Source organism: Chanos chanos, chromosome 2, assembly GCF_902362185.1.
Source record: "Chanos chanos chromosome 2, fChaCha1.1, whole genome shotgun sequence".
NCBI lineage: Eukaryota > Metazoa > Chordata > Actinopteri > Gonorynchiformes > Chanidae > Chanos > Chanos chanos.
This window is the reverse complement of record NC_044496.1, coordinates 35,803,582-35,873,373: the sequence shown is the minus strand read 5'-3', so window position 1 is coordinate 35,873,373 and position 69,792 is coordinate 35,803,582. Positions and strand designations below refer to the sequence as shown.

The window sequence follows — 69,792 nt, the reverse complement described above, 5'->3', positions numbered from 1 at the left end:
CTCTGTGTGTGTGTGTGTGTGTGTGTGTGTGCATATGTGCGCATGTGTGTGTGGTGTCAAATGAGACTTAGTTTGGGGTGATGGATGAATAAGTCTGACTTTGCCAACTGTCTGTCAGTGGTATCCACTTATACTGATTAATGGTGTTTGTTTGACTGATAGTCTGTGTAGAAGAGGTTTGGGAAAGACAATTTCATTTGCGCAGTCAATGAAATATTTCAGCTAAAATGTGTGACTCAGTAGCAACATCTTGGGCTCTCGTTTGCTGTATGCACAATGTTCTCACAGACGCTGTGTGTGTGTGTAGAAAAAAACAATTTGGCTTTCCCCTCTCTCTCTTTTTTCAAGTCGTGTATCTCAAACCACTGTGTGTTTCATTACATAATGGCTTAGTTACCTTAGTTCTCATTTTCAAACTTGCACAAGTCCTTTTTTTGATGATGACGTGAATTTTTCTAAAATTGTGCATGCGTATGTGCACGTGCGTGTGTATGTATGTGTGTGTTTGTGTCTAAGAAGGCAGGTGGGGGCAGCTCAGGGCCAGAGGGGGATCAGATAGAGGGGGGCAGATGTGGATTAAGGGGCCCCCTGTCCCCCTGTAGATGATTAATGATCCCTGAAAACTCAAGACCCCACCTTTTGATATTAGAGGAGTGACAGACAGTAGAAAAGAAGAGACGATGGAGAGGGCAAGCAATAGAAAGAAAGAGAAAGAAAGAAAGAAAGAAAGAAAGAAAGAAAGAAAGAAAGAAAGAGAAAGAAAATAAGGGGTTGGGAGGGAAAAAATGAAAAGATGTAACAGGAGGCAAAGGAAGAGAAGAACATTGGTTTTAATAAAAGAGACAGAAAGAGGAGTGGGAAAGGGAGACAAAAGATGGAGAACATACACCAGAAAGTGGGACAGAAAGGCTCAGAGAATACACCCCATTCTCAACTTTACACACACGCATGCGCACTCACACACACACACACACGCTTTGTCCGTGCAGACCTTGATGTGTCCTCTGTGCTCGTAGAGACTTGTCCTAGAGAGAAGATCATTTTCAGTGCCTGATGATAGCAGTGGTTTTAGGTGAAACTTTCCCAGAGTTCGTTGTGTGGTCCTTTGCTAAACTCAGGTGCTGTTTATAATAGGACATAATTATGCCTTAGTTGTATAACACACACACAACCATATGATGGCACTTATAATTACAGCACTTACTGAACAGGACCGTCTGTCGTCTGTCAGCTTAGCTATGCACATGTTTTGTGTGTTCATTATGTGAGTTGCTTTGGAAAAAGGCATCTACTAAATGCAAATGTGATGTAGATGCATTTCAAACAATACATACCAATGTGGAGTCATTCTCTCCCCACAGCAGACTAAGAAGAAACTGAAATTCTTTGCTGCTTGTCACATGCTTTGAGGCATGCATTGTTTTGAGTCTCCCTCACTCATGTACACTTGCTGATTTGTTCCTCTCCTAGTCTTAGAGAGTTTTTCCGTTGATTTTACGACATTCTAGAGATACTTCTTCCTCTGATTCCATGACATCATGTATAGCTCCACTAATTTTGCGACCTCATAGAGACTGTTCCTCCCCTGATTTCATGACATCGTAGAGGGGCACCCATCTCCACATTACTGAGACAGCCCACCTCTGATGTTATGATGTCATGGATACACTTCCTCCTCCTGTATTTATGACTTCACAGAGATGGTTTTAACCTCTATGTTGACAGACGGGCAGTGTCCTCTGTGTGATTCTCTCCCTCTCTCTCTCTCTGTCTCTCTCTCTCTCTCGCTCTCTCTTCCCATTCCAGCTTTTATCTTCATTCTCTCCTCATGTCAGTGGTGTCATAAGTCTTTTGCTGTCTCTCTTAAACCCTTCCTTGAGTTTTGTTTCTTCTCTCTGTCATCTGGGCCCTATACATGTCTGTCTTGGGAGATGCAGTCATGCTCTCGGTCTTCTCCTTTAATTATGACCATACTGCTCAGGGATTTGGTCTCTTGAAGTCACAGAGATGGAGAGGACTTAAATGAAACACACATTGCACAAATCACTTGGTGGTCTGATAGAGCATCATTGTTTTCACTTCCCGAGTGGATGATTCACTATTGAATAAGCCTGTGGTGAAGGAAACTCCAAGAAAGTGGTTATTTTTCTTGGTCAGTTCTTATCATTTTTCTGTGCTGTGTGCTGTTTTGGCATCATCATTATGTACATAAGCAAATTCTTGTTAAATTATTAAAGGCTAAAATTAAGTGTTATTATTTATTTCAGTCCTGTTCTTCTTTGGAGTAATACCACCTTTTTAAAATATTAGATTTACCTCGAACAGTAGCTGCTGTATGTGTTTTTTGCAAAGAGATTGAATGGAGGGTATAGTAATTGTGTATTTGGCTAATTTGAAGGCCTTTTCCTAGAGTAGTCTAAAAGTCTCACAGTGATATGAATATGATGAGAATGCAGCGGAGAGAGATGCTAGGTCAGGTGTCGAGAGGGTATGTGTATATCCATCCTGAAGCTTAGACAACCCAAATGCCGGCTTGGATGGGTGTGGAGGTTTCTGATTGGTGGTGGATTGTGAACCGTGTGTGTGTGTGATCGTGTGTGCGTGCAAGCATGCGTGCGTGAGCAACCGTGTGTGTGTGCGTATGCGTGCATGTATGTATGTGTTGTGTGTGTGTGCTTCCAGGAGCCGTATGGGCTCAGACGCTGACATGTATCTGTGGGGTCTTGTATTGGCTGACAGGGCTCTTTCAACAGTAAATCCAGACTCATCCAGGCCTCCTCCCACCCCTTCCCTGCTGTCAGATACAGGAGCTCACTGTGTGTGTGTGTGTGTGTGTGTGTGTGAGTGTGTGTGGTTATGTACACCTGTGTGTGTGTGTACGTGAGGGTGTGTGTGCACGTGTGTGTGTGTGCACGTTTGTTTCCACTCACGGGTGACAGATCTCATGGCTGTTCCTCATTCATATGAATATACCGTGATTAAAAAAACGGACCCCAGGTCAGTGAAGCACAAATATTGTGGTGTTACAAGCACCTTTTTCTGAAAGTGCATATAAAGTCAGATTCCTGCTTGGGCAACAGCAGCTTCAGCTTAGATAATATTATAAAAGAGCACACCGTAGGAAGTAGGAGGTAGTTTGAATCTGTCTGTCAAGACATGAGAGGCGGACTGACACTTGGTCCTCTTCAGTGACCTGAATATCTCTGGTGTAATTTCCAAAGCTCTTCCATTTAAGCTGTTCTCCTGTAAACTGGGTTGTAGTGCTGTAACTGCTGTAACTGTAGGCTGAGTGAATGCTCTAAAATGCGTGGTGTTGAAGCTTGTAGTTTTTGTAAACCCTTTGCAAAGGCCTTACACTAAGAATGGCTTTCATTGTTCTGACCCAAGCATGGTATTTCCTTCACAGGGCCAGTGTTTGAAGATGTACTATTGGTTCATTAGAGAGCAAAGGCCTCTTAATATGGGCAGCTGTTTCCGCTATATTTAGGGCAGGGGTCAGATCCAGTGACCTGGGTTTTTTTTACGTGGCGATCAGAGAGTTGGAGGAGGGGAGGACTGAGAGAACATGATTAAAAATAACTTGCGGTAATTATTCACTCTTTAAAACGCGCTTCCTTTTTTATGTCTTAATCCCATAAGCTCACAGATATGTAAGCTGCGGGTCTTTGAGTCGTTCTTTATCAGCTGTGTGATGTTGAAGCGTAGCTAAAAGGTCTATAACACCCTTGACTCCCATATTGAGTTAGTGCTAACAAGTGGGTGCAGGGAGAGTCAGTAAAGGCAGTTACTGAAGCTCTTTTTGCCTTTTATTTTATGATGTACACTGTTGTTTTGTTGATTGGTTCTTGAGTTTGCTCTTCAACACTGATGTTCTATTTGAGATCAGGGCTAAGCCAAACTACGCTCAAGAAACTCAGCTACCCAGGGTGGCAAACCCAGATTGTGCCTGGCATGTTTCAATGTTTGAAAGCTGACAGTATGTGGTCAGGTTAGCTTCACTTATCAGTATCTGTAACCATTTGCGGTTCCTAGAGGTGATGAGCTGTGGGTGGTTCTCACTTGTGCTTGCAGAGAAAACAAAAGCTGAGGTTTTACATAAACCTCGAATAACAATCTTTTGCATTTTCTGTTTTACTTTTACATTAATCATGCAAACTACCATCTTTAAAAGAAAAAAAAGGGGAGGTTCTATCCCTTACAAGCCAGAGGATCAGGCAACAGGATGTGTTAGACTCCTATGTCATAAAGTGCTTTTCATGCTTATGCTAATTCTCTGTGGTTAATAGGACTCCAAGAGCATGTGATTGCGTTTTAGGGCATTACAGTATAATGCCATCAGGCCTTGCTACTGGCCTTTACATCAGCTAGTATCAAAGGTTCCACTCTCCAAACTGAGCTGTGCTCTGAATCAAAGCTAAGGGAAGAAAGAAGAAGGAGAGGAAAAAGGGCTCCACTCTTTAGTTTGAAGTAAATTGGTTTTATAGTTACGGACTCTCTCCGGTCAGCAATGCCCCTGTGTCACTTCCTGTTGACCTATTCTTAAATCCCTCGCTCGGCGACCCAATGTTAACCCTTTATTGAGCTCTCGCACGGGCTGTTTGATGTAGGGGTAATGTCAAGAATGGCATTAAATAACTCTCTTTCAAAGGGAGAGCCAGGCTGAGTCGCAGCAGGGGAGCAGGACCCCATCCTAGAAGGCTGAGACATTAAATCACCCACAGCAGAGCGGGTTGAACCAACACGTCATGCCTGTCGGTGCCCCCCCAACCCCTCTGTGGCAAAGACAGACCTGTCGTCTCATCACATCTACCACAACCCTGGGCTATAGTTATTCAGAGGCCCTGGTTTGATGAGTCGAGTTTGAATACCCCGGTTCATTTTTTTTTCTTTTTTCTTTTTTTCTTCTTCCCCTAGAGCTCCTTTACGCGGTTGTGAATTAGATCCACCTCTCAGCCCTTTCATGGTTAGTGAGTTGTCATTTGATACTAGCTATACCTAGCTATGCCTGCCTAAGAGAAAATTTAGAAGTTATTTGTAAAATTGGAAGCGTTCCTGTGCTCATGGTATGTGTAGCTTTGAGCTGTGTATTCTCAGAAACCTGATGTGAAAAACCTCAGGTAACAAGAGGTAGTCAGTGCATCCTGCAAGCTTTCCACACTGAGAAGTGCCTCATATGACTGCTCTCCCATATAGAGAAAGACATGTCTGATTTATTGTCCCAAAGTCTTATGACAGAGCGGGAGAGTAAGTGAGAAATGGCTTTCAGATGTGCGAGCGCACATATACACACGCACACACACACGCACGCACACACACACAACACACGCACGCACACACACACATACACACAACATAACCAGTTCTGTGGTCACTCCTGGCTTTTGCCCTGCTCACAGAGACAAGGAGGCACACTACATGTCAGTGTTTTGGAGGTAGGTCACAGGCATGAAAGACAGAACATGAATACTGTGCTAAATTAGCTAGATTCACTCATACTGGTGTTGAATTGTGTGTTTGTGTGCTTTGCAGCTGCTTAGCTGTATGCCTATGCTTGTTTTCTCAGTGTATGGCTAAACTGAGGCATAATCTTAGCACCAGGATCCCTCCCCAGATTAATTGGCTTTACTCCAGGATTGGAGTATGGGATGCAGAGGGATTGAGCTGGTATTTTAGTGCTTAAAGCCCCCCACCACCCGTCTCTCTCTCTCTCTCTCCCTATCTCTCTCTCTCTCTCCACACTATTACTGCTCAAACCCAGCAACAGTGTGTGTCTTCAGTGGATCCAATCCCTCTTAAATGAGCTTCATTACTGAGGGCCATCCACACACACCCCGCCACTTGCCCTCACAGATTAAAAGCCCTTTTCAATCCTTGTTTGATTGGGGGAGGGCAGAGCAGGCTGTACATAGCACTTTTTAATTAATTCTTCATAAGCCCCCTCATGTCCCTATATCCCTATATCTTCTCTCTCACGTCATCGTTCACCATCTCAGGGTCTATAACGGCACATACACGTACCAGAAATAAAGAAAAACAAAGAAGTTGGTGATGTCATAGAAGACCCAATGGAATTTGTCTGTAGGATGTTTAGGGGTTTTTTTCTTAATAGAGTGAACTGAATGGTCAGCTCCACTGCAGTTAGTAGATGCTTCCGTCCTTAATGAAGTGGCGAGTCCATTGAGAGAAAGGGTATCCATTTTTCAGTTATCATATCCTATTCAAGATGTTATAAGACTTAAATAAGAGCCTTGGTGACTCTTTAAACAAGAGTTTAAATGTTAAAGTTATTTATCTGAGAAAAAAAGTGTTTGAATTGTATGTGAAGAGAAATTTAAATTTTAAGTTTTAAAACCTCTTTGTTGGAGCATCATGAAACAGTGACACCCATAGACATGTTTATTGGAAACTTCAACCCTGAGTTGTCCTGTTGTGTTTTCCCAGGCACTCCAGTCAATCGCATCCCCATCATGGCCAAACAGGTGCTGGACCTCTACATGCTCTACAAGCTGGTGACGGAGAAGGGCGGTTTGGTGGAGGTCATTAATAAGAAGATCTGGAGAGAGATCACCAAAGGCTTAAACCTGCCCACCTCTATCACCAGTGCTGCCTTCACCCTCCGCACGCAGTAAGACTCTTGTGCGCGCGCACGCACACGCACACATTCATCTCCAAACATTAAGCCCTTATTCTAAAAATTTCTGCATCAAGCCACTTTAACATAGAAACGGAGACAGTTTTCAAAAGACATATCAAATATGACTGTACATAGCATATATAGTTGTGCTCTTTGACAAGCATTCACATATTTGTTGAACATCTGTTGATGAAATTCATATTAGTGTGGAATGAGTGTCATTTAGTTAGGACTTAGTAAGGAATTTAGTAAGGAATTGGTGTGACTTAGTTATACATTTCTTTAGGTTAGTCTTTCTACAAGTATGGGTCTGTGTCTAAAATAACTGTCCCCGGAGGAGCTGAGCTAATGCGCAGACATTGTGTTTTTTTTTGGGGTCCTGGAGATTTTTCATTATGATATATTACATTACATTACTAATTACATTGGCTTTTTCACAAATATCAGAGGAAACAAAATGCAATGGGAATCTGCAGTAAAGTAGTTCCACTCTGACTTAATCCTGTGTTATGTGATTTGTCTCTCTACGCCCATGTCTGGGTTAGTGCAATGTGTGCTGTAATGTAAGTGTCTGTAAGTGTGTGTGCTGTCTTCTGATTGGTACCCCCGTGTCCTGTCTGCAGGTATATGAAGTACCTGTACCCGTATGAGTGTGAGAAGAAAGGTTTGAGTTCACCTGGGGAGCTTCAGGCTGCCATTGACAGTAACCGTAGAGAGGGACGTCGCCCAGGTTACAGCAACAGCCTGTACCGTTTCTCCCCCTCCTCCAGCCCCGCTCCCCACATCCTGTCCCCGCCCAAGATGCACCTTTCAGCCACCGGACACAACGGCCTGCAGGGCACCCCTAGCCCCGCCCTGAAAAAAGGCACAGGTACAATGCACTAATGTAGGACTCAAAAACCTCAGTACTGAAAAACCACCAGCGTGAGGGGTGGGATCAGCTCCTCCTGCTCTGCCACAGTGTACTCCTACTCAGCTCCTCATCTCCTCCTACACGACTCCTGCTATGCACCTTACTCAGCCAACCAAGGCTGACAAGTGTTTGAATAGCAGTGTTATGTGTAATTGAATAGAGAGTTTGATTAGGAACAGAAGCCTGAATACTTTGGAGCTATGTTTGAGGAGGACTGCTCACACCGATTCAGCTAATCTGCATATAAACCCACACTTTCTACTCTGAGTCATGTTTGGTATAATTTTATCTGTTTATCAGTATATATTGTTTGACAGCAGTCCTGTTTCAGTTATAAGTTCTGAGATACAATTGATCGAGTTAAAAGCCAGAGAGCCCACCCCCGCACATATTGAGGGTTTATTGCTCTCTGTGTAGTCACATCATCCATTATTATCCACAATGTCTCCTAATTTCCCTACTCCCAGAAGACTTTGAACTTTTCTGACCAACCCAGTCAGGCAGTTGGTGTCATGAAGATAAATATCTTCTGATGCTGGTGGTATGTGAGGACTGGATCATACATGTCTGCTGTATGACAATACAACTTTATTGCATTGCTCAAAGATGACTGTGGCTGAGGTGTATTTCAACTCTGTGAGACAAGCAGCACTTGTCTCACTGAGTTAGCAGAGCCAGTACATATTCAAAACAGCTTTATCTTTCCAGTTTCAAGTGGAAACCATTACATGGATGAGATTTTCAAATGCATCCTCTGTTTAATGTCTTAGTAAGTACTATGGTGTGATTTCGCCCCCTGCTGACAGAATGAGGAATGTACCTTACGTTGTTGGACACTCAATGTCCCTGATATATATCTAGCGACAGCAAGCGAAATGTATCACAGCTGTGCATCTGCTAGGCAAGAAATATTCTGTTTTGTTCATTTGTCCACTGAGAGAGAGAAAATCTACAGTTTTATCTGTACTTTTTCAGTTTGTCTAGACATGAGTTGGTTTTGTTCTGTCACATTGTAGTGACAGTGTAGTGTGTAATACATGATCAGTCAGGGTGCCAGGAGGGGCAGGTTGTCAGACTGAAAACAGACAGAGTGAGAGAGAGAGAGAAAAGAAGAGTCTTGTGTTTGGTCATGTCAGAATCACTATCCTGGTCTAGCAAATGATCTAAGGCTGGCTCATTTCCGTTGTAATGTGAGATTATTCCTTAGTTTAGTTTTAAATGGAGCATTCTGGTCCTCTCTCATTAGTCTCACTATTTTGAAAATGTAGAACAAATAGTGTAGACCTCGATCTCATGGGTTATTGCTATTTTTTCTTCCTATTTTATCCTAGCTGCAGTAGCTGCCATACGTTTAGTCATTCAGCCAATTGGTCTCATTTAATTCCATTTATAATCATTGCTCATCGTCCTCTCAATGTTCTCTTCCTCTTCCTGTCCTCAGTGCCAGAGGAGAGCTCCCCGTCCATGCTGCCAGCCAGACTGCCCCTCGCACTTGCCCTGGGGCATCAGCAGCAGCTGGCACGAGCTGCCACCCTGGAGCAGCTGCGTGAGAGGCTGGAAACGGGCACAGTGGGACTGGCGGCAGCGGCGGTGGCGATGGAGGGTCCAGAGAGAAAGATGGCACGACTGGCAGAGGAGCAACAGAGACTCCTACAGCAGGCATTCCAGCAAAATCTACTCGCTATGGCAACACAAGTCAACCCAACCAACCTCCGACTCAACAGCACCCGCGGTGAGAGGGAGTGACAGAGAGAGAGATATTCTGTATTAGAGAGTTATTTATAGTTATAGTAATTTATAGTTGTTTAACATCTATGTGAACAGTTAGGCTCAGTCAGGTACAGCAGTTACAGGCTGTAGCTGTATAAATGTCTCTCATATTTTAGAGAGCTTAGAAGTTATGTATATGTCTCCACATCATTCCTGTTTGGTCAGATGCGCGGATTTAGAGTTGTGTTTTCTGTGTTCTTTTCCCTTGCTTTATGTGTTTTGTTATTTTAAAGTCTTTGATTGTTTCTCATGTCCAGAAGACAAACAGGACCTGTCCCTCAGCATCACCTCAAATGGCTCTGCCAGCATCACTGTGTCTGTGGAGGTCAACGGAATCATCTACTCAGGTATGGGCCTGTGTGTGTGTCTGTGTGTGTTTGTCTGTGTCTCTTTGTGTCTGTGTCTCTCTGTGTGTGTCTCTCTCTGTGTTTGTGTGTGTGTGTCTGTCTGTTCTGTCTAAAAATATTTTTACTGTGTGTCAAAAAAGCCCCAAAACATTTATCCTCTTCTTGTCTATTTTTAATTATTATTGTTAAACCATGTACACACTCTCCTGTCCGACTGTTGGCAGTTTTCTGGTACTGTTGTGTAATGACCTTGCCCCTCTTCAATAGGAGCCCTGTATGCCCAAAAGCCTCCAGCCTCAGTCCATACTTCTGCTACACTAACCCCTGTTGGCCAAAGTGGAGGATTCGGGCTGCAGTCATCCACCCACAGCCCTGGTCTTCACTCCTCCACCACCTCCTCCTCAAAGAGTTCTGTGGAACCCCTCACCGGCAGCTCCCCATAGTAAACAAGCTTCTTCATTACCCCAACAGCTCCACTCAGGGGGGTCGACCCTCCTCCTGCAGAGCTGCAGTATGTATGCTTGATTTGGATTAGCTTTGATCGCACCCCTCTGATTCATCAAATCAAGGTCTTGATCAGCCTCTGAATGCCAGAATTAGCCATGTTTCTGTTAAGTTGAAAAAAAAAAAACTAAAAACAAAACAAAAAAACCCCCCTGGTAAACGCCGGAGCTCCTCAGGAGCAGGGTTGACCGTCCCTCTCCCCTCTCGAAAGCAGCTCACTCCCCCCTGAGCCCTGTAGTAGAGACCTCGTCGTCTCAGCTAAGGTAACCATGGTAACGACAAACCCATCAGGACTCAGAGATGTTTTGTGGTTGGTGTTTTTTTTTGTTTGTTTGTTTTTTGTTTCTGTGACAAACGATTGTACAACAGATACCTCAACTATCTTCACAAATGCTGTTTAAGGCCACAGGTCTGTGTTTAAATTCTTATATATCTGTACAAAAATATATGCTTTTGCATGTATACACACTCATGATGAATCTGCATACACACAAACACTCAAGGCAAAGCAATCATGGCACAATGCACAATTTTTGCCCAGATCCTGTAGAGGCAGTTTACACTTTTGCATTTTTTAATGTGTTGACAGTGTTTCTTTGTTTATGTTGTTTACATAGTATATCATTACACTAGATTTCAAAGTCATTAACTCAGGACATAAAGATTACATGTGAAATCAGTTTTGATGCACATTAGCCTGCCTATATATAAAACTGTAATAACGCTATCACTACGACTCTGTTCTGTGAATAGAGAATCTTTTCCCACCTGTCTTTGCTTCCTATGTGACATTTCATATGAACTCAGTATCACTTGGGCTGAAGGGCACACTGGACAGTTACAATCCTTCATGTGTCAGTTTTATGGACAAAAAAAGGAGTTGGGTTTTTTTTGTGATGTTTCTTTTTTCCTTCTTTGTCTCTTCTCTCTTACGTTTCTCTTTTGTTCCATTTTCTTCTGTGTCTAGATGTATACTTAAATATTCATTGAATTGCAGATAACATTTGCTTTGGAAAAATAATTTTACATAGCTGAAAAGCTTTTTTTTTTTTTTTTATTTGTTGTTGTTGTTGTTGGTAAGATAGTTTTAATGGAGATGAATGGATCCAGAAGGATGCCAGATTAGATTTGATTGGTTGTCTCTCTACCTCAGCTGAATTAAAAGACAGCACACAGCCATTTACAGTAGTGGAGGCACAAGCCTAGAGCAAAGAGTGAGTGCTTCACCTGTCAATCATTAAGGCGTGGGACGATCATTTATAGACTTGAGATGTGCATTTCACTCAGTTTGAGTGAACATTTATTTCCTCAAACACAATGTTGTAGTGTACCTCAAAATAGAAGAGTCGGATTGCATGGGGACTGTTTTTCTTTGTTTTGTTTTTTTTTGTATGCTTCATTCTTGAACTTCTGGCCTCGATTGTCTTTCCATATTGGAAAGTTGCTTTTCTCAGGAATATCAGAATATTTACCTCAAACACCGAGACGCCTCACGTCTGACATGAACAACCTTTGATTGTACCTCAGTGAGAAAATGAAATCACTCAATTAGAGGACACATGTTTCAGTATGGAAAAGAAGTCGTTATTACCTCAGAATTACCTTCCTACAGAGTAATGTGTCAGGAATACTCAGGCTGCATCAGAGTGCAACACACTCATTTTGAGACAGATTTTTTCATTATTGTGCCGAGATACCTCAGAACTTATGCTGTTGTTAGCTTTAGTGAAATGCTGGATTGTTCTCTGTTTGTATTGTACAGGAAAATACCTCAGAAATGTGTACAGATCTTGTGATAGAGTAAGACTGTGATATGCTATAACCGTGATTAGGATTAAGGCTTTTCATACCTCAGGAAAACAAACTGTTTGACTGACCAACGCAAAACTTCAGCTCAGATGCAGTGAGTGATCTGAACAAACAGAAGTCGGCAATCAGTGCTTAAGTTCCTTTCCAGACAAGTTTAAAAGTAATCACTGTTTTTTTCTTCTTCTTCTTCTCCTTCTCCTTCTTCTTTGGTGTTTTGTGACTGAAAGAACTGCATTTGTTTGATCTTTGGACTTGATGTTATGCTGATATCTCTCTGATTGTTGCTTTCTGCTGGATTTATCAGGTGACTTCACAGCTGAAAACCAAAGACCACATCACTGTGTTTGTACTCTCTTCTTTCTGCTGTTACCTCATTGTATTTACACATGGAACTTACACAGTTAAAATTAAAGTCTGATTTGACACCTCGTGCTTAATCTGCCTCATTTTTTTCCTCTGTGTGTGTGTGTGTGTGTGTGTGTTTGTCTTTATGTGATTAATTCCATTAACTCACTTTTCTTTCGAAAACAAATGGCTCTACTTTTTATGGAAGCAAATTTATGTTAAGAGATTTATGTCTGCCAATCAAAGACAGGAGCCCTGCCCTCATGCCAGAACTGATCTCTAGCCGGCAGAAACAGGCATGTGTACTCTTCAGGCAGTCGGTGATACATGGTGAATGACAGAAACCAAAAAAACTTATGGATTACAGTCTGATTGCTCAAAAACAATAATGATAAAAAAAAAAAAGAAGAAGAAGAATGAGGTGAGACATTTAGGCCTGAGATGTGACAGGCTATTTCACAAAATGTGGTGTGAAGGTTTACCTAACAGTGTTGCAGCACAGCGCACTGAGGCGAAGTAACCTTCAGTGTCCTAGGAGGAGTGATTTCTTTAGTGCTGTGAGTGAATTTACAGGTGAAATCAGCAGCACAGGTGGTGGGGATGGTGCCATTGCCTGTGTGCAGCAGGGAGGTGAGACAAGGACAGAACTCAGCCTGCAGCAGACAGCTGAGTCAGTGTGGGAGTCGGGTGGCTCTGGACACTCTGGTCCTCATCTCTTTAGGGGACCCAGAGAGAGCAGAAGCTGCAAGCACTAGTTAAAAAGCCTGTTGTAGCCTCTTTTTGCCATTTGTACATGGCCTTGAAGAGCCTCAGTGGTGCCCAGCTGGAGCTGATCACAGCCCCATCCAGGGGTGGAGACTTAAAAGCAATGCAGTCTTTGTTTACTAATGATAGCTTTGAGGAAAAGCTCCCCTGGGTCCTAGTGCTACTCGGTGATGGGCAGCATTTTGGCAGCTGCTCCAGTGCTCCCTTGTGGCTTGATGTGGTTGTCCAGGTGTTGTCGCTTCTGTCACCACACAATATACAGCAGAATTTTCAACTTGCTAATTAAGAATCCTTGTTTTCAAACTTGTTTTTTTAACTCGCTAATTAAGAATCCAGAGGACATCTAGACCTCTATGAATTTGGATTGACACACAACCACAATGTATTTAAACCAATTTATATTGGTCTTAACTAAGACTGTGACAGACATAAAATGTAAATGACACCAGAGATGTTTAATCTCAGTCCAGGCAAACTTCTCTGACATCATAATACTCTCTCATATCTCTTATTGCATGTTAAAGGACATTTAATGACAGCTGCATTAGTGTGTGTTTGTGTGTGTGTCGGTGGGTGGGTGAGTATGCCTCCATAGCCTGTGTCTATTGAGAAAATCAAAGTGTTGAGCCACACTGATGGAAAATGAGCCTGCTAATGGAAGTGACAGCTGGATGTCTGTGTGGGGACAAGCAGAGGATTGCATTGATGGTGCTGTCTCTGAGTAAGGAAGGGGTGGGAGGAGGGCGTGAAGTGGAAGGTGGTCCCAGTGTTGACCAGGCATTCGGTCTGACCCTCCTTGTTCTAAGAACTGCCTACGTGAGTGATCTGGAGTAGTGTATTCCCTCCCCTTGGCTGTTTGTCTGTCAGTGCTTCACTCAACTGTCAGAGGATTACTGTCCTGCTGAGACAGAAATTGTCTCTCCGAAGAGAAACAGAAATTAAAAAAAAAAAAAAAACGATCAGGTTTATCCAAACTAGGCAAAAATTACAGGGTTAATCGTGTCAAATCTGACTGGAAGCGCCTCTGACATTGTTTATCAGGAAAATGAGTTTTAGTCATGCTGCGGATTCATCACTGGGACACCTGCTGCTGGCTCCACAATGAGTGAGGATGTTTCTGACTTTTATTTTCGGGTTTTCTGACAGCACGTCTCTGTTTTCTGTGTGCCGAGGGAACAGGTCCAGTGTTTTATTTCCAATCTCACCTCAGTGAATGCATAATTTATTGAACGTTGTTTGTTCTCCAAAGAAAAAAAGAGACCAAAATGAAAAAGAACAACAAATGGAGGAATGAGGGCGAAGAGAATCGATAAGTGAGAATAATGGAGAGAACGTGTGTGTTTCTGCGGCACTGGACCTCAGGGACATGTTCAACTAAATGAGGAGAAGACTCCTGTGAGGTGAAGAAGAGCAGGGTGGTAGTGCAGTCATGTCTGGTGAGGATGAAGAGTGCCCTGGGCAGCCTGTTTGGCACTCTGTACTCCTCTTCTGCTGTAAAGGCATGATTGAAGGCATCATCGTCCTCCTCTTCATCTGGCTCCTGGTGCAGGTGCTTTTCACCAAACACCTGGAAGGTACGATCCTCAAAACACAACACCTCCACCCAACACAACACACATCTTCAGTCAGAGTGACTTTAGTCATTTTCAAACCCAATTCAAGTCAAACAAATCCACAGGGAAAATTTGGAAACTTTTGGTCTCCCAGCTTCCTAATTGTTCTATGGCTATTTAATCACCGAATAGGTATGTTTAATGGAGAAAACATAGTACGTGGTTAATTTAGGTCAAACTGTGATCATCGTAGCGAATTATTATTGGGAAGAATGAAATGAAATAAAAAATAAAACTGGCTTGCTTCTTAATCAGATAATGCAGCATGATAAAGTTTGATCAAACTTGGTCATTATTGTTTGAATTGGCAGACCACTGAGTCAGTTCCTGGTTCTTATGTATTTTGTAACTGTGTCTGTTTTAAAGCTGTTCATGATTCCTGTATTGACTCTCTCCAGTAACAGAAAAACACTGAGATTGGTTTTTTTTTTCGCTGAATGAGGCTTGATGGCAGATTAAATTTAGCTTTTTCCTGTGTAGAGGGATTAATTCTGAGCTTTGTCCCTGCCCACCCCAGCATTCTCAATGGTCAGTGTTAAGGATTACAATGTTGAGTAAAACTGTGCGGTCTTGCGTTTTTGTTGTCTGTGCAGTGCACCTGCAGATTCTGCTGGGAGTGGGCTTGGCAGTTTTCTGCTTCTCACTGATCCTGGGCTGTTTCCTCTGCTGTCGACATATGAAACAACAATCCCCTGAGGACAAAGAAGCTGCATCATCACAGGCTCCGCCCACAGCAGCCGATGATCATGTGACCCACGCTCAGAGCCCCACGCCATCGTCAGGGATGACATCCGTGAGGGTACAGTATGAGGAGCTGGAGGGCGAGGTGCTGGAATACCCATCCGCTGTTGGCAGCTCTTCTTCGTCCGATGATGACTTTGTGACCTCCAGAAGGCGATCGCGGGCTGCCTCGGAACTCAACGAGCAGTACAAGTCCTCCTTCTTCCCCCTGCGTCGTCTCAGCTCTCCTTCCCTCTCCTCGTCCTTGTACCGGCCCATGACCCGCGGTCGCTCTTCTCTCCCTTCCCTACCCAAACTCAGCCTCCTCTCCAAAACCCGGAAGGTTCTGGAGCATTACTGCACAGTGACAGGGGACAGTTTTCTATACAGTGAGCGCTGCAGACTAACTAGTCAAAGTCCTGGGTCTCCAGGCACACCCTCTGCCCTTCAGAGCCAATGCCTCCTCCTAGAAGAGGCCTCACTCCCAAATTACGGCTCTAACTCCCTTTGTGAGTTGACAGCTCCCTCTCTGAACTTCTCCCTCATCTTCTCGCCAGCACGGCAGTCTCTCACCATCTCCTTGCTCAGTCTGACAGGCACTTTGCAGAGGCTGGTCGGGGTATCTGTGCTGGCTCAGTTGCCTCCAGTGCGCCCTGACGCTGTGGAGATGTCTGCAAGGCACTGCAGCCTCGGCCCACAGCTGCAGGGACATAGTCTGGTACTGGACGTGGGCTGCTTGGAGGAGCTCCAGAGCTGTGTGCTCAGACTGACCGTGTTCAGCCTGAACGCACTTGGTCACAGGGCCTCCTCACTGGGGGAACTGGAAATTCCCTGCAGGGACATGGTTTGGGAACCAGAACTGCCCATCACCTGCACCCGGGAACTCAGACAGCCTGTGGACTATGTTGAAAATGTAAGTTTCAATTTGGTTTTTTTTGTGTTGTTGTTTGTTTGTCTGTTTATTTTGTATTTCAGATTTTACAATAACCATAAAGATGGTCATGGCTTTAGAGTTTAACAACAATATGGACAATGATCAGAGGGTTATACATGCCTTTATTCTCTATGCAAAATAATAAGGACAGAGGAAACCAGTTTACAAATGTCATTAATGTCATACAAATGCCAAGCACATCAGCTGAAATGAAGGGTTGAAAATGGACCAGCATTAAGAGGTATAGGCTTTCAATATAAATATACATGATAATTTACTGACACAGAGAATTTTAAAATTCATGACATATTCATGATATACATACCAGCAGAGGAGTGTGGGCATTGAGTACAGTCTATGTATCACTGCATCTGAATGGAGATGCTCTGCAGTTGCAAAACACTCTAAATATTGAGTGATAACCAGGTTTGTGTGTGGTGTGTTTCTGTCAGAGTGTGTTCTGTGAGGGGGTGGAGGCTCTAGGAAAGATACTCATTCAGTTGCAGTACCAGGCCCTGATTCATCGGCTCAAAGTCACAGTCGTAAGAGTGGAGCACTTGTCAAAGCTGCCACCGTTGCCGGGATTACCAGGTAGACCATCTGTATCTGTCTCATGCTCTTCCACCTCTGTACTCTGATTTTTCCTTCTGCTTAACAACACTTTTGTTTTGTTCTGCAGGTTATATAATTGTATGAGTTATTTTTGCCACAGGATCAAAAAAAGAAAGCAATATATGTGTTCATTGCAATTCAAAAATGCTTGAAATATGCAAAGATTATTAACAAAGTATTCTATCAGAATATTATACCAAATTTTAGCAGAAATCCCTAGAGTAATAAAGTTGAACATTTTCTCATACATTGCTGAGGTCATACACTGAATGCTGGGTTGTTATGTAAAAGTTTGTGGGTTGATCCAGCCTCCGGTTTCCACGGGAGACAGTAAAGTAAGCCCCCATGTTTGCTTTTAATGTTTAGGATTAAATGATTGTCTTACAGAACCTAAAGTCGCTGGCAGTTAATCCCATTTTTAATGATATTGTAGTTTAATCTGTCCCTCATTCTTTCAATCCTCCAGACGGATCTCCCGTTTTTCACAGTTCTGATCCGCTCTGACCCGCAGGTCTCAGTGTAAGCTTGACTCACAGAGATAGGGTTCTGTTTGTTTGTGCATGTGTTTGCGTGTGTGTGTGTTTTGTGAGATCTCATGTACTCTGTATTAGTGTCCATGTGCTATGGTAATACAGTAATATTCAGAGGTAAATGCCTACGTCACGGGTTTCCATCTCTAGGCCTGGGGATATGACGGATTTCACATTTGTTCTAGCTCTGCAGTGTCACACCTCATTCAGACTACCACAGACTATACAGTCACATTTAACCATACAGTACATCTCTCACCACGTAAGAGGCGGCCTGCCACATGGCACATCATTTATGTAAAGTTGATGACCGAGGGTTTTCTAACATCTTTTGTACACAGAGCACTGCGTGCTAATTAATCTACGAAACGATGGTTTGGTGATTGGCTCGAGAGAGACGACAGCAATGACAGGATGTGACACAGTTTGGAATGCCTCCTTCCTGTTTGACCTGCCTCCTGGTGATATCTCTCAACTGTCCATCACTTTAGAGTTCACAATCATGCAGGTGCCCGATCAAATCCTACTTCATCTTTCTCTTGTGGTGAAAAGTGAGAAGTTAAAAACCCTATTATAAAGGAACAGGCCAGGATATTTTATATCTCTGTTATAAATGCTTGTTTTCAGAGAGAAAAATATTAAAATAAAAATAAACGTAACAATATATGATGCCAAAATACCATCAAAATATTGACAACTTGATATTCTGTGTTTATCAGAATAACAAACACCTTTTCTTCATTAGCAGGGACACCTACTCTCCACTAGCAGGGTTCTGGGTCATGTTCTCATTGGCCAGGAGTATCCAGGTGATGGGCAAACTCACTGGAGGACCATGTGCAGCAGGGGCCAAGATGAGACAGCACAGTGGCATACCATTCAACCTGGCCCTGTGACAACCACTCAAAATCAGGCATGCCCCTAAACTGCCACTGCTGATGGAGAAACAATGCAGACCAGAAAAATGGGCATGTTTTGTTGGACCATCTCAGTCTATTGGATTACACTAATTCAAATTAGAAAACATGTACATGCTTGGGCATGGATAAATGGATGGATTGTTCTCTTTTCTCATCCATAGACTCTAGCACTATCACTGGAAGCTCCTCAGTGGAATGGTTCTCACTGAGAAATTTTCTCTTAACTCTCCATTAGCATATGACGGAACACAATGAACTGTTTTCTGGATTTTAGAGGAAATACATTTTTGGACAGTTTGAGTTGACAATAGAAGTTGGAGTGAAGAACCAGAACCCATCAGATATACCCACATTACAAATACAGTGTGTGTGTGTGTGAATGTGTGTATCCCGGGGGGGGGGGGGGGGGGGGCGTATTTACATGATTATTCAACACAAAATATAATAAGATCATAATGAAGAGAGATTGTTAACTGTCATATCGTGTCGATATTGTTCCCATTTTGAAGTAGAATCACTGTTATGCTGATTCAACAATTCACACCACTCACATTGTAAGTTTATTACAGAGCACATATCAAATATAATGGCATACATAACAAAAAATTTTTCACTGCAAATCATCGCCCAAAACAGAGTGGTAAATACATGTTAGTCTTACAGAATTTAAAATGGTTTGGTTTGAATCGGTATCATTTATTACTGATGTGCCTTGACATAAATTCCATTATAAATGTTGAGAGCAGAGAGGTGTTGGGTTTCAAAATGAGACGGAGCATATCACGGAAATAAACTAAGCAACAAAGCTTTATAGCATCTTCTCTGAAGAGAAACCACAAAGTGAATTTTTTTTTTTTTTTTTGTCACAACCTTTGGCTTTCCCCTCACGTCTTCATTTGTTGCCACATCAGCCTGTTTCTACGTCAGCACCTACGCATCCTCTTCATCCTCCACCTCTGAGTCCAAAACCTCCACTTGTGTGGCTAAGAACATTCCATCCACCTCACAGAGAGCTGACTTCCTATCTACACTTCCCCCTTCTCCCCTGTCAGCACATTCAGATAAACTCAGCACAGCATGAGCAGAGCTTTTCTCCTCAGAATGTGGTACAGATGTCCTCAGAGGCTGGATGTGCTGCTCAAACTTTAGCTTGGCTGCTTCAGTAAAAAACATTGAAAATTCATTTTATTTCAGAGCTATATGTTTTATTTTTGTAAGAATAGCTTTATGACACTCATACACACACACACACACACGCGCAAACAAGCATTAACTTGTTACTGTCATGCCTAATAACTGTGGGACACCTAGTGAGTAAAGTGATTTTCACACAGTTTCACCTTTCATGAGATTTTCATTTCTCTCTTTTAGAGTTTCCATTTTCATGTTCATTGCTGTCATCTGGTAAAAAGGAAAAAATTGGGACAGATGTTATAATTCTTTGACTGAAATGAACTCTTGCTATTGTTAAATCATTGTAATAATCATACGTTGCTGTCCACTTGAGATAAAGCAGCTGATTTATGTAGCAAGCAAGTCTAAGCTTGTCAAATAAAATCTGTCCTATTCAAACAGTTCTCAACATTTTAACCACTAAACTGACTGTCCAGATGTGTGTAGAGGGAATGTCAGAGTTTTTTTATCTGGGCTTTTGACCAGTGTTCCTTGCTCTTCTCTGTTCTCATTCCAAAGCCGATTAAACATCCATTGGAGGGGAATTTGAATGCTACATGTGATCATCATCCTAAGTCTGTCTACCCCCAACCCCCCTATGACTGAACCCCCCCTTAGCATGTACGCTTTTGTATTAAGACATGACGCCAGATTAGGACAATCTGCTCAAACTGGAGTTTGTCTGTGCACATGTAAGTTTGTGTGTGGGTGTGTGTGTGTGTGTGTGTTTAATGTCTCCATATGTTCTTGTGAACGCTAGCGTGTGAGAGATTTCTCCTTGATTAGTTGAAGGACTCGATTATGCTCTCCATATGAGCCCTCTAATCTCTTACACATTCCAGTCAAAGGTCATGAGTTACGTTCACTTCAGTAAACCAGTCTCAGATTATTTAACATGCACAATCTTACTAAATGTCAGGGCCTTCAGACAGTGCCATATCCCAACTGTACTCCCTCACCTGGACATTTTGGCTGTTTTGCCCCTGTATGAGTCCGGTGTCGTTCTCCTGTAACTCGAGTCTCTCTGGGGGTCCTGGCACCTCCTCAATTTTTCCCCCAGTCTCAGCCCTGTCTACTGCCCTAGGCTCGGCCTCCTTCTCCTGTTGACTCCCCTTTTGGCTGCTGGGTGTATCCAGGGCATTCTGACTCTGAGAGAAGAGAAGAACGGTCTTACAGAAGGTAGGTTTAGTAGAGAATCACCCATTAGATTAGATTAATTTATCTGGTGTGTTGTGATCCAAGACAGTCTAATTTCTTTTGTGAGGTTTCCACTGATTGTCCCAATTGAGTGATTAAAGGTTCTTACAGTCTTAACAACTTCTTACAGTCTTAACCGAAAGATTACCTAAAAACCTGCAGGTACACCATTTCCCCAGATAAAGCCCTGAACTTGGTCTTATTGTGCTTGCTTAGATTTTACACTAAGCTGCTCAGAAGTAGAATATATCTATCTAAAGGTTGGTTTATACTCAGTGCTCTTTGTGTCTTTGTTTGTCATGTAAATATGACCTTAACACCGCAGTGCAGACATCATTTATGGTCCTAGTATCTTTTACTAAGAACACAGAATTCTCCATCTTGTAATGTCACAGTGAGGTTACTGCCCACTATGCAACAACCAATCACTGACTTTGAGATATCTGCAATATTGCAAAGAGCTCCCTCAAGTTTCTGTTTAGGAGCAGTGCAGAGCAGAGACCATCATAGACCCAACGCAGAGTAGTCCGCAGAGCTCAATACTTATCACACAGACCCTCTGCACTGTTAATACTGGGGATGAAGTATAATTTCACCCTGGGGGAGTGGGCTTGGGGCTGGGGCTGGGGGTGGGAGGGGGCTCCATTCCTGACCTGCTATGCCACTGAATCTTACTGCTTTACAATCCCTTGACAAACCCTGATCTGATCGCAGTCTGTGTTAAGAGTCAGGTAATTACCTTGTTGAGTTTGGATTTGGGGGCCCAGTCTTGCACAACCCCTGCCCTCCTCTGAGCTCCTGGAGACCTAAGCTGCTCCCTCTCCTTAAACAGGCTCTTCAACTATACAGAGAGAGAGAGAGAGAGATCGGACCAGTTTTACTCAGTTCATTTCTACTGGGCTTTTATCTTGAAAATCTTTATACCGGTACAGCACAAACACATCTTTTTCCACTGAAATGTCCTTGATTAACTGAATAAGTGCAAATGGCAGGATGTGGAGAGAGAGACCATAACTCAGAGCATTAGACTGGGTTTACACTATCCTCTTCAGGCAAAGCCATTGTGTAGAATGCACAAGCTTTGACCACAAACCCACCTAAACACTTCTAAATCCACTAACATCTAAACAGAACTAATCAAATTAACAATTCAGGCTGACATACAGCTGTGGAACAGTGCTTCCATCAAAGAGAATGACTGCCTGCCCAGGAGCTAGACCGTTAGAACATACTGAGTGAGCTGTAAAATGCATTGTTTATGTGCTTTCTCGTGTATGCTGTTATATGCAGCTTGATGTAATTTACATGAGAGCGTCTGTTATGAAAACATCACATAAAGCTTTAGCTGTTCTGAGTGTGCCATACCTGTTCAGTAACCAGTCTCCTCTGCTGTTCTGGGTCGATGCTGTCAGACCTAACAGTTCCCTCTTTCTGGCTTTCAGGAAAAGGTCCGCTCCTTGTTTTCTTCTGTTGGAACAGAAGGAACGTAGCGGCAAGACCGACACAAGCAGTGAATAAAAGTGCAGCACGGAATGGCCAGCTGACGCTAATAACTGTCTCTCACTGTGTAATAAATTGAATGAATCATTTTTTTAGTTACAGAAATGTTTCACGGCTCATAGAGCACTGGAAAATGACAGCTGTTGAACCCCTGGGTTTGGTGGGTTTGGTGGGAGGTTGGATACCTGCTGGAGCTGTCTGACTGTGTTCAGTGTCTGTGGAGACTGCTGGCTCACAGGCTCCATCTGCTCAGCTGTACCTCTGCTTTCTGTGAAACACACAGATAAAGACGTGACTCACTCATCCTAATCCTGATCATATTGCCATTAGATTCTAAAAACATTGAAAACCCCTGTCATAACTGACTGTTTAACAGAGAACCTTAGATAAGTCACTTGTTTTGCCTCCTTTATTCAGTGCTACAACCCTTAGCCTGACCCCTCACCCTGAGACTGGGATCCCTGGGCACACTTTTCTTCTCCAGTATTCTCCTGCCGCTCCTCAGTCTCCGGCGCTTTCTGCCTGGCAAGCTCCAGACAGAGGTAGGGCTAGAAATATAAATCATACATAAACCAAGGCTGTCTGACTAGCTCAGTCACAGAGAATGGTATTAGTTATGGAGTGCCTCTGAAATGATAGAATTATAAGTGGTAGAATTATAGCATACATATATGTGTTCTATGCCATAATATATAGTGGATATGACTATGTACCTCCTGCCGTAGAGCCAGTATTTTCTTCTCTGTCTCCACTTTCTCTGAGTCCCTCAAGCTCTCTAGATTCCTCAGAGCATACTCCCTAATAGTCACAGAAGACATGTTAAAGAAAATAAATTCTTAGGGTAAGAGAGACTGATTGGGTAACTGGTCAACAGATGGTGATCATGGTGAGATGGTTGTACTTTTCCTTCAGCTCTTGTTCTCTGACTGTCAGTTGTTGCCCCAGTCTTTGTACCTCACTGCTCTGCTGGGAAACCTGAATGACATGAGGTAGAGATGCAGAGTCACTCACCTCATACAAGTAACTGGAACCCAAGATTGTAGAACAAGTCTGCTCAATTCTGACCTGTAGAGTCAGAGGTTCTGCTGTTTTTTGCCCTGTGTCAGTGCATTTACTCAATGTTTAAACAGGTGTGTGTGTGGCCTCGAGTAAAAAATCAGGAGTATATCTAGATTTGAGGGCCTGAAATGAAGTGTGCTTACAACCCGCCAATCAGCCAATCAGCTGCACCTCACCTGGTCTCTGACAGACTGCAGTTCTTGTTGCTGCTCCTCCAGCTCAGCTTCTCTGGTCCTCAGCATGTCCCAGACGTTCTGCAGCTCTGCCTTTACCTGCATCAACTCCCCATCCATATCCCCCAGAGTTACCTGCAGGCCACAGAACCCAGCAGAACCTCTGAGCAGTTCACACATGATCATAATTCCAGGCACTGGACCTGAGATCAGGACCAGGATCCTGTACTCAGAACTGTTGTTCATGGTTGTGTTAAAATCTGGTATCTAAGGGGGTATTTATATTTTCACTTGCTGTTTATATATGTTGGTATGAGGGTGCAGCCAGGGCGAGGGAGCGTAGAGAAGAAGAATTCAGGACATACAGTGTTTCCTCTGTATCTTTGCAGCAGGGACTGGCTTCTGTTTCCCTCCAGCTCCAACTCCCGCATGCAAGTGTCCATCTCCACACTTCCCACAGCACCACCCTCCCTCTGTGACACAAAACATACATTTAGGCCCAAAAACCGAACAACGTGCTACAGAAGTTTTAGCCATTGGCAAAATTAATGACTCTTGAAAGAATAAAAATTCAATGAAAATCCAATTACTATTTTGTTCTTTAACTTTTGGAGTGTATGTTCTGAATATTTTTATGCTGGTACCATGTATTATGAAATATAAGTGCATTAAATATCTCATAGCAAGTCTAGCATATTGACTGTATCACCCTGGTGTAGGCAAGTTTTCAAACAAGTTTTGTTATTCACACTCCATTGTTATGTTTTTATACCTTCAGTCTGTCAAGCTCTGTCTCCAGGTTGACTTTCTGTCCAATCAAAGTCTGGATCTCATCTCTGTATTGGCATAATTATTAAGAGCAAGAATACAGAGTTATTGAACTGGTTTGTGTATCATCTTCAAATGACCAGATGCAAAACTATATGTTGGTTTTAAACAGCAGCATCCCTCCATGTGTATGTGTCCTCTAACCGGCTTTTGTGTAGCTCTTTCTGAAGTGACTCCACAACCCCTGGTAACTCCTCTACCTCCTCCTTAAGCAAGGACAGACAGGGAGACTTCAGCATGTATTTAAAAGATCAAATGCATTCTTAACAACTTCCTCAGGGATGTTATCGGATTTGGGTTAAATGTATGTGTAATTCTACTACAACATAAGCAGCCCATTTCAGACCTGTAGATTAATACTGCTTGACTATTAAGTGTGAACACTGTATATAAAGAATATTTAATCCCTGAAAGTTGAGATGGTTGTAAATAATCCTCTGTGAACGAGTAAAGCAGGTCTACCATCTCTTACGTGACTGGCCTTCTGCTGTTTTTGCTTAGCCTCCTCTTCCTGTGCCTGCATAGAACGTAGTTTCATCGCAGCGTCCATCCACCTCTCATGCCAATGGTCTGCCACTCTCGTGAGCTCCTCCCTCTCCTGCTCTAGTTTTGTTCTTGCATGCTGAAGCTCCTCCTCCTTTGTGTGAAGCTCCGCCCCTCTCAGCAGCATTTTCTCCTCCAGACTTTGACAGTGTGCCTGTAGCTTCTGATTATCCCGATGCAAAGCACTTTGTGATTTTCTATGGATATGAACCAGATATACAGTCCATGCTAGTGACACAGAGCAAATATTTAGTTAAAATGATTTGAGCAACCCTCTTAAATTTCTTTTAATTCAGTGGTTCCATTCAGTTCTACTGTTAATACTGAGTTGTGTTTGTTTGTCGTGCCATTTCTGTAAGGGTGAGGAAGGAGAGCATCCTCAGACTAGAATCATGAGGTTTAAACTCTAGATGTTAAACCTGAGTAGACGACATTGGTTTCTCAGCTCTGTCAGCTCCTCCAGACCAATCGTGTCCAGCAACTCTTCCCTCTCTCCAATCAGCTGTGAGCGCTCTGTCTCCAGTGCAGCAATCTGATTGGTGTGGATCAGCTTCTCTGCTTCAAGTTCATGTAACTGTTTCAGAGTCACTTCTAGTTTCTGAGTAACAGTTGCCATGTCTGAAGTCAGCTTCTCATTTTGCTGATAGAGCACATTAAAAAAAGGCATTGATTTAGCGTAACATTGCAATAGCCTGAAGTTTGCATTCAGTGCTGTTCCCTTATGTTGGTTAAAGTAGAAAATCTATTAATCTGATATTAATCTTAGGCCAATCAAAAAGTTCTAGCATCTTCTACATTGTATTTGAGTGCAACAAAATTAAATGACAAGGAAACTTCATAAAGAAACAGCTTGTCTCTGGCCAAGTTCTGGTAAGCCAACTGACGACACTTTTTGTTCTAACCAGCTCCAAACAACATATTATTTAAAACAACAACAGCTGTCTGCTGATTTGTTTAGTTGAATGAGATGTGTCAATGCAGGGATAGAAGGGTTCGGCCTATCCTGGGACAAGACTTGGGAAAGACTGACTAAAAAGGTGATGTAGAATTACACATACTTGTTTGACAGAGAGCAGCTCTTCTGTCATAAGCATCATGTCACGCTGCTGTTGACTGGCCTGGGTCTTGGTCTGATCCAGCTCATGCTGCAGCTGACACATTTGCTCATTGAAGCCCTCTTTGCCTCTCTGAGCCCGGTGAAGCTGCAGTTCCAAAGCCTGTACACGCTGATGCATATCAGCTTTCTCCTACAACACAAATCCACAGTCAGTTATACTGTCCTTTGTCTTGTGTGAACAATTAAAACAGGGTCAATCAGCTCTGGTCCTTTAATTTATATACCCCACTGATCTTTGATTCTGCAAACTTTTTTCTAAATCTATGTTGCTGGAGAGAACTTACACCAGATTCCCAGGTAGAAATCTGTCATTAATTAGAAAGTACCTAACCAGGACAGTCAAAACATTTCAAAGGCTTGAGTTTAGTAGCTGTGATTTAGAGCTCTCATTGTTCGACACAAATTCTATGTATTATGTCACAGGTGTGAATGCTCTATATTTTCTCTAAAGTCAACCAATCTGGAAAAGAGATTGGCAAACGTGTTGCTTCATGTGTGCATGTACATGCTTTGTCAGGAAGGAACAGGCAAGAGCAGGCATAAACGCTGTTTATTTTTGTTTTTGTACCTGGATAAGACGGTCTTTGTCGGCTAGCGCTGCAGCTAGTTTTGCCTTGAGATCCTCCAGGCTGTCCTCCAGTCTCTGTGCTTTAGTGGACAAAAGATCTTTCTCCTAAAGAAGAGTAACAGTGGAGTCCCTTAGTTTTGTGCTAAAGGTCACATTCTACCAATGCCATAGTCAGAGTTCAAAACCAGACAGCAAAGTGAAGTACCATAAAAGAAAAAGATACAGTAAAGAAATAGACAGAATTGCTTTGCCTTGAATTGAACTGACTTAACCTAGCTTAACTTAACTTAAAATTTAGAGAAGAATGAAAAAGCAAGCATAGCTTTCTGAAAAGAAAGTGAACAAAAAGCCTCTCCAGGATGTGGGACACTGTTACCCTGGCAACAACCTTCCAAAGACAACGGTTAAGTTCTTACGAAGTTCATTACATTATAACAGGTTTGTTTCACCAATCTCATTCTCAGACTGCTCTGTTAAAATAACAAATTGGAAACAGTTTGCATAGCACAATACTGTGGGAATGTAAAGAAAATGAAGCAGGATTTTGTTCCAAGAATATTTCCCTACAACCTGTCCAATGTTCTGGGAAACAGATCAAAACTGCTAACTGGGCCACCTCTCACCAGGTCCAGTTGGCCCAGTCGACTGTGGCTGTCACTGAGCTGGTCTTGCAGCTCTGTCTGATCCTGCACGGATGTGTTCAATCTTTGCTTCATTTCCTCCAGCTCCCTGAACATCGTCAGCTGAGCCTGCAACTCAACACAGGGCAGTGGAGCACAGTCAAAACGGACAGTGGACTTCCAGTGGTTCTCCTAAGACTAAAAGACGATGTCTCAAAAGAAGATAAATTCAGTTCATTACTGCAACTATAAAAACTCAGCATACACACCTCTTTATTTACTTTGCCTAGTATTTTCATGTTAGCACTAAAATAAACCACAACTGGGTCCACTGCTTTGCCAGCAAACATGAAAAGAAAAACATGAAAGAAAGATCATGTTGGTCACACTGCCCCTGCGCGACGTCTTAACCCAACCTCGTTAGATGAGCAGAGCTGTTGGAGTGTTTGGTCTCGTTCCACCTCCAGGGACTGAGCTCTTTCCTCTGCTTCTGTCAGAGCCTCTTTCAGCTTCTTCACTTCCTTCTCTGCCTGCTTCTGTCCCTGAACAGGAGATTATTCTGTCATAGTGGGTAAATGTTTAGTTATGAATAAAGCATTGGAGAGTGAAGGTGGTCAAATCCCTCACCCCCCACCCACCCGTAATGATGCTGTAAAAGGTGATAAAAACAGGAAATGGTCATCTTTTTCTCTGACAATACTGTTCTCCCGAATTACAATGTCAAAAGAAGGTCGCCGATTCTTTAAAAAGAAATAAAAGGAAATGTATCCTTTTAATACTTTTTAATACTTTTGTGTTGATGAACTGTGAGAAATGTTCAACAGACACTTTACGACCTCTTTTATATTAAGATCAAGTATTGTGAAGGCTGTCGTAAAAATGACAAAACTTGACAGTTACACAGTATGACTGCCAAAGGGGCCTGAAACTGTAAAGAGCAGAACTCACTAAGATAGAAGTCACTGTTGTGCATGAATAGTGGAGGATGATGTACCTCTCCGCAGAAGTCATCTTGTGAGACAGGGGATGAGGCACTGAGCTGGGCTTGTGCTAACAGACGTTGGGGCTGAGTGAGAGTTCCTCTTTCTAAAGCAGACCGCATCTTCAACAAATCCATTTCCAGCTGGAGCACCCTTCATTTAGACACACAGGGGAACAACAAATCAATGTTTCACCATCCGCTCCTGAGTCCCCACAGCCCTGTTCTTTCATGCAGTGCTGATGCAGCAGGATCCTTGATTGTCAGGGGACTGGTCATTAGTTAATAAGATGAATCAGGTTCACATGGCCAGAGTTCAGGGAAATCAATCTAAATGTGCCAAAATATTCTGTTGCACTATGTCTACTAATTGCTCACCTCTAGAACATTATCACTCTCATTAAACATCTTAACTCCATGGTGCCTGTGTTGGTGTGTCTTTACTAATTCCTTGCACAATGTACATTTGAATATGTGCAGCTAGAGTTAAATGAAGACTCATTAACATAGTGCTATGTAACTGTATTATAAAATCTTGGTCTAGTGGAGACTTAAACATAATCACGTATTCCAATAGATGCTCAAGAACCTCCATGGTGCTGACTCATAGTGATAAATAAATAAAATTTTGAAATGTACTGCAAGCAACTGAATCCTCCCTTCTCTTCCCTTGTGTTGCTCCATAGGGAGCTCCATGGGTTGTATTCACCCATTAATAACAAATCTGTCAAATTTCTCCTATGTTTGGGTTTTTAGATTGGTGTAAAACTAGCCCCCGCTGGGCTGCATTCATGGGTGCCAACAGGTAGCAACACGCAGGCTAAAGCTAACTCAAATCTACAGGCAACAGCATATGGTGAAAAGTACTTCATTCTCTGTCCACTCTAGTTGAAACACCTGCTTTGGACTTATGCTCACTGGCCACTTTATGAGGTATACCTACATTATAAGTACACTATATAGGTGTACAATTACAAACAGTAGCCAATCTGTTGCCATGCACAATTCATCAGTGGTCAGTTTCTGGTCACAGGACTGCTGCTGATGGGATATTATTTGTATGGCAGATACATTTCAGCACGGCAATGATACTGACATGGTAGTGACATGGTAGTGACATGGTAGTGACATGGCCACGCTGGTAGGAGTGTATCAAGCACAGTAGTGTTGTTGGAGTTTTTACATGTGTCAGTGTCACTGCTGGGTTGAGAGTGGTCCACCACACAAAAACATACAGCTAACAGTGGTCCTGTGGTCAGAAACTGACCACTGTTGAAGGGCAAGAGGATGGTTAACACAGACTGTGCATGACACATTTAGTGTATATGACTTTGTTTTCCTAAATCCCACTGACTTGACTACTCATGCAATTACATGCAGTACTATGCCTCTGACATACTTATCCTGCAGTTCTGCACGGCGACGACTCTCTTCAAAACGACTCAGTTCTGCCGCCTCCTTCTCTTTCTCAAGAGCACTCACAGCTTCTGCCAGCTGCTGTAGAGAAGAGAGCCCACAGAGGTAAACAGATACAGACACAAAAGCAGCACTACCATTAAGACCAGTTACAAAGGTGCACTGAATGGCAGACACATTCATCTGTATCCAGGACAAGGAATTCTGCTATATTTGTTGCTGTCCTCTTGTACATAGAATAGTACTAGTAATAGTAATAGTACTTAGAATTAGTAGTAGTACTAGTAATAGTACTTAGAATTAGTACTAGTACTAGTAATAGTACTTAGAATTAACACACCTGTTCCATGGTTTGAGATTAATCTCTCTAAAACCAACAGGACTCCAACAAAGGGTTGGAGCTGAATACAAGCAGGACCAAGACAGTAAACTGATCAGTTCACACAGGTGCTTGCAGGTTAATGACAGTGAACATTGTGCAAAACACTGACACCAAATAGGAGGGGGCTAAAAAATTCTTCTGTTCTTCTAAGACAATAAATATTAAGACAGAAAAATCTTTAAGAGAAGAATCTTCTATGCCATGGCACTTTGTTATATGCCAGGTTTTTACATTGATTTTCTTAAAGTATATCTTCCTTTACACCTGAACTCAATTCAATTCAGTTCAGTTCAGTTCAACTCAATTCAATTCAATTCAGTTCAGTTCAGTTCAGTTCAGTTCAATTCAATTCAATTCAATTCAATTCAGTTCAATTCATGTCAAGTGTCTCTCTCGTCTTCACCTTGTGCTTAAGCTCCAGTAGCTGGGTGCTGCTCTGGCTGTGCTGCAGCTGAGAGTCCTTATCCTTCAGCAGGTCTGTCTGCGCATCCAGATGACCATGGGCCTCACGGAGCCTCTGGACCAACTCTGCCCTCCTCTGGCTACTCTCCTCCAGGGCCACTCGTAGCTCGGCCTCCTGAGTGGAGGCGCAGGGACGAGGTGCTCCCTCTGGTGCCAGACGTGACACGGACTGCCGTTGTTTAATTCCATCTGAATCACTCTGTTTCGACTCACATCGACTGTCAAGTGTGATAACGCAAAGAGAATAGATTCAATAATACGTTCGTATCGCGAGCATTAATGCACATTCTACCAATAATCAAAAAAGAAATAAGGACTGCATAAGACCAAACAAATCCTATCATATCAATTAGAAGAACAGCCAATCCAGCCAATAGCTACCAAAATCACAATAAAAATAAGAAAAGTAAAACATGTAAACAAAGAAAGGTCCCTCGGTTAGCAGTTTTGATCTGTTTCCCAGAACACTGGACAGGTTGTAGGGAAACAATTTTGGAGAGAGAGAGGCTGTTAATGGTGTATTATTTTATCACATCTATGCAGTCATGAGTACATGTTAGGGTGATGCTTCTATGAAGGATTATAAAACTTGCCTTGAACTTACAACAACGTACAACAATTGTCATTCAGAATCCAGTTTAACGTGGGACTAGGGTAAATCTTTATGTGAGCATTAAGCATAATATGTAGGGTAACACTAGGCAACTTAAAACAGTTTTAATTGTTGATGTGTTAGAACTAATGGACACTTGACGAGATGCTGTAATGCTAACCCGGTGCTGATCCTGGAGCGGTGACTTGGTCCAGCTGACCCCATACAGCTCCATGTTGAGAACTGACAGGACAGAGAAAGTCCATTGTTCAAACACGTTAAAGGATTGACTCATGACACAACAGAAAAAGAGCAAGTAGTTCAAAGAACGTAAGTCTTCAAAAAACAAAATCTTTTCAATCAGACTCCCTGCTGACCTGAGATTTGAAATGGGATCTTCTCTTCCCCCAGAAGTCCAGATCCAAGAATGAGAGTGGACTGGAGGACCCAAGGGAGTGCCTGAGGCCCAAAGGGCTCCAATTAGAGTCCCATCCCCAGACATCACTGCTCCTCTTGGGGGAGAGACTCCTCCTCCCACCTCTCCACTCCTGGGCCATATCCATCAGACTGAGGGAACAGTAAAGATGAGGGGTGATGTGATTTGGGTTGGCTGTTTAAGGGGTACTCTCGCTGGTTAGTGTCAGTGGAAACTTCCCTGAATGCTCTGAGCGTGAGTATGCTTGCCCTGCCCTAGCCAAGTCATACTTCACACCTTCTAGAGAGTTCTCGTACTACAGCAAGCTGCATATGGTAAGACACAAGCAACCTTAAAACACAAAAACACAAAAAACATCTTACCAAGTTTAATTGCAAACAAGTCTTTTCTTAGTCAGATGCGTCTCAAACAGTACCTAAATGCCTGTTTTACTTTCCCTGACAAGTCCCATAATGTACAACTCTTAAAAACTATTTACAGAAAAGCTACGCAGAACAAGTTTTTTTCTTCTTGTCGGGACAATGTTATCCAAACAGTTTACAGTTTATGTCCACATGTGTGCTTACCACTTCTTCAGTGCTCTAATAAAGAAGACTTGATGCGTCAATTGCAAAAATATTACCACTGATAATGTGCCTTACATTAACAATTGTAAATGGTTATCACACATAGTGAACAGTAAGCCAACAGCTAAAAGAATACCACTCACTTTTGTTTCTCTTGTTCTTCTCTTGTTTTCTCTTTGTCTCCCTGCAATGGTCCTCTCCACCTAGTCCACAGCTTGCAATCACCTGCTCCTATTCAACAAGGAAGCTGTCGAGACTGAGGCCTTGGCAGCATGTATCCATAGCAACTGGGGTATACAGGACACAGACAGTGAGTGAGTGAGTGTATGCAGAGCCCACTCCCTGTGTGGCTGATCAGTCTATGACCTCACCAAGCTGCTAAGGCAAAGCCACAGAGCAATAACCAGGATTCCTCATGCTCCCGCTGGGTCACATGTCCAAAACCTCTCTGACAAACAATAAGGACTGAAACACTCATACGAAGACCCGGGATTAAAAACCATTCTCTGCCATTTGTCCACTATCATGGAGTCTAATTTAATCACCACATTCTCTCTTGAATCGTCTGACTACTTAGATAATATGTATTCTCTATTATACTATCCTAGGTCCAAAACCAATTCATGTGAAATGAAAGTAAGCCAAAGTTAAGAGCTGTATGTGTTGTGGGTAATACCAGGAGTACATAAGAGAGATAGTATGATTGAACTGACATGATTTAGTCTCTCACACTATATCCTCATTTTAAACTAGAAAGGAGAGGAGATGCACTGAATTTCTGTGACCTGGCAGTCCAATAGATAAAGTCTTTGAAAGTGAGTATATATTTATTGTTAAGATCAACAGCCACATAAATCAAGCACAGTATTTTTTTTATTATTATGTTAACTTATTTGGCTTTGCAAACGTCAGAGCTGTCAATACTAATGACACCTATGCATGTGCAAGTAAGTACTTAAATATCTATCCTAAAGTGTAACCCCATTTAACGATCTAAATTGCTAGTGTTCTAAACACAGAGATGATCTATATTGAAAAAAAAAATCCTGATAATGATGGATGCAGTAGAGACCATATTTTAATTTAGCTTCCTCACCTCAATGTCTGTTCTAGCACAGGCATCTTTTATTTCATAGTAGAACAAAAATAGCAACGGTGCAGTCCTTCTCCAGCAAACAGGCGAGGATACGTGTTTTGTTTGGAGCGTCCCCTTGGTTATGACATGTCTACAGTACTGCTGGGACTTTTCTGAATAGTTTCTAAACAGTGAATAGATGGTACTGTAAAGGAGAGTTCGAAAGTTTGACCAAAAAAAAAAAAAAACTGGCACGAATTTTGAATTAACAGAAGCCTCTGTTGTGTCTCTTGACATTCATAAACACAGATTTTAAGCATATGTTCACTATTGAATTTTATGAGGTCGGCATAGAGCGTGAAGCCTCCAGCGAAAGTAAATGGGAATAATTACAGGTCTGCGCAAGAATTGATCATCCTGAACATCGCCATATTTTGCGCAGAATGACGCAACTACCTATGTGAAACGCCCTCTCAGCATGGTTAAGTTAACTAATGAACCTCAGTGCTACTTTTGCTTCTTGCAATGCAGTCAGGTTTTCGTTTTCAGTACTGATTTATAGGTATTTTCGTAAAGCGTCCATGACAAGGCCGATGAGCAAAAATAAACATTAACTTCAAAACGTTTGCGCTAACGGAAGTGGACGCTAACTTGCTATTGACCGGTAACCATGAACGGCAGGTTGTTAAATTATTCGAATATTAAAGACACTCTTCCTCTGTTGAAGAGGATGGTACTTTTCACGCAAAGTTATGTGAGCTACTTTAAATCTGATAGCGATGATATAAAGCATTTTATCGTTGAGCACACGGAGATTGTCAGGAAACACAGTTTAACCCCAGAAATAAGTTTGAGGCTCTTTACACCTAACTGTCGGTTCTGGCACGAGAGACCAGAACTGTGGCCCTTTCCAGAACCCTACTGGGCCATATACTGGCCTGGAGGTCAGGCACTCTCGAGGTAGGCCGGGTCGCAAACCTGAAAACAGATATCTTGTGTACACCTAATGGCTCTCTTGACAGACGCACGATGAAAGCATAAATTAAAGCAAAAATTTTGTAACCTTTGCAGAAATATTAGCTCTCTCATGCTCATGCATGCAGAATTGTCTGTTACATATCTAGTAATCTAATAAATATTTTATTACAATTATAAACAGGGGTTCTACAGATCCATCTTGCGTAACCCTTTTTCCTGTTCAATGTAAACACTGAAGTCATCACATTCTGACCTGTTTTCTTTATAAGGTATCTGTTAGACAATCCTGACGTGTCTCGCGGTAAAAGAGTGTTGGATCTTGGTTGCGGCTGCGGAGCTTCAGCTATTGCAGCCAAACTCAGTGGGGCAGACCATGTAGTAGCTAACGACATAGATGAAGGTGAGGTATCATTTTCTCCCATTCTTTCTTGTACCATGAAAATACTATGCAGACATTCACAACACAGACTTTGTGCCCATCTACAGTCTCAACTGCTGTTCTGGGGACAGTTTAATGGCAGTTTGCTTGGTCATTGCAGTTGCAGCAATTGCCACCCAGCTGAACTGTGAACTGAACAGCCTGGAGCAACTACCCTGTGTTACTGATAACCTGATTGGCTCAGACCTGGTAAACTGGGACCTCATTCTACTGGGAGACATGTTCTATGACCAGTCTCTCGCTGACAGCCTACATCACTGGCTCCACAAGTGTATTAAGACTCATGGCACTCGGGTCCTTATTGGAGATCCAGGACGGGCCCAGTTTGAGAGCCACGACATCCGGAGACTGTTGCTGAAGAAGGCTAAGTTTGAGCTTCCTGATTCTGTCAGAGAGGAGAACTATGGTCTGACTAGTAGCACTGTGTGGTGTTACACACCTGACCTATGAAAGCCCCTGAAAGACTGGTGGTTAAAGCATGTGCTGTATGTAGAAAAATATAGATATTTAGCTCATTGTTTTGTTTTGTTTTTGTTTGGTTGGTTTTTTCACTCATGATTTTTTCTGATCCTAGACAATATTCATTTGTAAAACTACCACTTTTCTGTGTGGCTGTGTGGAATGTTGTCCCTCTGTACACAGAGCTAACAGTCAAATGTCTGTATTCAAGTTTGAGATGTACAAGCCAGTGACAGTTGTTTTATTTCAGCAATTTGTAGATTTATTACACAAATTCTTTTGTTGTTGTTGTTGTTTTTTTTTGGAAAAAGCTAGTATGTTTTTATGATAATGCACAGACACTACAAACACGCTCAGTAAGAAAACTGTAAACGACTTATTTGTCTGTAAACATCACACAATGACAAATTAGACAGATGGCTGTAGCAGAGTCTTACACTAACACTGTTAAACAGTTTATGTGGTCAAAAACTTCACTAATGATCTTCATCAGTAAATTCATTGATTGGTGCACAGGCATTCAAACCCACCTGATTTATAATTACACTCTCAAGTGCTGCTCTATACCATTGCAACATTTTTTAGTGGACACAACAGTCTCACAGAGTCTGGTGCCATATGACAAGATTACAGTGAACAAGGAGCTTTTAGATTTAAGACAGCACCCATGCAGTGATCAGATATCTTCCCACAGTACAGAAGTCCTGTTCTGCTTCTTGGTTTGTTTTTCCCGCAGTCAGTAAACAGTCCAGCTGACTTGCCGGATCTTATCCGGACCAATAAGATTCTGGAGGGCTTCCCTGGACCGGTCTGTAAGAGATGTCCAAACACAAAGTTGTTGTAGTTTTTTTTTTTTTTTTACTGCAAATCAAATATTCAGAAGCAGCAATGCAAAATTTACTCATAATTTTGAGAATTATGCCTTTGGGCTAAGCTTGCATTCCATGAGAGAGTGAAACCAATGTAAAATATGCAAACGGTTGGGTTCTGAGAGAGCTCTTGCAGTGACTCTACTGCTCTTAGTGATTATCTTGGAAAAAAAAGAAAAATAATCTGAAAAAAGTCATCTAAAAGTGATGAATATCGAGGGTTAAATGATGTTTATGATTATTAAGTGCTATATTAGCACTGTACCACTCCTAGCCTATGTAAAAGATTGTGTGGATGGCACTGCATAACTTTGCCAGAGAGAGAGAGTGAGACAAACAGTTGGAACCAACAAGCCCCTAAAATGTCAGACTGAAACCAACCTGTGATAAGAGGACATCCATGGAAGTTAAAAATCTTTATGTTATCACAGTGTGTAAGAACAACAGTGACAGCTCTGTCAGTCAGGTTTCGACATCTTGCCATCTGTATTTCCTAAAATGAGGCCAAGACAGACAGGTTCATTCAAAATCATGACACACAACAAGTTATCTTTATAAACCACTGAGCAGTCTCATCCACAAATTATAACTGTGAGTGTTGATGATACGACGGAGGAACACACAAAAAAAATTGTATATATATATATATATATATATATATATATATATACATATATACACACACACACATATACATACACACACACACACACACACACATATATATATATATATACACACACACACACACACACTCAAACAGATAGTTAAACCTAAAGCTCAGTACCTTTAAGTTGTTTGAGCACACTCCAGTGGCTAGTCTAATGACACCTTCATCTGTGACCTGTGGGGGAAAAAAAGGCAATGGTAAGAGATCTTCCCCTTGGGGGGCCCGTGTCTCATAACAGTCTACAAGGCCAAGAGGTCTTTCAGAATTAAGTAATATTGATCTGCAGAAACTAGAAGTTACCAGTGTATCTGAGAAATAAACACTATGCAGAAGCCTGCAGTTTGCCCCCAGCTCCAGCAGGGTAGTGTCACTGAGCGCAGTGCAGCCCCTGAGGGAAATAACCTCCAGGCCAGCACAGCTGCGAGCGAGAGCTCCGAGCCCAGCATCTGTAACAGCTACACAGCCCGTGAGATCAACCACCTGAAGACCGGGACAGCTGGTCGCCAGAACCTCCAAACCTAGAGAAGATTTTTTACAAACGGAGTGTGGTTAGAGTACAGTCTTCTTGTCAGCTTAATACTGGGCAAGCAAACAGGATTATGTGGATAATGAGTGTCCATTGAAGAAAAGGGACAGGTGGCAAGGGGTGGGGGTTTGATCAAAGCACCTGCAGAGGTGATGCTGACACATCCCCTGAGGAGTATGGTCCTGAGTTGCTGACAGTGGACTTGTCTCAGGGCCAAGTCTGATACCTTGCAGTTCTGCAGATCTAGTGATTGGATCCCCCTATGCAGTAGCTGAAAACTCAGACAACAGGATCAGGGTAAACAGGTTATTTCAGTGTGTATTTAGATTAGCACAATTCAAATTCAGTTCTTTTGTAATTCATGTACGAGTACAGTCACTGGTGGTGGTACTTGTAAACTTTACAAATACTGAACAATAGGTGTTGAAGGATAAGCCCAATTCTAGACTTTAATACCTCAGTGACATATATAATATATACAGTATGTTCTGTTGAATTTACTTGTTATACCATTTAATCTGCATTAAACGTTTTTCATTCCCATTCTCTATGAATTCTTAAAGTTGTCACAGATTAAGATTGGTTGAGAAACATCTACGTGGAGGACAATGGCTTATCATTGACTTTCTGGGTAAGTGGCAGTTACAGCTACAGTAACAGTTATCATCGTATGGGCGTGATACAATAATGACTGAATGCTTAGAGCAAAATAATATAACGTACAAAAAAAGTGACTTGGCAACGCCATGACCAGTCCTATTGACAGAACACAAGAAACATAGTGTTACCTGACTGATGTTAAAATCGGTTACGGTCCCTTGGGAAGTCATTATTCGTACAAGCTTATCCTTAATGCTTTGTGGCAAGGTTCCAAGGTCTCTGTAGTAGTTATCAGCATAGTTCGCGACGCAGACCGCGCATCTGTAAACACATTAGGATGTATACCAATCCAGAGGTACCAAAATGTTTAAGTAACACACACTACGTAAGTCGGATCCCCCTGTTTTATTAACTGTGCGCCACACCACTTTTACTTGAACATAGCATTAGAAATTCGGTAACTTCTGCGAACTATCGAGCTAATTCCAAAATCTTGCGGTCTAATTTAATTAGAAAATAAATCAAGGAATAGCCACGTCAGCTACTGTTAAGTTACTCACAGGTTTAACAGAGAATCTACTGCCATTCCGGCTTTCAGGTTGGTGTAGAGACCGAGTAGCGAAGGGATGTCAGTTAGCTTACGTTGAAGTTATCTAAACCAGGGATGACACTGATTCATGCTCAATAACAAGCTGTCATGGTTCAAATTCTCTAACGTACACACAACAGTAATTCATTAGAGATTCATTCATTCCACATTCAGCGTAGGTCCGCGCATCTTTCACTTGCGGTAACCAAGGGGCAACCCTGCTAAGTCTGTTTACACACAACGAAACTGCAGTCCCGTGAAGTCAGCGACAATGATGTTATTACCGTGCTAGTGGTCTAGTTTCATAATAGTAGTTCAGATACTGAAGGTTCAGATAAGAGTTTCTCGATCTGGAATTTTGATATTACAAAAAAGACGCATAGTAAAATTAACCATTTCTGTATTTCAGGGGCTTTTCTATATAAGCTGATCAATGTAAACTGCTTAAATAAAGTGTTATTTTTGCTTTAGTTATGTCCAATGTTGTGTAGCTGTAGGTTATAAAAGGTTTATAGACACTAACCCTGTTAAAATAATGCTATTGCTATGTAATTTAGAGTATAAAAGACCAGTCATTGTGAACAGTAATACAATGTCATTGTGATATGGGCAACAGTTTGCTGAAAAGATCCGGTCCTGTTTTCGCCTGATTTATGTTGTGAAGAGTTGCTGGCATATAACTACAATGTCGGTAACAGAAAAAAAAGAAAAAGAAAAAAAAGGTCGGAAAGTTTAAGTCAGTGTAAATTTTCACTGTAAAGTACAGCATGAAAGAGTGTCTCTGGAGTCATGACTAACCACAACATAAGATCACTCTGCATTATCAGCATTCAGTCATATTTCTGTAACAGTTAAATCAAAAGTCCTTTGTATCAGGAACACCACCTGGTGAAATCCTGCTGCAACACATTTAAAAAAGATGTCTTATAAGAGGTGTGACACAATCCAGGCCTTTTAGTCTCTTCAAACTACCACATGTTTCATTGGCCTGAAAAAATGTACTGGCATGTGATATGCAGGTAATATGTCTTAATTTTGTCATTTAATTTGTCATTAATTTGTTGTAAAAGTTTTCATCACATTACACCCTGCTGCCCAATTTTATTATGTATTGTAACTGTGTATAATAGATAACTAGATGGAAAATTTATTAAATGATGTCTTATATCAATGCTAAATGGACTTTTGAATGGCAGTTTGTTGACATTAGTGCCAGCTAACAGTAATGTCACAAATAAAGTCTGGCAATGCCTTAAATTAAGTAAAGTTTCCTTTGACTATAGCTGACAAAATGGAGAGCTGGATATTGGACCTGAGTGAACAGTGTCTTTTTGTATTTAGAAGATAAGACATAATCCTTTGATAATATTAGAATTTATGACAGTGTTTATGACATCAGAGTTTCAAGCCAAAATTGATATGATGCAAGTTTAGTAGGATTGTGAGCAGAGTTCATGGATAATAAATGCCTCATAACATGATGATATTATTCCAATAAAACCGGGATCTATAACACTGAGAAACGTTTTAATATGCTATAAATGGTGTTACAAGGCAATGTAAGCCATTTTCACGTTATATTTATGATATAATGAGCAAAGCACAGAAATTAATTACACCGTGTTACGACTTTTATTTTGTAGACGTGCTGTGTTGCCGTGGCTTACTGGCGCCCAATACGGTGGTGTATTAGCTCTGTTAGTTAGCCTTTAGCCGCGCAGCGTTTTTTTCTGAGTCTTTGCATTTGAAGTTGGTGTGAAACACCACGGTCGCTGTGATAGGTTATATTACTTACAATTTGTCCCACCCCTTACTCTTACGGTCCAGCTAGCAAGAAGTGTCGTCCAATAATAAAACTCATGTGTCTGGATACAATAAAGACATCTTCTGTATGTGGTTCACGTCCAGAATGCTTAAAGCGGCATCTGACTGCACTAACGTATTTATATTACATGATAGTTTTGCTGTTTAGCCCCATACGCTCCTATTCTTTCCAGTCTAGCTCGCCATTTTTCTAGTCGTCCAATGAGCAACGATGAAAGCGTCCCGGCTTTCCCACATAAGGGGGGGTGTCTCACTTGGGAGCTGCTGTAAACGGTGTTGTTTGAGCAGAAGCACAGATACGATTTTCGGCAAAGACGGTGGGCAAAGACCTCTGTGGAGGGTCGTCTGTCCAACACTGGCAGACAAAAGGAGCTACAGAAAGAGTGATATAAGAGTAATATCACATCTGGATCGGCAAGCTTTATGAATATTTGGAACCTAATTGTTCCTGCCACTGACTGAGAATTAGAATGAGTCTACACTGGTTACTGCAGCGGTAGGCTACCAGTTTTACATCTAAAACATCTGCAGAAAAGCGAGAAATTGATTTGCAGAATCACCAAATCTAGCATCAGAATTGTCGTGACTGGTTGCACACAGCGGTGAATGTTTTTTTCCCTAAAGGAAAACAGAGGAAGATTAGAAGGGACTGATTGAGTTAACTAAAAGGACCACTGGCGAGGTTTGTGAGGTAAGAAAAATGAAAAGCATTTTATCATTAATCCTAAACATTTCATGTGGCAATTTTGGTGTTTCATTGTAGCGAACACTGGTTCTTCTCTATCAGCAAATGATTTGCCGATGAGGTTTAGGTATATGTACGTCGCGTTTAACACTGGTTGTAGCCGATGTGGTGGTCCCCAAATCAGAATTGCCCATGGAGTCCTTGCCCTTTTGTATCTCAACACATCCCATTTATGTGGGGTCTTATTCCTCTCAAACCCACCCCTGCCGGTCTGCCACCGTTGCTAAGATACGAGAGGACATGAGATGATGGGATTTTTCTTTTGGTTTAAAGGAAGGGTACCCTAACTCATATTCTTTGGTGACAAAACTCTACGCACCCATTCATTCAGCATGCACACACGCGTGTCAAACAAGTGTAGCGGTTTCTTGTCTTGAAGTTTCGGACTGTAAATCTTGTCGATGTAGGGCTTTACAGAGTATCTATCTTCGATAACAATACGTGATAACATTGCTTACAATTCAACAGTGTACTGGGGCAAAGGGCAAAGTGAGAGGATGGATCTCTCTTTCTTTCTCTCTCTTTTTTTTTTTACACACACAGCATCATTGCCCTTCACATTTAGAATGCCTGTTTCTTCATTCTTGTGGTCTTTTGACCTTTGGGCAGTATGTTAGATATTTTTGGACTCCAGTCCATCTTCCAATGCCTCCAAAATACATTTCTCCCCTGAACTTATGCTGCTTGAACATTTTGTGAAAGTGAAACGAGTGTGGATTTTTGGTGTTGCACATAACACACAGCTTTGTGTGAGATCACACTAATGAGTTAAACAAGGATGGATATTTAGAATCTGTATGTTTTCATTACAGTGATGTTCACATTTTTTTCCCCACAAAAGTCCATTTTTTCAGTGTTCAGAGGAATTAATTCTTGTTGTCTTTTCATCCATTAAAAAGTAAAACTACTGAATATTATGGCCCAGAAATAACTCTTTGTTGCTTCAAGATGGATTATATTTCTTCGGTAACAGCATGAAGAATGTGTAGCAAGTGGTCTTACCTGTTAGCATGTAATCAGCAGTGGTCTTCAGAGAGATTATGTAAATATCTCATGAATATTTCAATGAAGGAGGGCCAGAACTCCATAAGGACTCTAAGTGTGTGTAAAACAGTATCTGGATAGCCTAAATGATTGATGTAATCATATAAATATCCAGTCATAACACAGTCCTCCAGGTATGTTGATGTGTGTAGGTTGGGGTTTTTATTGTTACTCTCAAAGTCTATATTACCATTGTGTGCGTGTGTGAGTGTGTGTGTATATACATACATACATACATACATACACACATCCATATGTGTGTGTATAGATATGTGTGTGTTTGTAACTAATTTTTGACAAAAAGCTCACTCAGAACTTTGTCCTACTGTGGTAACATAGAGAAAATGAAAGAAAGAAGAAAAGAATGGTAAATGTTCACTTTTAAAAACAGCGGCTGGTTGAAGGTCACACAGGGTCTATGTTTAACCCTCAAGCCAAAACAAAAAGAACAGATGACTGTAATTAGCAGCGCTAACAAGATCACATGATCAGGTAACATCAGTACACGGATGAAAAGAATGACTGGAAAACATTACATACACTCGCTTTTTAAAAGTAGTCGCAGTGAATCCATGATGCTACACCATTTACACACACACCGTAGTAAAACGTGCGACAGATGTGGTTTAGTATTGTGGAGGATTTATTTTCTCCCCCCCCCCCCAAAAAAAAAAATCAGATTGTTTGTTGTTTCGGTCCTGTATTGGGTGTTTAGACAGCAGTAAGTATAGTAGGCTTACATGGTTATAAATTCGGTAATTTTCGAGAAAAAAGAAAGAAAGGATAAACAAGAATATAAAGCATAACGAGGCCACAGTAAGAAGTAAAACAACTGTATGCTACAACAGGATTTAAAATGGGATCAGCACTAATAATTCCAGTGATTTGACTGACGTGTTTGGGTTTTTTGTTGCTATTGTTTGGTTTTTATTCAGAAAATGAAAGGGAACAACTGTTTCGGCCTTTAAAAAAGCGAAATCTCTGTTTGTTGCTCACATTTCATATATATTCTTTTTTTCTTTTCTTTTTCTTTTTTTCTTTCGTGTCACCAGATGAAAGGAATAGTTGCTCTTAAAGCTGACTTAATGAGATATTAAACTGCCCAGACATGACGAAACAGCATCGCTGGAAGCTGCCTAGACAACCATATTACTGAAATTTAAATCAAAGGCGATATTATCTGATAGGCATCTATCTTAGCTCGGTTAATTACACCCACTCTCCATGATTCAAAGTGAAGTGGAAAACGCTTCTGCGATTAATTGTAGTACGACCAGATTAATTGAGTAGGCTTTCAGTACAGGGTTTGTTGAAATAAATGAGGTACAACGGATACGTTTTGTCAGTTGGAATTCTTTTTTTTTCTAACTGCTATAATGTCATTGACCCGTAGAGCTAAGGGCTTGATTCAAACGGAGCATCCCACTGCTCGGGCAGACACACAGTGTCACACCACCCTAAGGTTTAATGGAAAACCATCCACATCCTGCTCACTGCAAGCAAAATTATGCTCTAGAATTAGGCAGTGCATTAAAACTGTGTCATAAATTAGACAGTGCATTGAATATTTTAATCTTTGGGGTTTGTGTGTGTGCGGGATTAAAATGCAAATAAATATAGGCAGATTTATTTTGAATCATGAAAAGGAAACAAAATGTCCTTGTACCATTTCCAGAGCCGCATTAAATTAAATTGTGAGTGAGATGGGCTTTTCGGGTGCAGTTATTGATACACTCGAAACTCTATCTGTTTCTCTCGACCGGTGCCCGTAAACTTCTGTAGCAACTGGGTTATCGGCGCACCAGGGGAATTTCGTATGTCAACGGGAGTCCAGCTGAGCTGTCTTTAACTAGGTTATTTCGCTAGAAGATTGCGGAAAACTGTTGAACAAACACGATTCCTTTAAGTAGGTTACTCTATAGAACACGTTCCCTTAACTGCCGCTCATATGGGTTATCTCACCGATTGGTTCTACTGGAGAGAGAGCTGACATATGCTATATTCGTCTCGAAGAGTGACGAGTTCAGTCTGAAACCACAAGTATGTTTTAAGTTTGTTCCAATGTTTGTTGCATCCACTCGGTTGGTTGTGAAATCACCTACATTACAGCTGAGTGCTACTTTGGGCTTTTGGAGTAATTATTAATTAGTGCTCGGTGTGTGGGCGTGTGTTCTGATATATGCGGATCTTTCCATAAATTGGAAACCAAATCTAAACAGATGGGACAGTCTCTCCTGATAGACACATCATTATTTCAGTTCAAAGTAGGCTAAATTTGATTGCTTTGTAAAGTCAGACTTTGATCTCATCAGTGGCACATTGGTCCTCGCCAGGGAAATCTGGTGTGGGCTCAACGTAGGCAGGACACGCACACGCACACGTACGCGCACACACACACACACACACACACACACACATTAGTTGATTATGATTGTGAGATGAGTCAGGATACAGGGAGTTCTTTTCTCATTTGCTAATTGTATGCTGCTATAAATCTGTAGAGATTACAGTAGTGTTGGCCAGGGGTAGGTTTAACCTGGATGACTGGGTCACATTTTTCTGAGGACATTTAAACATCCCAACACATGGCAGTGTTGTGTTACAGTGCTACAAGTCTCTTATGCTTTAAACAGATACACACACTGGCAAAGGAATCCTTTCACCTCTCAAACAGTGGTCAGTGGTCATTGAGTTCTCCTCCCTCTCTTGCTTTATAACTCACTGGTTATAAATGATGTGGCTAAATTGAGAGAGGGGTGCTTCTGTCTCTGATTGTGTGTGTGTGATTTTTTTTTGGTATAGTTTTTTAATGGTGTCCACTGTGTGCTTTAGTGCTTATGGTTGGGGGTTAATAGATGCAGCCCAGTGGGACCTGCAGCAACAGCGTTCCAGTAGTCTGTTGCCCCTGATTTCCACTGGATCGATGGGCTGAGAGACAAGTCTTGGCTCTGGGCCTTAGTCCAGAGAGCACTGGACAGAGAGAGAGAGAGAGAGAGATCAGTGAGCGGTTGCTAAGAAAGCTAAGGAGGAAGGAGAGAGCTCTGGACTAATGGAGGGTACAGTGGCCAGGGAGAAGAGAGGGAAAGAAGGACTGAGAGAAAGATGAAAGGCAAAGAGAAAGAAGAAAAAAGAGGTGTATAAAATGGTACGTACAAAGGCGTAATGCATATCTGTCATGGAAGACCAAGAAGATGGAGGAGTATAACAGAACAAATACACATGGAGGAGAGAAATAAAACTAGGGAAAGACATAATGAATGGACATAGCCCAGAGACACATATGGACAGATACGAGGCATTTAGCAAGGCAAAAACATCAGGTCTGTTCAGTGAAGGTAGGGAGTATTGCACAACCAAGCTCAGAAAACTGAGACAAACTGGATGGGCTATGCTGATATGTGGTTGATGTTCAGAATAGCTAAAAGAAATGTGTATTTTATTTTATGTTACATGAAATATTCACATAAATTCTGTCAGAAAAATACATATAAAATCAAAGAGTGTAAATAAGTGAGACAAGACCCAGTTTGATGTTTTGACGGAAGAGGTGCAGACAGGATTGCAGTCTAGAGAGTATCTAAATAAAAAATGAACTGATTTGCACTTACATCTTCTCAGACAAGAGAAAATGAAGAGGCTGGATAGAGTGGATTCTTACTTTCTCTGTTGAAAAACCACATATGCTCTTTGTGGTGCGTTAATCTCTCTCTCTCTCTCTCTCTCTCTCTCTCTCTCTTCTCTCTCTCTCTCTCTCTCTCTCTCTCTCTCCCTTGTTTGTGATTAATCTTTGAAATAGCAACAGCCAAGAGTAGCAAATACATAGAAGTGTCCTGTATCCGTTCTCAACCCCCACTTCCCCCACCCCAAAACAGGCGCTCACACACACACACACACACACAAACACAAACGGCCTTTGGGCCTTTTCGTAGCGCTGACTCAGTCTCCTCTCCGGCAGCAGCTGTTTAGATGTGTCAGAGCGGGGAGCAGATTTCTGCAAAGGCCGTTTACAGAGGGACAAACAGCCTCGACTGTGAAGACACTGGTGACAGAGACCAGCTACCATGTCATTTTGGGCTATTACTCCTTGAACACACATCTCTCTTTTTGTCACTTATAGTCAAACACAGCCTTCATGGTTTGGGTAGAAGTCAACCTCATTTGATAGAGTCTTTTGAGTATTTCTATTTATGCTCTTCTTTATAACATTTGGAAATTCATATATTTTGTAGTAATGCAACAGACATTTGGAAATGCACAAAATACACACATAGTAAACTCTTGTACACAACTTCAGTGATTCAGTGTGTAGCGTCCTGCACATGTGACTGTCATGTGATGGTCTAATGTGTTGGTGTCATGTGATGTGTCCGTTGTGTGTCACATACTCCTGTGAGACCAGCTCTGCATCAATGCTGATTCACGGTTATGGTCTAAACTCTCCTTCCTCAGAGAGTTCATTTTAAATGCACCTAAGATGATATGGCTGTTATTAAGGGTCACCAGCAGCCATGACAGAGTATGGTCAGGCCCAAGGAGTAAGTCTCAGCAGTACAGAAATGTGATACATATTTCAATACACTCACAAGACAATACATATTGCAATATTTCATATAATAGCAAGGGGGAAAGTAACTTGCAGTTTGATATATCTCACTTGCAGTTTGATATCTCTCACAATGATGTCTGGTTTGGGTCCTTAGAGGACTGTACACTCCCCTCAAACTTTGCCAAAGAAATGCTAGAACTGCAGAGTGTGTTGTGGGCTTTGGAACACTCAGGTTAAAAAAAACTGACAAATGCAAACTGCCTTAATCCAACTCTAGACAAGAAGCTCTCTGTTAGCTATCAGCAATATTCAGTGTTTTCCATCACTTAAAGTGTCTGGAGAAATGCTGAGCATTTTAATAGCTGGTTGGAGAGTTGGATGGACCTTGCATGTCTGTCTTGAGTTTGAAAAGAAAAGTCCACCCACTCTTCCTTACATAGTTCTGAAGAGAGGCAAAGGCTGCATACTGCGGTTGAGCCGTGTTACCAAAAACGTTTCTTTTTTTTCTTCAGAGAAGAAGAGAGAGGAAAGGAAGGAAAAAGAAGGAACATATATCCCCTGTATGGATCCTATTGTTCATCAGAATAGCATATGATCTTACCGGCTTTCATTCTATATTGTTACAGTGTCAGAAATCATTGAACAACCAGTACATCAGAATCCTTAGGGAATAATGAGAAGTTTCTAACAGGCAGTAATGCACACAGCTTCAAATGTCTAATCCATTAAACATGAGATGAGATTAGGGCTTTTGGACTGACTGTGGAAAATGACTATTTTATGATTAGATTAATCCAGAGAAGCGAGAGGGTGCACTGTGACGCTCTGTGTGGCGGTTGATTGTGTGTGTGTGTGTGTGTTTGCAGAGTTTACCCTGTTCTGTTGAATAAGGGACACAGGCTTCTCTGTTACTGGGATGGATTTCTGTGATACATGACATCCTTGTATTGCAGGCAGCATAAGTAAATATGTCTTCATGAGCGTTACCAGAGATAAGGTTCAGCAGCTCTGATATTTTTTGGGCCGGATGTTGAATTAAGTTATCTGGTTAACTGAGTTTGTGAAATTGTCTCTCTGGCCTTACGGGTAAATGCAAGTCTGTATGCATTTAAATGACTCTCTCTGTCTTGTCTCTCTCTTTCTTTCTCTCTCTCTCTCTCTCTCTTTTTGTTGTATCCCCTTGGCAGCAAACTGTGATGCTTTGTTGCTAAGGCAGCACAAACACCCACTAACCCATCATTCTGTTTGCCATGTCTGAGGAGTGACCGCAGGTCAAATCTGCAAAAAGAGACAGAGAGACATGCAGAGAGACAGAGAGTTTAGAAGGCTGCATTATGGCAATTTTGTCTATGAGAGATAAGATAAGTGTGTGGGTGTGTGTGTGTGTGTGTGTGTGTGTGTGTGTGTGTGTGTGTGTCTGTGTGTGTGTGTGTGTGTGTGTGTGTGTATGTATCTGTGTCTGTGTGTGTGTGTGTGTGTGTGTGTGCGCGAGCGCATCCGGGGTAATGTTTAAGCCCGTGCATATTCTGTTAAATGAGGAGGTGTCATCCAGCATGGAGACCAAGCAGATGTGGAGCAGATGAGAGAGGAGCCAAACTAATCTTTCACTGGGCATGTGTGTGTTTACGTTTGGTGGGCTTGTCATTAGATTTGTTGATTTAAGCCAAATGAATCTCATCTCCTGATGTTTGTGTCTTTTCATGTCTGTGTGCTGTGTAATTAGGAGAGTCTAATCAACTTATCTAGCTGTGTTTAGCTTTGCAAGCATAGAAATGGTCACGCAAAATACTGGGTGGATTCACAGTATTGTGTTGATGTGTAGCGTTGGACACATCACGGTGTTGTGTTGACATGGAGTGTTGCACATGTCACAGTACTGTGTTGACGTGTAATACTGGACATGTGACAGTATTGTGTAGACGTGTAGCGTTGGAGATGTCACAGTATTATGTTGATGTGTAGTTATGGACATGTCGCAGTACTGTGTGGATGTGTAGTTATGGACATGTCACAGTACTGTGTGGATGTGTAGTTGTGGACATGTCACAGTACTGTGTGGATGTGTAGTTGTGGACATGTCACAGTATTGTGTGGATGTGTAGTTGTGGACATGTCACAGTACTGTGTGGATGTGTAGTTATGTACATGTCACAGTACTGTGTGGATGTGTAGTTGTGGACATGTCACAGTACTGTGTGGATGTGTAGTTATGGACATGTCACAGTACTGTGTGGATGTGTAGTTGTGGACATGTCACAGTACTGTGTGGATGTGTGGTTATGGACATGTCACAGTACTGTGTGGATGTGTAGTTATGGACATGTCACAGTACTGTGTGGATGTGTAGTTGTGGACATGTCACAGTACTGTGTGGATGTGTAGTTATGGACATGTCACAGTACTGTGTGGATGTGTAGTTGTGGACATGTCACAGTACTGTGTGGATGTGTAGTTATGGACATGTCGCAGTACTGTGTGGATGTGTAGTTATGGACATGTCGCAGTACTGTGTGGATGTGTAGTTGTGGACGTCGCAGTACTGTGTGGATGTGTAGTTATGGACATGTCGCAGTACTGTGTGGATGTGTAGTTGTGGACATGTCGCAGTACTGTGTGGATGTGTAGTTATGGACATGTCGCAGTACTGTGTGGATGTGTAGTTGTGGACATGTCGCAGTACTGTGTGGATGTGTAGTTATGGACATGTCGCAGTACTGTGTGGATGTGTAGTTATGGACATGTCGCAGTACTGTGTGGATGTGTAGTTGTGGACATGTCGCAGTACTGTGTGGATGTGTAGTTATGGACATGTCGCAGTACTGTGTGGATGTGTAGTTGTGGACATGTCGCAGTACTGTGTGGATGTGTAGTTATGGACATGTCGCAGTACTGTGTGGATGTGTAGTTGTGGACATGTCACAGTACTGTGTGGATGTGTAGTTGTGGACGTGTCACAGTACTGTGTGGATGTGTAGTTATGGACATGTCACAGTACTGTGTGGATGTGTAGTTATGGACATGTCGCAGTACTGTGTGGATGTGTAGTTGTGGACATGTCACAGTACTGTGTGGATGTGTAGTTATGGACATGTCACAGTACTGTGTGGATGTGTAGTTGTGGACATGTCGCAGTACTGTGTGGATGTGTTGTTGTGGACATGTCACAGTACTGTGTGGATGTGTAGTTGTGGACATGTCACAGTGCTGTGTGGATGTGTAGTTGTGGAAATGTCATAGTACTGTGTGGATGTGTAGTTATGGACATGTCACAGTACTGTGTGGATGTGTAGTTATGGACATATCACAGTACTGTGTGGATGTGTAGTTATGGACATGTCGCAGTACTGTGTGGATGTGTAGTTGTGGACATGTCGCAGTACTGTGTGGATGTGTAGTTATGGACATGTCACAGTACTGTGTGGATGTGTAGTTGTGGACATGTCACAGTACTGTGTGGATGTGTAGTTGTGGACATGTCACAGTACTGTGTGGATGTGTAGTTGTGGACATGTCACAGTACTGTGTGGATGTGTGGTTGTGGACATGTCACAGTACTGTGTGGCTGTGTAGTTATGGACGTCACAGTACTGTGTGGATGTGTAGTTATGGACATGTCACAGTACTGTGTGGATGTGTAGTTGTGGACATGTCACAGTACTGTGTGGATGTGTAGTTATGGACATGTCACAGTACTGTGTGGATGTGTAGTTGTGGACATGTCACAGTACTGTGTGGATGTGTAGTTATGGACATGTCACAGTACTGTGTGGATGTGTAGTTGTGGACATATCACAGTACTGTGTGGATGTGTAGTTGTGGACATGTCACAGTACTGTGTGGATGTGTAGTTGTGGACATGTCACAGTACTGTGTGGATGTGTAGTTGTGGACATGTCACAGTACTGTGTGGATGTGTGGTGTTGTGAGGGAGTACAGACTGGAACTAGATCAGACTGGAGATTATGGTAAATAGTGTTATGCAGCTGTGTTTCCTCATGTGAATCCAAAGAGGGTACGGGATGTTCCACTTCTGTAAAGAGCTTCGTTATGGTCCCTTTATTCATAATGATAAAATCACCCATAATACACACACACACACACACACACACACACACACAAATAGAAATACAAATTGTATGTTTGTCATAGATAAAATGCATACAGGTGTTGCATCAGTCAGTTAATATTTATCTCCTCCAACCCTCTCTCTCTCTTTCTCTCTGAATCTCTCTGAGAGGATAGAGTGGAGAATGTTAATGTAATGAGAAAGTATGGAAAAGCTTGCTGGAGAAAATGCAATCTACTATTCATTTTTCTAATTGGGAATAAAGAAGGAGCATTATCCCCAGCTTTAGCAGCACGCCCACGCCTGCAATTACAGCCCAAAGACTTCATCTGCTGCTGTACTGACAACAGCATCCCTGTTACAGCCACCTGTTTTGCTCCGACACTACGGATGCTCCTCTGCTGTAGGAGCTGTGATGGGTCCTCCACGGTGTTGCGTGTGAGTTTATGCGCCGTTTTCTGGAAAATATATTTTACGCCATCATGGTTTTATTTTATTCCCATAAAGAAATCTAGTGATTTAATTGTTAATTTTCCAAACTGTGCATAAGCATGTCTGTTGAAAGTCGAAAGCTTCTTGTTGGGGAAAAGGTCAAGGGTTTTGTCTGCCTGTTGAACAATGGTGGCTTCATCTGATGTGACTTCTATAACTAAGTAATGTCAGTGTGTGTAATAGCAGTCTCCGCCTCTGTTCTGGGTCCATGTGACAGACTGTATTCAAACACAAAATGACATTTCCTCATTTCACCAGACTGATCTTTTCATCTAACACCTCATCCCTGCACATTACTGTTTGGATCATCGGCTTTTTGTATCTGCTGTTTGGCAGCTCAGAACCTGCTTTCATTTTCTGCTAGGCTACCCCAATAGGTAGTCATGGTAACCTGGTAGTCTCCTCTCAGAAATCCACATGATTAAATGCTTTCGCACAATGTAGAGCAACACTGGAGCGCTGAAACATTTTTTTTTTTAGCCTTTGCAAAGACACATCAGAGGAACAGAATCTTAACCTAAATTATCTCACTGAGCTTATTGACTTTTTGAACTTTTTTGAGCGTTAATAGTAATTTATTACCTTAAACTTATAACAAACTTGCTCACTCTCTCTCTCTCTCTCTCTCTAAGATATAAATATATATCACAAGCACACACACACACATGTGCGCGTGCACGCACACACACGAACACACACACACAATCACAGGTACATGTTTTGAGCATTTTTAAACGGGTCAGTTGAGTTGTTTGATGAGAGGTGAAGGGACATGTGACACATGTTACCTTCTGTGGTTAAGAGATGCTCTACATTCTACAGTCTTTGGCTGCAAAACGGACAGAACCGCTGGAGAGACAGCGTGTCCCCTTTCAGCAGAAAAATACTGCCACCAGAGAGACCCAAAGATAGAAACACTTCTACTCTGTTGCCCTCTGAGGGGCAGAGAGAGGGAGAGGGAGTAAGAGCAGAATGGGTGAAAGTGGAAAGCTGGTGAGTGAAAGAGAAAAGAATAAATTGGAGATTGAAATGAGTGATGGATAGAAAATGGATGGAGACAACCGGGAGATTAAAGGCATGAGAAACAGAATGACGGAGAAAAGGAGAGGAGGGAGTGAGGTTTAGGAACAGGAGAAAGAAAGGATTTTTCCTTCTATCAAAGGGATGAACTTCAGTCAGAAACCCAATTTAGATGCAATTGTGTACAACCAAGCATTTGCTTTCATAATTACGTTTAGGCCACACATTAACACTGAAAAGGCATCAGTAAATTTCATATAAACCACTGCAGGTTATATAAACAATCTTAGACTTCATTTATATAAACAATTTTAGACTTCATTTAACACTGGTGAATTTATCGTGTGTGAAAAGAACTCTAGTCGTGAGTAACACTGTATGAGAGTCTAAAACTTCAGTTCACTTCACTTTAAATTCAGACTGTTAGATCACATCTCAGTGGAAACCAATGTGAACTGCCTCAGCTGGCTACAGCACTACCGGGTCAGACAGACAGCTGGGAAGGAAGGGAGAGTTGGTATTGTGTGAGCTGAACTCAGACTGGACGTGGGAATGGGGATCTGAGCCCAGGATTCAGAGACATCTTATCTGACTGTAAACACACGTTTTAGCAGACAAAGCGTATGTACACAGAACGCTCAGGGATTTTATCTTCTCGTCGAATGCAAGCCAAGGTCTCAATAACAGATCACAAAATCACAGTTCAGGATTTTTTTTAGCTTTTATTTTTTTGCACTTTGTATGATGTTCTTTAATTAACATTGTTATATTTCCTTTTATTATACATGTCTTTTTCAACTTTACCTCTGCATCAGTGAACAGTGTTTCTGTTCTGTCCATGATTTCACGCAAAGTGCATTGTAAACAAAACGAAACTGTTCATCATCATCATCATCACCATCAGTAGTAGTAATAGTAATAGCCATGCTTTTATCATGGTTATCTTCTTCATTTATTTTATTCTATATTTCTCTGATCTTTCGTTCCTCTCTTTCTCTCCCCACATCCTTCCTGTATCTGTAGCTCTTAGGGACAGTTCAGATGAGTCTATGAGGATCCAGTGGATCAGGATATGCTACAGTGGTCACAGACTCCATAAAGACTTACTTTATCTTTCCGTCCAGAGTGGACAGAGCCCTGAGTGCCTTGTGGGCAGATGCTCTCTGACTGAAGAGTACTGTCACTGTGCTACAGAGGAAGACTCTGTCCCAAGACTGACCAAGAGGAGGAAAAACTGCCAGAGCTGAAGAGGGTGCCGGACACTTGCCTGGGCAGCGTCCTGCCAGGGAGCTGCAGGCAGAGCGAGAGAGAGCGAGAGAGAGGGGAGGTGTCAGGGTGGGCTGGTGGTGGCATCTCAGAGATTACAGATTAGAAGATCAGAAGACAACAGCGGGTCAGGGCGTACCACCTTGTCAAAAACCAAGTCCTAATCGAGCCCACAACACCAAATTAAATTAAGGACTATTGTGCATGTGCACACGCACACGCGCGCACACACACACACACACACACACACATCTCTCTGCTGCCACTGGACAGCTGCAACCAAAGCCTGTTTGATAAGGAGCCAGCTGGAGAGATGATTTTTTTTTTGTTTCTTTTTTTTTTTAAATCTAGTCACTCATCACCTCCTTGTTCCTCATAGGTCATTGCCCTATAATCCTGTAGGAGGTTGCCAGATTCTCCCTTTCATGACATTTTTATCCAAATCCTTTTTTATAAATAACCACAGCCTTTTGCCTTTCTCTTTAATTTTTTGTGTCATTTTTTATATCACTATTTATGCCAAACAGAGGAAAAAATCGGAAAAGAATCAAATTTTCAACTGTACCACACAGCGTGAAGTTGGACCTGTGGAGTCCAGATAGCTGTTTAATGTCCAGCCCCTCCTACCAACACAGAAGTGTGTACACCACATAATTGCCATGACAACCAGCATGCATCGCTTACCATAATAACTGGGATGCACCATTCACTCTGCTCCTAATTGTGTCTGAGGGCAGCAGGGAGAGAACAAGCATGACTCTGAGTTTCCACTAGTTCTGGAAGGCCAACTCTGGAGTGTAATTGACCCAGGACAAGAGCAGAAGAACAGAGAGAGAGAAAGAAAGAAAGAAAGAAAAAGAGAGAGAGCGTGCAAGAATAGCAAAATTTGCTTTAGAATGACTATAGTCTCTTTGAGGGCATTTCCTTCCAAGTCTGTGGGGAAACTCCACCCATACTCCACCCATCTAGCAGAGACTTCAGGGTTTTACCACTGTGTTGGATCCCACTAGAACAAGCAGCGACGTGGACAAACAGGATCACTCCACTGAACCGCGCGGGGAGACGGACTCAGCCACACACACACACACACACACATGGCTGGCTCGTGTGGCAGGCTAACAGCTTATCTGGCAGCGACATGCTAAAACCACTGCAGGACATTTCCCCAGGGAGAGCTGCAGGGTAAACAGGGTAGAAAACGGAGAGAGAGAGAGAGAGAGAGAGAACCTGACAGAGCAGTAGAGAGAAAGAGAGAGAGAGAACCTTACAGAGCAGTAGAGTGGCAGACAGGAGAAGCATTGTGTTGGAAGAGTTGTCAGGAGAAGATGAGAGCTGACTAAGTTCTACAGCCAGGGCTACTGGTCTGCCCCTGGAGCACTGCTGTCACACACTGGGCTCAGAGAAAGAGAAAGAGAGTTTTAAAGGGCCTTGCTGGGTTTTTGAGAAAGAGAGAGAGAGCAAGAGAGCGAGGGAGAACGAGGCAAGGCAGGTATACAGTTTAGTGTGCATCAAGGACAGAGTGAGAGGAACAGTGCTGGTCTTAACTGTTTCCATTTCTCAGCGTGCGTGTGTGTGCGCATTTGTTTTTGTGTGTTTTTGGGTGGGCTTGTTTGTGTATGTGTGTGTGAGGCCAGCACACTGAGTGGATCTGAGGTCAGGGGGTTCACGGTGGCAGGGGCCGGTGCGTGGACGTGGGGGGGCGGAGTTTCATCCCTCTCTCAGCAGCGTGAAGTTCGCTCTGGGCCTGGCTGGGGGTTTGGGTGGGGCACCTGGGGCCGCGTGCAGAGACCCTGGGTGCCAGTCGGCGGGGGTGGCGGAGCAGGGGTGGAGCGGGGGTCTCGGGCAGGCGCGGGGGGCATGCGGTGCTCTTTGCGTGTGTGGATGCTCCTGGGATCCCTGGCTCTCCTCTTCCTCACATCACTGCTCTTCTCCTTCTCACTGAGAGGGGGCGCCGCTCTGCCTTACCTGGACCCTCAGGGATGGGAGGAGTCGAGACGGGTAAAGCTGGTTCCCAGTTATGCCGGCGCTCACAAACTGGGCCCACTGGATGCCGCCCAGCAAAGGACATGTGCGTGCACACACTGCGTGGGTGACCCAGGGGTGTCTGACTGGTTTGACGAAAATTATGACCCTGACATCTCGCCTGTGTGGACACGGGATAACATCCAGCTGCCTTCCGACGTTTACTACTGGTGGGTGGTAAGTAATCTGGCTCTGCCGTCACTCTCCTGAAGTCTGTATGGTCTGTAATAGTCTTTATCTGTAAAGTGTGTTAATATCATGTTTTTTTCCCTCTTCCTTATGAAGTAAAGCTATGATTTACTCTTTGATACAGTTACTATGATAAAGTTGAAAACTTCCCCCTAAATGTGAGTTAAAGCTTAGTGTGAATAGAAAAAGAAAGTGTGTGTGTGGTCTCCTGTTGAGTTGGCATATTCACCCCTCTGTCAGCGTCTGGTTCGCTTTGTTTTTCTGAAGTCAAGAGAAGCATACACCATTTTTGTTGGTGGCTGTGAAAATAAGATAACTTTTTTATACGTCATTTGTGAGTTCCATGAGCTCATTTAATGATATGTTATGATGATATGTTATGACCTTTGTCAGTCCGGTCTATGTATCACATGAACTGTTGTGAGTAAAAGGCTGGTCCTTTCCCTCACCAGTCCACATAACAATGGGAATTCAGTGTTGGCAGGTATAGCTGAAATACAGTAAGTATTGGGTTCCTGCAAGAGTCTTACTACTAACTAAGTCTTCAGATGCCTTCAAATCCCTCCCTTCATTTAGAGAGAAAGCTGAATATCTGGGGATGTACTCAAATATCACAGCTTATGGACAGAATGCGAAGCAGGCATTTTTTTTTTGTAATTGACGAGAACATGAGTAATGTCTGAGAACTGAAATGTGTGTCAGCCAAATAGTGAGGAGATGGTAACTGAAGCTCCGAGTGAACCAACGCAAGCTCAGCAAGCTCAGAAAGAGGGAACAGTAAGAAAAAAAACACTAGGGAGATTTTGCTAACAAAGATGACTGCCAAAAGAGAAAAATCTTTACCTATTTGGGACATAAGATTGTGAGAAATATTAGCAGTGGAGGTTAGTGGTCTGCAGTGGACTGCATTTCCCATGTGTCCTTGAGCACATTCTACAGTCACTGTCCACGGAGAGTCCAGCTCTCTGATTGGCTGACACGTAAAACTGCTAAGTCAGAGCTCACTTTTAGAGTTTCTGCCAAGCAAGTAAATAATGCGTACGAGATGAGGAAAAGAGGAGGATGACAAGGAAAAGAGGATTAGGGTAGAGGTGGTGCTAGCCAGGAAAGGAGAGAGTGGAAGAGTGGAAGGAGTGAATGAGCAATAAAAAAGACAAAGGAGAGAAGATGGGTATGACAGTATCTCATAGCTGAACAGCGGGTCATCACCCATGCTGTGATTCAGCTGATATTTACAACGTTTCTCTGAGTTTCTCTCAGCAGGATCAGCGAAAGCTCGAGCGTTAGGGAATTTCTCTCCTTGGCTCTCTCTTCATCTCTCTCTCTCTCTCTCTCTCTCCCTCCCTCCCCTTGCCCTCTTGCTCCCTCTCCATCTCCCTCTCCATCTCCCTTTCCATCTCTCTCTCTCTCTCTCTCTCTCTCTCTCTCTCTCTCTGTCCCTCTCTCCTAGCCCTGGTCAGAGCCAAACACAGAGTAGAGTTATTGGCTGGCAGTGGTGCTCTGGGAACATCTGCCAAGAATTATTTGGCCCTTCAGAGGACCAATGAGCTATGCCAGGCGCTGGCACCAGACTGAGGGAAGGAGGGGATTACTGGGGGTAACGTAGAGGCATAGGACATAGAGAAAGTGGTAGAGATGGGGGAGGAAGAGCACAAAGATACTTATAAACAGTGGAGGGGGAGAGAGACAAAGCTAGTGTCTTTGGTTGTGTTCATGTTTTATTTGTCTGTGTGTGCATGTGTGTGTGTGTGTGTGTGTGTGTGTGTGTATGATGACAGAAGATGACAGAAATGCATCAGAGCCTAATCAACTGCCAACCTGTTCCTTTCATCGCTTCATTTTTTAAAAATGTGTGTATGCACGCAGAAGCGTGTGGCAGATGCCCAAATGGCCTGAAGGTAGTTTCTCACCATCACCTTATCTAACTACCCATCAACTTTCACTCCCTCCCTCTCTCTCTCTTTCTCTCTCTCCATCTTTCTCTTTCTCCATTTCTCTCTCTCACCATCTCTTTCTCTCTCTCTGTCTCTCTCTCTCCATCTCTCTCTTTCTCCATCTGTCTCTCTACATCTCTCTCTCTCCCTTTCTCTCTCTGTCTGCTCTCTCTCTGCTCTTTCCGTCTCTCTCTCTCATTGTCCATCTCTCTCTCTCACTTTCTCTCTCTCTCTCTCTCTCTCTCTCTCTCTCTCTCTCTCTCTCTCTCTTTCTCTCTCTCTCTCTCTCTCTCTCTTTCTCTCTCTCTCTCTCTCTCTCTCTCTCTTTCTCTCTCTCCATCTGCAGATGCTACAGCCCCAGTTTAAGCCCCACAGTATCCAGCAGGTCTTGCAGAGGCTCTTCCAGGTGATTCCGGGTCGTTCCCCATATGGTTCATGGGACCCCGCCCGCTGCCTGCGCTGTGCAGTGGTGGGTAACTCGGGAAACCTCCGCGGGGCTGGTTATGGGCCAATCATCGACAGCCACAACTTCATTATGAGGTGAGATTGAAAGCAGAAAGAGATAGAGTGAGACAGAGAAAGTGAGAGAGAGAGAGTGAGAGAGAAGTGAAAATGTGAAAAGCAGCGATATATATAAAGGCTCAAAGATTATGAGTTCTCACATATATCCACTGAAGCCAATACATGGTGTCAACGTGTGTATGTGTGATAGATTTTGAGAGAGAAAGAGAGAGTGAAAGGCAGACAGACAGACAGAAAGAGGGTCGGGGGGGGGGGGGGGCATACACCCAAGTGCTATTTTTGACTTTAAAGTCAGTATTGATTCAGCTCTGTGCACTCAAATGAGTAGACGGCCTCCCTCTACCCCTCCATATCCCTCTCTTTCTTTCCTGGCTTTGTTTCATTCCCCTTCTATTAATATTTAACTGCTGTCTGGCTTCTCAAACTACCCGCTCAAATGACAGGATATTTAGAGCTTTCTCTGGTCGTCATATGGCTTCATTTATGCTGTTTTTCTTAAATCATAATTTTTCATGTAAACTCATCACTGCTGTTTTCAGTATAAGCACAAAACCAAATACATACATGTAAGAGCACTGTGGATTCCCCTGTACCTCTAAATGAATTTCCATATTCAATTTTCAAGCAGACTTCTAGTCCATATTTAAACAACCCTTCTGATGGTTCTCATCTGTTAAAACCTTCATCCCAAGGATGGGTAAAAAACAGGCTCTGGTTCTACTTTTTTATGCGATGAAAAGGTGCTAAATATAATTTTCTCTGTCATCCTTTCATGGCCGTGTGATTTTTTTTCTTGGGTGTAATGGGTTTCTCAGGTTTTGAGAAGCCTGTAGCTGTAACGTGTGCTTCGTTGCATTGCTGTTTGAATCCTTTTCCTCTAGCCACTGTGTAGCCGTGTTTGCATAACGCTGGTCACTCTTTCTTGCCGTTATCGTGATTAAAATAAGTCCACACGGCTCTCTAATCTGTACATATCTGTCATTTTAATTCTCAGACCAACAGAAGCATGTTTCAGCATGATGGGTTTAGCATTTTAAGAATGAGGTGGGGAGAGCGGGGTTTAGTACTTAACCCACTCCATCCGCTTGACTGACCCCTCCAGATGAGTTTTAAGTCTTAAGAAGACACAAAGACAGAGAAATGTATAGATTACTGACAGAATACAGTAATAGCTGCTGCTGCACTGGTGCACATAAATCTTGAATTCTCACTGCTTATATAAACAAATAAAAAAAGAAGGGGAAAAAACGTAAATACAAACACATACTGATACACACGTTCAAATGTCCCCGCTGTGTGTAAAAAAATAAATAAATAGATAAATAAAAAAGGACAACAAATGCGTACAGTTTATCCCCAAACACAGCAGTTTATCTTCTTACAGACACAAGTCAAAACGGATGAGTGTAATACAGAAATGCACATAGCACTTAAATGAATGTCAACAGAACGGTTCAGATACACAAAGACAAATGTGTGTCCATATTAAAGTATTTCAGAGAAATACAATGTGTGGGTGTGTATTTGGCAATAAGGGAGAAAGAGAACATGGGGGAGGGGCAAAAGGGAGAGGTGGAGTTAAATAGAAAGAGAGAGAGAGAGAGAGAGAGAGAGAGAGAGGGCTAGACTGATTTTTATTTACTTAATTATTTTTTTTAATGAGAGTAGATTCTGAGCGGGCGAGTAAATTATTGCACTCACAGGGTGGTTTATATGGTACACTCATCTGGACCTCCCTTTAACTCCACAACAGCCTGGATTTGTCAGAAGAATGGATTTTGTCTAGGTTTCAGAGCCTAGGCTTCTGCTGGGCTGTAGGTCTGTGCTTTGATGCAGCGGCAGAATGCAGCAGTAACAGATTGGACTTTAGTACATTCATGCTGAACACAGCCTGTTCCATCTCGTCTCAGAGACATTCTCTGGGCCTGAGGAACAGGGCCTGTGCACACGGAAAGTACAGCGGACTCTCAGTAATGTCGACAGAGGCATTCCGAGACAATACGTGCTTTATTATGTGACCTATTCCCGACCCATTACAGATCTACCTCTGACCAGCGTGTTGTCTGTTTGTCGCACTGTCTTCGATAAACTGTGTTGTATAGTGTGTGAAAAGCTCAGGAGATGAGCCGCGTCTGAGCTGTTTCAAAGTATCCTGCACGCAGAATGAAGCCAAGCTCAAAAGTCACTTATTTGGTGTTTTTTAAAGTCCAGTCCAACAGTCACTATGTCTTTTAATGCCTGTCTACCTGCCTTCAACAACAATCCAGGGCTATATGACTCATTGTCTGTTACAGTAACTCCTTCTCATGGGCACAGTGTGTACCTAATAAAATGGCCGATGACTATACAATGAATATCATCAGAATCACAAGGGCTGTAGTGGTTGCCCCCCAGAAAGAAACATGAGTGGGCAGAGCCAGCTGTCACTCTGCCTCTGGGTCTCTATATGTTTCCGTCTGTCTGCACTATTCTGTGTCTGTGTCTGTCCAGAATTCAGTTCTCCTACTGTCAGTCTATCTCTCTGCTTTTTTTTCTTGAGTCTGAAACTGCCTGTTCTGTTTATGCGTGTGCTCATCTTGCTGTAAATGGGTCTGCATTCTTGTTCCTCTGTTTGCCACTTATCAGCAGTACAACAGATTTTTTATACCGGGACAATGAATTGTGATTTAACACTCAAATGAAGATGTTCAAATTGCTTATGTGAGAGGGTGCTTGTCTCTATGTCTTCATGGTCTGATTCTTCTGTGTGTGTGTGTGTGTGTGTGTGTGTGCGCGTATGTGTGTGTGCGCGTCTGCGTGCATGTGTATGTGTGTGAATGCGTGCGTGTGTGTATGTGTGTGTGTGTGTGTGTGCATGTGTGTATGTGTGTGTATGCGTGTGTGTGTGTGTGTGTGTGTGTGTGTGTGTGTGTGTGTGTGCGTGCGTGTGCGTGTGCGTGCATGTGTATGTGTATGTGTATGTGTATGTGTATGAATGCATGTGTGTGTGCGTGTGCATGCATGTGTATGTGTGTGAATGCGTGTGTGTGTGTGTGTGTATTAGAATAAACCTGGCTCCGACCGTAGGCTATGAGGAGGATGCGGGAAGCCACACCACTCACCACTTTATGTACCCAGAGAGTGCCAAGAACCTGGCAGCCAACGTCAGCTTTGTGCTGGTGCCCTTCAAGACTCTGGACCTTCTCTGGATCACCAGTGCCCTGTCTACTGGCCAGATCCGCTTGTGAGTGGGAGTACTGTTGCACACAAACACACACACACACACACACAAACACCATGCAGGGGTTGTCAGTCCATCACATTTTTACACAAAATATATTGTTATGCAATCAAACTAAATATTGGAACCATTATGGAAATTACAAGCAATTCAAACAAAGGCTTATGCAGACACACACACACATACACACACACTTTATTCAAGTGCAGTTTTTAACATCACTGAAAGAGTCTCACATTCTGTTCACGAGTTCATCATGGTCTGTTTGCATCGCAACTCAGTCGGTTCACACACACACACACTCTCTCTCTCTCTCTCTCTCTCTCTCTCTCTCTATCCCTCTCTCTCCTTATAAACCAGATCAAAAGGAAGCATTAACAAATCGGGCCTCTCAGGCAGCAGGAAGTAGAAAGCCGTCTGTGAAGTTGTCCTGCTAGCCCTAACAGCCAGTTGAAATTAAAGGAGCTAAATGTCCCTTTTTTTTCTCTCTCTCTCTCTCTCTGTTTTTCTTTTCAGCACTTATGCTCCAGTGAAGCAGTTTCTGCGGGTGGACAAGGACAAGGTAAAGTTTCACCCCTCTTTCCCTTTAACCTTCTAAAATACATGCATTCTGCAGCGGTAATGACCAGACGCTGAGTATGATAATGTATGTATCTATCTTAGTATGCTAATGCTGTGCATAATATGAATATGTATGAGTATTTGTAGTGACATCACTGTTTCTTTCATTTTGGAGATAGAGGTGATGCCTTATTGGTTTACTTTTATCAGCTGTTGAATTATGACTCATTTCTATATAAAAAAAACCAAAAAACAAAAAAAAAAACTTCATTTGATATTGTTTAAAATGGTGTCATGTGCATTTTTGATTGCTCTATTCTATCTGACTTTTCTTGTTTAAGTCAAGTTTTCCAGGACTGTGTGATCTGGTTCTTATATATTGCGCATTATGAAGTGATTAGATGTTTGCCATTTAATAGGTAGTCCCAGTGCCAAAATCTTGACACATAACACATTAATTTGCTTCATCTAATCCAAGTGGAGGCAAAAACAGAATATACTTCAGCATGTTGTACTGTGTTGCTCTCAGCTATTGGCCTCATTCTGAAGGATTGAAATATTTCTACTGAGAATCTCTTTGTTTTCTCTACTGTAGGTTCAGATCTTTAACCCAGCGTTCTTCAAATATATCCATGACCGATGGACGCGTCATCACGGACGCTACCCCTCCACTGGCATGCTGGTCCTCTTCTTCGCTCTGCACGTGTGTGACGAGGTGAGAAACGCGCACATCACACACACGCACACACACACTCACACTCACACATTTTTCACAAACCATAATTTTCAGTTATATGATACTCCATGTGTATTGTGTGTAGCATTTGAAAATAAGTTTCAATTTATATATGTTTTTAAAGCCATGTAGCTCTGAGCTCCAGATATGTAATGGTGAGGGTATTTTGCAGTCCGTATACCTGCCTGGCTGTAAGAGCCTCATTTGCATGTAAATGGTTATATTACATAAGAATGCATCGCTTGCCTTTTATAGAAACGGCAAGGCGCCAGTCTTGTTGATGGTTAATCAGAGCCCTCTCACACATCATAGATTTAATACTCAAGCTTATTGTTATAGTTAATTTACATCCATATACATACACGCGCCCTCAGCTGTGCTTTATGTAAATCTTATATAAAGTCCTTTTCATGCATTGGTTTGTAGCAAGTGATGAATTTCAGCCAGGAAACAATGAGGAAAACTGTGTTTTTTGTCTCTGTGTTTTGGCACAGGTGAATGTATTTGGCTTTGGGGCAGACAGCCGGGGAAACTGGCACCACTACTGGGAACAGAACCGCTATTCCGGAGAGTTCCGTAAAACAGGTGTCCACGACGCAGACTACGAGGCTCACATCATCGAACAGCTGGCCAAAGCTGGCAAAATCACAGTCTTTCCGGGGAAATGAGACCTGATCCCTCTAAACAGTGGAGTGAGGTGAATACTCCAATTAACCGAAATATTCCCCCGCATCTCCAGCAGGCCATCTCCACAGACCCATCAATCTCACAGCTCTTTGGATTGTGAAGCGTCTAAAAGTGTAGTTTCAGGACTGCTTGTCTCCTTTGACCTTTTTTTCCCTGGGTGTTCTGGGCATGTCTGGCCCCTCTGACTGGAGGGTTCTTAGGGGAGAGGAAATTTCTGACTGTGTGTTTCCCTGGAGGTCTACTTCAGTCCTGAAGAGGACTAGAGACATCTGGACTGCTTCACCACAATTAGCAGCTTGTATGTGTTTGGGGAAAGGGTTTGACAAGCCACATTTGCTGGCCATACTGAATACTGATTAAGCTTGGGGAAAAGGGCATGAGCCTGATATATTTGATCAGTCAGCTTGCCACCTCTTCATTCTGTCATATGATTGATCAGCGTCAGAGGAGATTAAAAGAAAATGTAATTATTATCATATGCCTTAGTGCTATACCTATCAATGGTTCAGTAGTTGATTGCCTGGAAGACGGGTAAAAGACAAAAAAAAAGCTGTTACTGAGTTCCAGAATCCGCCAGGTCAACCGCAGGTAAAAAGACTCCTGCCCGCTTATCCCTTAGGGAACACCAGGGGGAGCAAGCGAGTCAAAGTTTACAAGCTCTAATGATGGGGCATTTTGTTAGTCTTATGAGATTCGTTAAGTTGTAACTGTTAATCTAGCTGTGATGTTGATGGTTTGGTGTGACCCTGCTTCACTGTGTGCTCACAGGGAACACGACACACGTGCTTACTGTCACTACTTTAGTTTCATTATTCGTTATTATGGAGTACTAATCATGCTGGTGATTGGACAGTTCAGCGAGAGGAGGCGGACTTACTTCACATGTTCCGACTGCAAGAAGGAAACCACTTTATACAATCAAAAACACATACACGCAGGATAAATGTGACGTGAATAAAAAAAGTAGATGAAAATATACAGATGAAAATGAAGACGTGTAGAATTTTTGCTCGCTCCCGCTGAAGTTGAGCTGAAATCTCTAATCACTGAGAGGAAACTAGCACATTTACTCACACAAGAGCAATTGTGTGATCTGCTGCCACCTGCTGGCGCATAGGACACTGTAGATCACTGCCCTAAGCCAGTACCAAAACCTCTCTCATGACAAATCCAGCTTTGGGTGCAGACAAATTACAACTTGACATTTCCACCATGAGGCCTAAATTAATCCGTCATAACCATGACCGAGACTTGACATAATGAATTCATAACGGATTATAATAGCTCAGCGTTTACTGTAGGTTTGCTAATAACCGCGCTAACTTGTAGCAGCTGGTACTGTTATTGATATTTTCATTGTCAGCAGCCTGTTTGAATTGACACTAATAGGTAGGTACAAATCGAACGCAAGAATTTGCTTGTATAATAATACAGTAGTACTGTTTTGACCTTATCTAGGTTACATGTACACGACACTTAAAGCAGACCCTTTGACTCGGTGTCCGACGGAGCCAGAGCATCCAGTTTTTCCCTACCACGGGTTTTAAACCGAATTTCTATGTTCTTCTTCCACAGGTCAGTGCAAGTTTTTGGTCGCTGGTGATCTGAACTATGATCACAGTGTTCTGACTAAATTATACACCGAGTGGTCGGTGAAGATCTTTTTACCTGTGCTCATCCACTTTCTAACAATAAAAAAACAAACACAGCTTCAAAACGTTTCAAGCATGTCCACGTTGTCTGTGGTCTTAATTGAATTGAAAGGCTTCATTGAAGTTAAATAATAAATAAAAGAATAAAATAGAACATCCACTTTTGTTTGTTATCGTGGTAATTAGTGAATCAACTTTAATGAATAGGGAAATGAAACTACATAATTGTTCATCGTGGTTTTGTTTTGTTTTGTTTTGATTTTTTTAAGCAGTATCGACTTCTTCATGCTGGTGGACTGAATTAAGTGCAGTAAAAATCGGAATAAAATGGGAAAAGTTGGATACCTTAGTCATAAATCCTACACTGGGATTCAATGGATTCAAAGTTGCACACCCTCACTGCATTATGTTCATAGACGTGTCGTGTTTGTGCTCGGTATAGTACTGTGTAATGTGACCCGAGATGAAGTCTGGTCATGATACTGGGGCTTACTGGTGGAATACGTACATTTTGTTTTGTTTTGATTGTTTTGCTTTGCTTTTGTTCAGTATCCTGAAAAACTGTAATGAATTTTCTCAGCCTTGCATATGGGATCTTTTGGCACTTTCTGTCTGGCTCTAATCCCAGCTCTTCAATCTGCAATGGATATGTAACAATATCAGATACTGTATGTTTATTATTGTGTGTGTTTACGTGTCTGATTTAAAATCTGTCTAATGGTTTATGCTGTCCTTCTCTAGCACAGTCCCAGTGTTTACAGCGACAGACTGAAATGTGTCACAACCGAGACACAACGGGGGGACACAAGACTATTTGTGATCTTATCTGAATTCAGATCAGTGTCATTAGAAATATAATCTATTCCCAGTGTGTGAAAGCCCGCTTCATGGGTCTGATCTGGGAACAGCCATTTCATTGCCATACTAGTAAACTAAAAAGCCATGTAGATGTGAGTTGTCGCAGTTATCAGCAGATTCTGCAGAGTTATTTAACCATCATTTCTCTTCTTATTTGTCTTTGTTTTGTTTGTTTGTTTTCATATAAATATATATACCAGTGTAAGAAAGCGTGTATGATGAGATCAGAGCGTTTCGTGCTCCATGCTTTCTGCTTTGGCAAAATCTTCATGTGATATTGAGGTTTAGTGAATCCTTTTTTTTTCTCAAAGCAACTTACAGCATATCAGTCATCTCCAGTGAAGTGAAGAAACACACAGACTTGCTTGTGTGCCTTGTCCATGCTTTGGACGTATTCTGTGCTTTTCACCTTTAACCTTGAACACACACACACCCCCACACACACGCACACAGAAGGATGCATGCCTCTTTTACTGTATTGTCCTGTTAGACTCCTTAAAGGGAACAGATTCATGCTACACACTTATATCCACAGTTATAAAATTCTTCCAAGGCAGCCTCATCTGTAAAATAGGACACTGCAGCTCTGCCACATTCCACACACAAACACACACATGCAAACACCCACACGTTCTTAGGGCTTAATTTCCACAAACCCCTACTCTCTCCCTTTCACTAAAGCTGATCGGAATCACATGTCCCCTCTCTCTTTCTCTCTCTCTCTCTCTCTCTCTCTCTCTCTCTTTCTCTCTCATTTCTGCCAAGTTGAGCATTGTGCCTTCCAGAGCAGAGTGGAAATTGTTCTCCGCCCCCCCCCCCCCAACAAAAAAATCCTTATAACCTTTCTGACCTCTTGAATCATTAAATCTGCCCTCTCTTCTCAGATAGACCTGATCTAACCAACCACAAAGGCAACAGTGAACATCTGAATATAAACTGAATAAGAGTTAGACAGATGAGCTGAAGTGGTTTTGAAGCAAAAGCCTCTATACATTGTGGCCCATCAAAATCAGGCTTACTCTTTACCAAACCACTGTTGGAACAGTATTGACCCCAACTCAGTCTTTAAGCCAGAGACAAGATACAGTATATGACTAATAAAAGATCCGATCTTTTTTTTTGTTCAGAGATGAACTGACACTCTTTGTACCACTGTATATTGCTGCTCACTGACAGATGTGAAAAAAGACTTACAGTGTGTTCTGTCACTTTAGTTATCTCTTGTAACTATCTTAGTGAAGACATTCTTTGATTTAACATTAAAATGTTTACGAAAATATCCTGTGGAAAATATACTGGATTAAAAAGAAACTTTTCACCAAAGAATATATCCCCCTGTTTTTTGGACCCCTCCCCCCCATGAGAGTATTGTTGAACCTTTCAGCCTCTCTTGAATTTCAGGGTAGTAGCCCAAAATGAAGATGACAAGGGAAGGACCAGAGAATTTAGCGAACCTAATCCAATCAAATGGAAAAAAAAAATCTCCACAATGAAATGTCATTCGGCATTATCCAGAATCTTTACATTACACATTTGACAAATAACTGTTTTTTTTTTTATTTACAATATTCATTACACTGTTTGAATTAAATAGTATATATACGTGTTACTCAGTTTGGGCTTAGACCTGACCATTACAATGTTCTCTCTGCTGTCTCTGCCACTTTAGCTGTATGACAGGAGCAGGTAATCATCTCTACCCATATGTTCTTAGATATACTTGGTAATAAGGGTTTTTGTTTGTTTGTTTGTTTGTTTTTTGCAGACTGTCTCAGTAGTATTTGCAACTTTTTACAGTTCTCTCTCTCTCTCTCTCTCTCAGTGTTGCTCTATGTTGCTTTCCAGTAGTTTCTCTTCATATATCTGTGCCTGGCTCCTACAGTGAAGAAAAGGAGTTTTTCTTTTTCTTTTTAAATCCTTAACATCACTGTTAGGGTTAGAGAGTATTACAGCAGGTTACCTGCCTCTCTGACAATTCGGCTTTGTTTTGGAGCAAATGATGAGAGCTTTGGAGTGCGGGTTAACAGTCTTAGTGGTACTGAGACTCTGTGTGAACTGTATTGACTCTTAACACCAGGTTGACTTGACTCAGTCCTTCATCTGTGGCAGAGCTATTCAACTACAGCCCTCAAAGCCCTAATCCTGCCCTCTTTTTTGTTTTGTTTTTTACCAACCACTGCATCACTGATAAGCAGTTTCATTTTTGCTGGATAAAATCAAAGACTGATATCTAATTGGGGTTTTCTATCAGAGGACCAAAGTTGAATAGACCTGCTCTGCAGGGTCTGTGCCACTGGACACGCATCCACCGACAACACAGACTGTATATAGACTCTTACAGCGGTCATGAGAATTAGACTCTAACCATAATTTGCATTAGTGCTGTAGTGACTCTCTTTGGATCAGCGCTTCTTTACTCCTTTTACAACCTCAAATCTCTGTGTTATTGAAGACTGTTTTTATCTTAAGCTATTGTAAGAAATAAAGGCAAAGTAAAAAAAAACCCAAAAAAACAGTTTCTTTGTCCTTTGGTCATATGGCAAAATTACAAGTACTTGTTTTTATTCACTCATTTTCACGCAAAATCTGCAATCCTTTCATCTTTTTTTTTTTAAATTAGTTGGTACCACTGAAGTGCTGGACAAAAAAACCCATGTTAATAGGACATATGAGATATGAGATGTGAACCTTCTGTGTAACACTACCACTTCAAAGGCATCTGGCTTCAGCTCCACATTCACACACACACATATTAAGATTTGAAGTTAATCCAGCATTAAAGAGAAGCCTGTAGGCAGGTTACTCATTGGAATAAAGCATTAAAATTTGAAGACCTGAGCAGAGGTCCTGGTACAATGCAGGCATCAAAACATGAGATGAAAGAAATGAAAATGTGTTTGACAGAAATTGACCGGTGTGACAGAATCCAGACATAACACATTCTTACTGCCATTTAGATCCGATAAGTGATCAAGACGCAAAGAAACTGAAAAATGAGGGGATAAGGATTAGAGCGTAGAGGTTTAAAAAGTTAGATAACCTCTTTCCCATTGAATTCTTATCTGATGACATGTTGACTTTTTATGGGATGGGGGCATCACATTTTCTTCTTTTAGGCTTTGAGATGGGTGTTGGTGGCAATGCTGGCAACACACTGCCACCCTCTGTGCTGGAGTGGTCACATACACTGCTCAGGTTCCACTGCCGTCAACAAATGGGTAAAAAAAAAAAAAAAAAACAGCAACAACCAACCTTTTTAAACATCACATTCACTTGTGGTCTTGGCACCCTCTGGGTATTTTACCTCTCTTATTCCAACTAAAACATCATAAATGCTTTCTGAGTAAAATAAAAACACCACATTACTCAACATTCCCTTTATTCCTGAATGCAAAATTTATTTGTCCAACATTGGATATAATATTTATATTACTCATATCCATATCATGTTTCAACAGACATTAATCCACAGGACAACAATGAACTTTAAGTTAGTCATTCCTCTTTTAAGTCATTATGCTGCATTACTATCAGTAATGAATGATTTAGATGCATATTACAGACAGATGGCTTGTTTCTCCACAGAGAGACTATATTACAGCTACTCTATCTGATGTTGCTGAAACACCAGTCTGCTAAGACTGGGACAGTTTGTTCAAATGTCGACACACAGAGATGGCTTTACAGAGACATGTGACACGGTATGTCTGGTGGAAAAGAGAGAGAAGGACAAGGAGAAGGAGAGAGTGAGAGACTTATACCATTAGTGACAAGGGGTCTTTCATCTAGCAGCATGACACCCACATCTGTCAATCAGAATTAAACTAACCAATAAGAGAGCATTAGGCAGACTCAACATGTGCTTAAATATTACCAAGGATGGTGTGATGCGCACGCACACGTGCACACACACACACACACACACACACACACATACAGAAAAGCTGCCTTACCCCACTAAAGGGATAGGGCCCACCAACTCTTTCCCTCACTCAACTTAATGACAAGTGAAACAATTTCTGTACAACTTCCCATCTCAATGTGGGAAAAAAAAAAAAAAAGAACAGGCATCACTGGATCATTCCAGTATGATCATTCTGTGAAAGAGCAGGAGGTGGATTGAAAAGACATCTCCTCTCTCCAGGATCAAACTCCTCTCTTCTGTGCATGCCCTAG

General features: G+C 42.1%; 7 protein-coding genes across 7 annotated transcripts in view; 4 read left to right on the top strand and 3 right to left on the bottom strand.

The window, feature by feature from the left end:
* The window catches only part of arid3b (AT-rich interactive domain 3B), a 24,534-nt gene extending 14,427 nt beyond the window's left edge, over window positions 1–10,107 (top strand). Inside the window, exons 6-10 of the mRNA XM_030765292.1 lie at window positions 6,442–6,625; window positions 7,258–7,505; window positions 8,989–9,279; window positions 9,575–9,664; window positions 9,932–10,107. Coding sequence (XP_030621152.1) covers window positions 6,442–6,625; window positions 7,258–7,505; window positions 8,989–9,279; window positions 9,575–9,664; window positions 9,932–10,107 — 989 coding nt within the window. The remainder of the gene's footprint in view (window positions 1–6,441; window positions 6,626–7,257; window positions 7,506–8,988; window positions 9,280–9,574; window positions 9,665–9,931) is intronic.
* A 4,409-nt stretch (window positions 10,108–14,516) lies between these two features.
* Window positions 14,517–18,392, top strand: syt18b (synaptotagmin XVIIIb). Its single transcript, XM_030765291.1, has 5 exons — window positions 14,517–14,661; window positions 15,294–16,333; window positions 16,807–16,896; window positions 17,433–17,485; window positions 18,242–18,392. The coding sequence occupies exons 1-5, from the start codon at window positions 14,517–14,519 to the stop codon at window positions 18,390–18,392; spliced, it is 1,479 nt and encodes a 492-aa protein (XP_030621151.1).
* A 954-nt stretch (window positions 18,393–19,346) lies between these two features.
* LOC115804795 (MAR-binding filament-like protein 1-1) lies at window positions 19,347–31,582 on the bottom strand. The gene is made up of 24 exons (XM_030765290.1): window positions 31,564–31,582; window positions 31,207–31,268; window positions 30,375–30,662; window positions 29,573–29,670; window positions 28,189–28,327; window positions 27,611–27,730; window positions 27,198–27,323; window positions 26,575–26,679; window positions 25,948–26,136; window positions 25,309–25,529; window positions 24,819–25,086; window positions 24,491–24,552; window positions 24,291–24,354; window positions 23,884–23,991; window positions 23,522–23,653; window positions 23,188–23,261; window positions 23,000–23,084; window positions 22,732–22,834; window positions 22,472–22,554; window positions 22,152–22,253; window positions 21,526–21,627; window positions 20,549–20,737; window positions 19,757–19,817; window positions 19,347–19,573 (listed from the first exon to the last, which is right to left on the bottom strand). The coding sequence occupies exons 1-24, from the start codon at window positions 31,580–31,582 to the stop codon at window positions 19,347–19,349; spliced, it is 3,027 nt and encodes a 1,008-aa protein (XP_030621150.1).
* Window positions 31,583–33,832: 2,250 nt separating this feature from the next.
* etfbkmt (electron transfer flavoprotein subunit beta lysine methyltransferase) lies at window positions 33,833–34,969 on the top strand. Its single transcript, XM_030765289.1, has 3 exons — window positions 33,833–34,062; window positions 34,350–34,480; window positions 34,620–34,969. Exons 1-3 carry the CDS (start codon window positions 33,833–33,835, stop codon window positions 34,967–34,969), a joined length of 711 nt encoding a protein of 236 aa, XP_030621149.1.
* Window positions 34,970–35,399: 430 nt separating this feature from the next.
* Window positions 35,400–38,412, bottom strand: amn1 (antagonist of mitotic exit network 1 homolog (S. cerevisiae)). The gene is made up of 7 exons (XM_030766565.1): window positions 38,204–38,412; window positions 37,832–37,964; window positions 37,185–37,314; window positions 36,818–37,035; window positions 36,635–36,691; window positions 36,229–36,340; window positions 35,400–35,788 (listed from the first exon to the last, which is right to left on the bottom strand). The coding sequence occupies exons 1-7, from the start codon at window positions 38,227–38,229 to the stop codon at window positions 35,715–35,717; spliced, it is 750 nt and encodes a 249-aa protein (XP_030622425.1). The 5' UTR covers window positions 38,230–38,412; the 3' UTR covers window positions 35,400–35,714.
* A 16,677-nt stretch (window positions 38,413–55,089) lies between these two features.
* On the top strand, window positions 55,090–63,087 carry st3gal2 (ST3 beta-galactoside alpha-2,3-sialyltransferase 2). The gene is made up of 6 exons (XM_030766259.1): window positions 55,090–55,434; window positions 57,727–57,920; window positions 60,946–61,125; window positions 61,639–61,684; window positions 62,279–62,398; window positions 62,914–63,087. Exons 1-6 carry the CDS (start codon window positions 55,093–55,095, stop codon window positions 63,085–63,087), a joined length of 1,056 nt encoding a protein of 351 aa, XP_030622119.1. The 5' UTR covers window positions 55,090–55,092.
* Window positions 63,088–68,995: 5,908 nt separating this feature from the next.
* The window catches only part of aars1 (alanyl-tRNA synthetase 1), a 12,374-nt gene continuing 11,577 nt past the window's right edge, over window positions 68,996–69,792 (bottom strand). Inside the window, exon 21 of the mRNA XM_030765824.1 lies at window positions 68,996–69,792. This exon is cut by the window's right edge and continues 176 nt beyond it. Within this exon, the coding sequence (XP_030621684.1) occupies window positions 69,789–69,792 (4 nt within the window). The 3' untranslated portion in view covers window positions 68,996–69,788.

Excerpts from the sequence above, each read along its gene's own strand:
- amn1 (XM_030766565.1), bottom strand. The coding sequence starts at position 38,229 with ATGGCAGTAGATTCTCTGTTAAACCT. Across the intron at positions 37,315-37,831 it reads CCGATTTTAACATCAGTCAG|CTACTGCATAGGGGGATCCA; the intron begins GTAACACTATGT and ends CTGAGTTTTCAG. Across the intron at positions 37,036-37,184 it reads TGTCAGCATCACCTCTGCAG|GTTTGGAGGTTCTGGCGACC; the intron begins GTGCTTTGATCA and ends AATCTTCTCTAG.
- etfbkmt (XM_030765289.1), top strand. The coding sequence starts at position 33,833 with ATGGTACTTTTCACGCAAAGTTATGTGAGCTACTTTAAATCTGATAGC. Across the intron at positions 34,063-34,349 it reads GGAGGTCAGGCACTCTCGAG|GTATCTGTTAGACAATCCTG; the intron begins GTAGGCCGGGTC and ends TTTCTTTATAAG. Across the intron at positions 34,481-34,619 it reads AGCTAACGACATAGATGAAG|TTGCAGCAATTGCCACCCAG; the intron begins GTGAGGTATCAT and ends TGGTCATTGCAG.
- syt18b (XM_030765291.1), top strand. The coding sequence starts at position 14,517 with ATGTCTGGTGAGGATGAAGAGTGCCCTGGGCAGCCTGTTTGGCACTCT. Across the intron at positions 14,662-15,293 it reads TTTCACCAAACACCTGGAAG|TGCACCTGCAGATTCTGCTG; the intron begins GTACGATCCTCA and ends TTGTCTGTGCAG. Across the intron at positions 16,897-17,432 it reads ATCGGCTCAAAGTCACAGTC|ACGGATCTCCCGTTTTTCAC; the intron begins GTAAGAGTGGAG and ends TCAATCCTCCAG.
- st3gal2 (XM_030766259.1), top strand. The coding sequence starts at position 55,093 with ATGCGGTGCTCTTTGCGTGTGTGGATGCTCCTGGGATCCCTGGCTCTC. Across the intron at positions 57,921-60,945 it reads AGCCACAACTTCATTATGAG|AATAAACCTGGCTCCGACCG; the intron begins GTGAGATTGAAA and ends TGTGTGTATTAG. Across the intron at positions 62,399-62,913 it reads CTCTGCACGTGTGTGACGAG|GTGAATGTATTTGGCTTTGG; the intron begins GTGAGAAACGCG and ends GTTTTGGCACAG.
- LOC115804795 (XM_030765290.1), bottom strand. Across the intron at positions 26,680-27,197 it reads GACTGGGCCAACTGGACCTG|GAGAAAGATCTTTTGTCCAC; the intron begins GTGAGAGGTGGC and ends ACTCTTCTTTAG. Across the intron at positions 21,628-22,151 it reads GGAGACTGGTTACTGAACAG|TTGAAGAGCCTGTTTAAGGA; the intron begins GTATGGCACACT and ends CTCTCTGTATAG.